The 67,442-nt window shown below is 36.9% G+C and overlaps 10 protein-coding genes, 1 long non-coding RNA gene, 1 other non-coding gene and 1 pseudogene across 16 annotated transcripts; 5 read left to right on the top strand and 8 right to left on the bottom strand.

Moving 5' to 3' along the window:
• Nucleotides 1–4,893: 4,893 nt before the first annotated feature.
• LOC114717338 (60S ribosomal protein L23) lies at nt 4,894–6,901 on the bottom strand. Its single transcript, XM_028902450.1, has 4 exons — nt 6,797–6,901; nt 6,426–6,710; nt 5,351–5,392; nt 4,894–5,172 (listed from the first exon to the last, which is right to left on the bottom strand). Exons 1-4 carry the CDS (start codon nt 6,807–6,809, stop codon nt 5,090–5,092), a joined length of 423 nt encoding a protein of 140 aa, XP_028758283.1. The 5' UTR covers nt 6,810–6,901; the 3' UTR covers nt 4,894–5,089.
• LOC114717351 (small nucleolar RNA snoR137) lies at nt 5,725–5,860 on the bottom strand. Its single transcript, XR_003737705.1, has one exon. It is a non-coding gene; the product is annotated as a small nucleolar RNA snoR137 (small nucleolar RNA).
• A 155-nt stretch (nt 6,902–7,056) lies between the features above and the next one.
• On the top strand, nt 7,057–8,619 carry LOC114717336 (glutathionyl-hydroquinone reductase PcpF-like). Its single transcript, XM_028902447.1, has 3 exons — nt 7,057–7,911; nt 7,996–8,245; nt 8,330–8,619. The coding sequence occupies exons 1-3, from the start codon at nt 7,097–7,099 to the stop codon at nt 8,510–8,512; spliced, it is 1,248 nt and encodes a 415-aa protein (XP_028758280.1). The 5' UTR covers nt 7,057–7,096; the 3' UTR covers nt 8,513–8,619.
• Nucleotides 8,620–8,703: 84 nt separating this feature from the next.
• LOC114717334 (probable inactive histone-lysine N-methyltransferase SUVR2) lies at nt 8,704–15,802 on the bottom strand. 3 transcript variants are annotated; one of them, XM_028902443.1, is made up of 14 exons: nt 15,707–15,802; nt 15,490–15,552; nt 14,774–14,839; nt 14,466–14,503; nt 14,235–14,419; nt 14,105–14,140; nt 13,508–14,012; nt 12,686–12,882; nt 11,651–12,481; nt 11,206–11,468; nt 10,652–10,718; nt 10,482–10,532; nt 9,652–9,748; nt 8,704–9,130 (listed from the first exon to the last, which is right to left on the bottom strand). In XM_028902443.1, the coding sequence occupies exons 3-14, from the start codon at nt 14,785–14,787 to the stop codon at nt 9,102–9,104; spliced, it is 2,313 nt and encodes a 770-aa protein (XP_028758276.1). In that variant the 5' UTR covers nt 14,788–14,839; nt 15,490–15,552; nt 15,707–15,802; the 3' UTR covers nt 8,704–9,101. The 3 variants fall into 3 exon arrangements, with proteins under 3 accessions (XP_028758276.1, XP_028758274.1, XP_028758275.1); XM_028902441.1 differs by lacking the exon at nt 14,774–14,839 and having other exon boundaries at nt 11,651–12,882; nt 14,235–14,503; XM_028902442.1 differs by lacking the exons at nt 14,774–14,839; nt 15,490–15,552 and having other exon boundaries at nt 11,651–12,882; nt 14,235–14,503; nt 15,707–15,746.
• Nucleotides 15,803–21,277: 5,475 nt separating this feature from the next.
• On the top strand, nt 21,278–22,968 carry LOC114717337 (plasmodesmata-located protein 3-like). The gene is made up of 2 exons (XM_028902449.1): nt 21,278–22,123; nt 22,683–22,968. Exons 1-2 carry the CDS (start codon nt 21,364–21,366, stop codon nt 22,808–22,810), a joined length of 888 nt encoding a protein of 295 aa, XP_028758282.1. The 5' UTR covers nt 21,278–21,363; the 3' UTR covers nt 22,811–22,968.
• A 4,045-nt stretch (nt 22,969–27,013) lies between these two features.
• LOC114717339 (mitochondrial import receptor subunit TOM9-2) lies at nt 27,014–27,749 on the bottom strand. Its single transcript, XM_028902451.1, has one exon. The coding sequence runs from the start codon at nt 27,636–27,638 to the stop codon at nt 27,318–27,320; it is 321 nt and encodes a 106-aa protein (XP_028758284.1). The 5' UTR covers nt 27,639–27,749; the 3' UTR covers nt 27,014–27,317.
• A 1,102-nt stretch (nt 27,750–28,851) lies between these two features.
• Nucleotides 28,852–38,833, top strand: LOC114717335 (pre-mRNA-processing factor 39). Of its 3 annotated transcripts, none has more exons than XM_028902446.1 (15): nt 28,852–28,934; nt 29,056–29,241; nt 29,470–29,953; nt 30,551–30,657; nt 31,641–31,870; nt 32,478–32,645; nt 32,845–33,205; nt 33,701–33,844; nt 35,309–35,461; nt 35,554–35,670; nt 36,134–36,214; nt 36,396–36,551; nt 37,582–37,875; nt 38,207–38,320; nt 38,473–38,833. In XM_028902446.1, the coding sequence occupies exons 3-15, from the start codon at nt 29,512–29,514 to the stop codon at nt 38,569–38,571; spliced, it is 2,466 nt and encodes an 821-aa protein (XP_028758279.1). In that variant the 5' UTR covers nt 28,852–28,934; nt 29,056–29,241; nt 29,470–29,511; the 3' UTR covers nt 38,572–38,833. The 3 variants fall into 3 exon arrangements, with proteins under 3 accessions (XP_028758279.1, XP_028758277.1, XP_028758278.1); XM_028902444.1 differs by having other exon boundaries at nt 29,056–29,088; nt 38,473–38,752; XM_028902445.1 differs by lacking the exon at nt 29,056–29,241 and having other exon boundaries at nt 28,861–28,934; nt 38,473–38,752.
• A 2,063-nt stretch (nt 38,834–40,896) lies between these two features.
• On the top strand, nt 40,897–42,766 carry LOC114717329 (conglutin alpha 1-like). Its single transcript, XM_028902436.1, has 5 exons — nt 40,897–41,203; nt 41,326–41,417; nt 41,471–41,542; nt 41,695–42,285; nt 42,389–42,766. Exons 1-5 carry the CDS (start codon nt 40,897–40,899, stop codon nt 42,764–42,766), a joined length of 1,440 nt encoding a protein of 479 aa, XP_028758269.1.
• Nucleotides 42,767–47,041: 4,275 nt separating this feature from the next.
• LOC114717330 (uncharacterized) lies at nt 47,042–47,980 on the bottom strand. Its single transcript, XR_003737700.1, has 3 exons — nt 47,728–47,980; nt 47,302–47,509; nt 47,042–47,107 (listed from the first exon to the last, which is right to left on the bottom strand). It is a non-coding gene; the product is annotated as an uncharacterized LOC114717330 (long non-coding RNA).
• A 1,196-nt stretch (nt 47,981–49,176) lies between these two features.
• Nucleotides 49,177–51,517, bottom strand: LOC114717345 (uncharacterized). Its single transcript, XM_028902468.1, has 4 exons — nt 51,393–51,517; nt 50,187–50,986; nt 49,892–50,064; nt 49,177–49,780 (listed from the first exon to the last, which is right to left on the bottom strand). The coding sequence occupies exons 2-4, from the start codon at nt 50,961–50,963 to the stop codon at nt 49,654–49,656; spliced, it is 1,077 nt and encodes a 358-aa protein (XP_028758301.1). The 5' UTR covers nt 50,964–50,986; nt 51,393–51,517; the 3' UTR covers nt 49,177–49,653.
• Nucleotides 51,518–53,859: 2,342 nt separating this feature from the next.
• On the top strand, nt 53,860–57,239 carry LOC114717346 (auxin-responsive protein IAA11). The gene is made up of 5 exons (XM_028902469.1): nt 53,860–54,414; nt 55,561–55,895; nt 56,416–56,554; nt 56,730–56,791; nt 56,892–57,239. The coding sequence occupies exons 1-5, from the start codon at nt 54,077–54,079 to the stop codon at nt 56,939–56,941; spliced, it is 924 nt and encodes a 307-aa protein (XP_028758302.1). The 5' UTR covers nt 53,860–54,076; the 3' UTR covers nt 56,942–57,239.
• A 1,129-nt stretch (nt 57,240–58,368) lies between these two features.
• LOC114717350 (MDIS1-interacting receptor like kinase 1) lies at nt 58,369–63,690 on the bottom strand. Its single transcript, XM_028902475.1, has 4 exons — nt 63,411–63,690; nt 63,168–63,296; nt 59,129–61,663; nt 58,369–58,916 (listed from the first exon to the last, which is right to left on the bottom strand). Exons 3-4 carry the CDS (start codon nt 61,524–61,526, stop codon nt 58,507–58,509), a joined length of 2,808 nt encoding a protein of 935 aa, XP_028758308.1. The 5' UTR covers nt 61,527–61,663; nt 63,168–63,296; nt 63,411–63,690; the 3' UTR covers nt 58,369–58,506.
• A 2,346-nt stretch (nt 63,691–66,036) lies between these two features.
• LOC114717333 (xyloglucan galactosyltransferase MUR3-like) overlaps nt 66,037–67,442 on the bottom strand; it is a 3,489-nt pseudogene continuing 2,083 nt past the window's right edge.

Raw genomic sequence — 67,442 nt, 5'->3', positions numbered from 1 at the left:
GGCGCAACAGTGAAAATATCAAATGGGCTGCACGTGCGCCTCTGGTTTTCACCGTTGAGGAGGGGCCTTTCTTTTTGTATACCCTTAAATATAAGAACTATCCAATTATCTTCTAGTTTAATAACATTAAAACTTGTTTTTTTTTTTTATAAGTAAAAGGTCATGAACTCCATTTTACGTCTTACTTAATTTTATTTATTATATTTAAATTTTTGTAAATTAACTTAACTAACTTATAAACTACTACCTCCGACTTTTCATATAAGACCTTGTTTGACTTTTATTTTTATCCTAAGTATAAGACCCCAATCCACTTTGTCTCTCATATTTATATATATTTTTTATAATATCATCCTTCTAATAATGATAGTTCTAACCAATATACTTGATTAGCAAAGACATTTTAAGAAAGATAACATCTATTTATTACAAATAACTAACTTAACTTTTTTTCTTAATGTCCTCAAATTAGTCAACTAGCTCTTATAATTAGGATCGGAGATAGTATTATATATTATATATAATTTAATATTATACATGATTTTTTAAGAAAATTGTATCACATATGTTATAATTAAATAATTTATTTAACTTTTTCACCCTAATTAAATTTGATAATTAGTTTTCACCTTAACAGAGAGATTTTTTTTTTAAAATAATGAATGCTAGTTCTTTCTGGTCTTATATTAGAAACTTTATATAAGTTACTAGAGCTATTTAGAATTAGTTTTTTTTTTAACAATACCAAAATAGACCCTCAATAAAAAAAATTTAATTAAAGGAGTTTGGTTAATTAGTTATTAAATCTTATGGTCAGTTAAGGATATTAAAAAAATCAATATTTTAAACAAAAATATATTATATTATGAAATATGTTACTGGACGAAGTAACAAATTGGCCTTTATTTTATTTCAAAGGCCACTATATTTTTATAAAAGCCATCTAATTTTAGAAGCGTCCCAGAAAAAGAAACATGGCTTGAAGAAAAAAATATTTTTATGAAAAATGAAAAATATAATATATAATGATTAGATATTAATGAATTAATTGCTTTTATATTTAGCTAGCTATAGAAAATTCCAAATTTTTAGTGCAAAGCAGCATCTAATTGTTTTCAAATCAATCGAAACAAAATTTTTTTTACATATTTATTTCATATATCGTAAAATTATTTTTAAAATTATAATTTGATTTTCATTTAAATAACCCTTCTAACTAATATGACACTTGCATAGCTCCTAGAAAACACATTTATAATATTTAAAATTGTCATATCATTGTCACAAATAATACACCAACATTATACACTTTAAAATTTTTTTTGTTCTTATCTAAATTATTATAAGCAAACTAATCACGCAAGCTCCAGTAAAACATGGTCATGCCTTGAAGGATGCTATGGAATGCGTTGTCTAGCTTTTCATTCAGTTAGCTTATTAATTAATTTAATGCATATATAAGTATTTCAATTTGTTTAATTTATAGGCCAAAGTAATTTATTAAAGATACACTAATTCCGTTCCATTTTCTTATTTTAATTAATTCCTTTACAACCACTCTCAGATCCAAACCGTTATCAAATTTAAAACACGTTTGTTTTCATGGTTGAAAACCACATTCAACGCCAAATCAAACGCCAAATCAAACACCATAAATGTGTACTACTACCTCTTATCTTTAATATAAGACCTCATTTAATTTTTATTTTAGTTATCAATATAAAGCCCCATTCTATTTTATCTTTTATATTCATGTATTTTTTTTCAAAGTAAACATTTAATTAGTAAGGATATTTTAAGAAAAACAACACCTATTTATTACAAATAACTAATTTAACTTTTTTTTAATATCCTCAAATTAGTCAACCAACTCTTATAATTAAAACCGGAGGTAATATTACTTTACACGCTGCATGAGTCAACATCAACAACAGATCAAATGGCAGATCAAATTTATTATCTTCGAAATTAAAATTCCGGCATTCGTTTTATTTTGGGCTTAGGCATCGTTTTCTGCTAAAAAAAAAACAAGAAGAAGAAAACACAAACACGGTTATTCCAACATTCCTTTCTGAAAAACAGCGAAAGAAAGTGAAGGAAAAACGGATCTCATATCATGAATTCCAAGTCTTTTTGATCCGTTTAGTTGATACAAGCCTTCGTTTCAAGGACTGACAGATGAAGATATAAAGCATTAAATGTAAGAACTCTAGTGAGTTCTTTGCTTTCTTCCCACGAAGAAAGAAAACAGCTTTCCGGGTTTACATAAACTTCCATCAACAGTAAGAAACGATCGATGATGACGATGGAATTTACAGAGCAAGAAATAGCATCAAACTATAGAACAAGCTATACATCATTTGGGAAGGGAGAAAGAAAGAGTCTTTTGAACGAAGCGATATTATCAGTAATAATTTTCTTCGTTTAAAGTACCATCATCGAAGTTAAGACAATAACTGTGATGATCATAACTGTACTGTGGGTGTGGGCTTCTTCTTTGCCATCCCAAAGCTTTATTCCATCGACCCTTCAACTTACACACCATCTGTCTCAGAAAGCTTGATCCTGGACAACAGCTAAGTGAGGCCCTTCTTAGAACACTACCAAGTGTCACCGACGACGAGCTAGCCACCACCTTCTTCTGAAACCTGGAAAACCTTGACACTTCCATTGTTTTGAGATCTGAGAGCTATCTATCTATCTATCTATGTAGAGACTAGAGAACTGGAGGATTTAGTATCGGTACAGAAAGTGCAGAATCATCATAAGGGGCAAGACCAGAGGAAAGAGTGAAAGTGAAGATTTCAAGTGTCTGTCCACTATAAAGAGCAGGCAAGGAAATTTCTTTCCGATGTCACTTTCTGATTTGTGGAAGACAAGAAACATTATCATGAATAGTTTCATGATACTAAGGATAGTGCATTCCACGCCACCATTGATGACCCCACCATGGAGCGTATAGAAATTAGTGATGTAACATCATTAGTTCACTGTTTTTTTTTTTCTATTCTTGCATGGTATAGTCAAGTGGCGTCTAAAACTATTTGTGCCCAGGCCACTTCATTTGATTAACTTATTATTCCCACCACTAAGAATTCAAACTGGGAATGATACTATACGTAATCACATCGCATATACAATCGTCTTTACTACTAGGCCAAACGCTTGAGATTTTCATGAGCCCTTTTTGGAAGTCTAAAGTTTCGTCTTTCATTTTTGTGATTGTCTTGTCTTTATAACTCTAAAATTTAGGGAACTTTCCATGATGCTTCGACGACGACGGAGTACTAGAATGAGGTCGTCTCCGACACAAGAGTGACACGCGGGCAAACCGTACCTGAAAGTAGAGAAAGCGACCAGTTTCAGTGAATTAACTTGCTACAAGCTTTTCTGCCTGGAAAGTTCATGGCAAGCAAGATACGTGTAAGACGAAGACACCAAATGGATTTAAAGTCACAATAAAAGGGCCGATCTTGTCATGCTTAGACCCACCGAAAGGTACATAAGAAGAAGGATTTGGGAACAATTTATTACAAAAATTTATCCATGCCGGAGAAAATCTTAAAAGAAAAAGGGATTATTGTAGGATCACGCTACTTCCGTGGATACGTATTCGCCAAATATACCTCAACGAATGGGAAAGGAGGGGGGGGTGTTAAAGTGGATTGATGAGTCAACTGCGACGTGTATATATGACTCGGATCTTTGAAACACAAGTCACAGCGGAGTGAGATAAAGCTACACAGAGAAATGTTAAACAGAATTGTTGGTTGAGGTGGACGAGGGATATTGGTTAAGATGGGGACGTAGTGGAACGGCAGGTTTGCCAGGTGGTTAAAGGAGGAGACGCCACATTTGCCAGCGTTGCAAGTAAAAGTCGAAGATGTTTACATCATACATTAAAACCAACATGGCCAACTCAGAGGATGAACAAAGAGATAGACTTCTCTCGAGTGGCGCTAAATGGGGTTATGTTGTTGCTGGTTATTATTTGCGGCCATCGGAGTTGCTGCTAGATTATGATTCCAGTTGTTATTTCAGCCACAGATAAGTGCATTCAATTTTCTAGACAAGGCTGTGTGGCTACCGGCCAGAGCTGTCAGCTGAGATGTTACTCGATCTTCCATAAAAGCCGAAAGGTGCTCCATCACTAAATGCTTTCGTTCCCAAATCCCAACAGCCCACATCAGAAAACATGCCAAACTAATAATTAATAAAAAAAAAGATACCTGCAAAATAATTTTCCTTTTTCGAAATAGCACAACATATACCCACATTTGCCCCCTCAAAAGGTACTACCTTGGTCATTAATTTGTTCAAAAATATGGGGGGTAAAAAGACCTCAATATATATTTAAATTGTAAAATGACCATTAAAAAGATGGATTTTAAAATGTAATTAAGATCGTAATAATAGACTTTTTTGTTTTTGACAAAATGCCGTATAATAGAAATTGAGAAGAATATATTTAAGAAAATAAAAAGACAACATCGAATGTTTACATTTCCTAATTCGCTGTTGAATGTGTGGCTTACTTTTTTCCTCTCAAATGCTGGACCACAAAATTGTATTCCAAATTTCACCCACATTGCAATTTGTTGCCCAACTGACATAAAAAACCCCATAAAATTCTTAAGATCAAATCGGAAAAAAAGTTTTTTCTTATGTTCGATAGACGACGGTTGAACATCATACATGAGCCCTAATGCCTTAGTTTTCAATTATATAAAAGTAACCGAGTTCAAAGAAATCATTTGGGTCATCTAAAACAAACAAATAAATGGCAGCCGCTCCCCTCGTAAAACGGTCAATCCGCCATAAAGCCTCGATCGACATGCACCAAAAAAATCAAATAAATCCATGCATTCAAACTCGTCCAAGCAGGCCGCAAGGTTAAACTGTGGAAAGGCGACAAGATCGCAACAATAAAAACAACTCCTCAGCTGCCAATTAATTTCTTACCAACGATTGACGTAACAAAGGAAAACCAACTAAATTACTTTCCGTAGAACTTTGAATGTAAACAAAACCTCGCAAATGACTTCAAAATCCTACAAGAAAATACAATCTGTCATATTACTTCCATAATTCAAACAATTGCATTTGCAGCACTTGCAATTCTTGGCCAGAGATCAGCACACTCCTTGCCAATTGGACCGGTAATGGCCGAACCTACATTAACAATTAGATTAATCAGTCGAAATCAACATAAACACCAGATAAAAGATGCGAGCCATTGACATCATCGGCACACTAAAATCTATCCTCATAAAATTGTTGTGTGTGTGTGTGTGAAAGAAAAGCCGCATTGATCATAATAATCGAGAATTCAACTTCAACGAGAAATTACCTTTCATTTCACCCTTGGGATTAACAATGACACCGGCATTATCTGCATAAAGCAAAACTAGAAGTCACTAGTTGTTCCCTAACATGAGAGCAAAAAATTGTAATCCAGGTCAAACATAAGGAACGATAATGGGTCGAGATACACACACACACACGACAAGCATTAGGACTTCCCATACACATCCATGGTTTACTTCAACTCCCACTTCCCCGCCACACAGAGAAGAAAGGGCCTGTGTAATCGACTTGACAACTACTTCCCATTTTCTTACTTACAACTTGAAACATCTAATTAAACTGTCCCATTTCAGCATAAAAACAGACATTAAAGGATCGAAATTAGCCATAGCAGGAGATCAAGGGAGGAGTAAAACGACATGTACCAGGAGACAGGTAACACAATGCAAGAAATAAACATCATGCTGTTTAAAACTGGCATTTTCTTTGCTATATGCTTCTAATTGTGGATGACCAACTAGTGGAGTGGCCACTTGGTATTACTAGAAGCAACCAAAAAAAAAAAAAAAGCAAAGAGACGAAATTATTCACCCTCAAAAAGGCATGTCCGGTCCAGTAATGTCGAGATAAATTAGATTAGACCTGATCATCGTTCAGCAAAGAAAACTGAAACAGAAATTTCTAAACCGCAACATACAATCGGCAATGTGTATGACCGAAAACCCAAAATCGGTGCTCTGAGAAATAACATTTATACAAACAAACGAAAGATGTCTTAAACAGGTAACATTTTTCTTCTTTTATACATACATTTGACTATTGTCACTTTGTCAGTTCGTTATTGTCTCATTGACATCACCACTTAAAATCCTAGGAACACTTCCCCAAATCTATTCCACCGGGACGATAAGCAAGCAAGATACAGTATGTATTCACAAGCTAATTAAACTGACAACAGTCTGCTAATTAAATTAAATATAACGACATGAAAATCACACAGTCTACACAAACACATGGACAGACAACAAAGCATAACGGAACATCATACATGAATGAAAAACATGTAAACAGCGACAGGATGGAAGATGCTCTTCCCAGTAATTAAGAAAGAGAATGACCTTCGAAGTACATATAGACGCCATCCTTTCTGCGCCATGGTTTGCGCTGGCGAACAATGACAGCAGGCAAGACCTTCTTTCTGAGATCAGGTTTTCCCTTCTTGACGGTGGCCATGACCATGTCCCCCACGCAAGCAGAAGGCAAACGGTTGAGGCGACCCTTGATCCCCTTCACTGAAATGATGTACAGGTTCTTGGCTCCGGTATTGTCAGCGCAGTTCACAGTCGCCGCCACTGGCAGACCCAGTGACATCCGGAACTTGTTCCCGGCCGATCCACCGCGACCTGGTCAAAACAAACGAACCGTCAGCATAAAAAAATCACCAATCTCTGAACCCAGAATCTAAGCTAGACGACACAATCAGCAATACCTCTCTTCGACATTGTTCTTCGCCGAAGCTCTCACCCACTCCCACCAATAGGAAAGAATGAGTTTATATGAGCAATCTGACGGCTCCGTCTTCGCGTTCGCGGCGATGACTAGGGTTTAGGGGTAATATGGATCTGGGCTCACAAAATCAATGATAGTAGGTCCAAATTTTTAAATCTAGCCCAGTATCATCAGGACTTATTCGGGTCGGTTTTAAAATAATTTGACAAAAATACCCCCCTTTTTCTTTTTCCTGCGCTATGATGCCCACCCCACTGTCCTTCGGGAAGTCGCTCGGAGAATGCTGGCCGGCAGTTCCTTTCTCCCTCATCACCTGGTCATCCCTCCGGTGACCACCGTGCGTGACGGTAGCTTCCGTCCTTCCAAACGAAAACCAACCCGATTCTACTCTAACAGGATCCGGCCCGTGATGTCGCTCAACCAAACCCCTCAACCTTCAAATTCAAATTCGTCCATTATCAATTCACTCACGAAGCTCCTGTGGGGCCAATCTCTCCCACCAGGTCTCCTCATCGCCACCGTCCGTACGTCTTGGAACTCCACGTGGCGGGTCATGATGTCCCAGCTGGCTCCTTCTGATCCCTCCGGTGGCTATTCAAGACCCGCTTCGAAGTTCCGAGCCTCCCGTCTCTCCGTCTCAAGCCCAACCCGCCTCCACCTCTATGTGGGACTGCCCTGCCCCTGGGCCCACCGAACCCTCATAGTCCGAGCCTTGAAGGGCTTGGAGGAGGCGGTGCCAGTCTCTGTTGCTTCCCCAGGAGTGGACGGATCATGGGAATTCAAATATTTCCGTGATGGGGAAAAGGATAAGCTTAATCCTACTCTGGATAAGGCGAATGGGTGCAAGACGTTGAAGGAAGTTTATAGGCTGAGAAGCGGTGGGTATGATGGAAGATCCACCGTGCCAATGTTATGGGATGGTGATAAAATGGACGTTTTATGCAATGAGAGCTATGATATTATTGAGCTATTCAATTCGGAGTTAAACGAGGTGGCTAGCAATCCAACTTTGGATCTTTCGCCCCCTGAATTGAGGGGAAAGATTCAGGAATGGTACCAGATAATATATCCAAATGTGAATAATGGGGTGTATAGGTAATGTAATGCTGAGAGGGCAATTAGTAAAATAGTGGTTTAGCTTGGTTGATCAAATTGATATGTTGGTCATTGCATTTGCAGGTGTGGGTTTGCGCAGAGCCAGGAATCATATGACAAAGCAGTGAATGAGTTGTTCAAGACGCTGGACGTGTTGGAAAAGCACTTGGGTGGTTCGCGATACTTGTGTGGAGACGCGCTCACCCTTGTGGATGTATGCCTTTTTACTACTCTAATTCGGTTTGATCTTGTGTATAACGGGATTTTCAAGTGCACCAAGAGGAAGCTCATTGAGTATCCCAACCTGCACGCCTACATGCGTGACATTTATCAGGTACGTAATGAAAACCCGGTTTCTCCGTTTTCTGTCAAACCTTCATCTACTCAGATTTTTAATGAATGTTGGTGACACCCCCAGATACCGAAGGTGGCAGAAACCTGCAATTTCACTGAAACAATGGATGGTTATTACAAAATGCTTTTCCCACTCAATCCAGGGAGCATCAGACCAATTATGCCTTCGGGTTATGATCCAGAAGTTCTTTGCAGTCCTCATGGCAGAGAATCAATGTCATCGGCTACGCCGGCTTTTGTCAGATAAAAACCAAACAAGAATAGCGTAATCTATGGCTTCAAGTTAACTGTATAGCACGCTTTTACCTAATGCTATGCGCTTGCGCTTATTGTCTGTTTGCCCAACTCTGGTTACTCAAGTTTGCTCTCCGCTAGTCCCTACACAACCCTTGCATAAAAAATGACATGCATCAACCAAAAAACATTTGAGTCTTAGAATTGCGTCGATAGAGGCAGCGTTCCTCAACTGTTTCACCCCCTCGGAAATAATAGATTTGCTTAACATGTGCATGATCATTTCTTTTCAACTTAACTACAGAAATGGCCAAAGGGCTTTCTGAGGTCTGCCATGCATTAGGCGCAACATCGAATAACAGTTTACAGAACAATCCTCTACTGAGAAACCAGCCCCCTGCTGCTGGATGGTCCGGTAACAAAACAACGACACACTGTTCTTGAAAGCAACGATAGACTCTTAAAAAACATTGTACACTGCCACTGTTGCCCAACCTCCAACGTCAAAAGAGAAACAAGCCCGATTCATTAGATCGAGTCTGTTCCTATTCGCGGTGGGCAAGAGTGAGACGTCGATATTAGTTTTTGGGGCACAGCTATCATCATGCAACAGAAGCAGATCTATTGGACCCTGCAACATGAAAATGGCAAAAAAGAATTACTAGCATCATACTTGCAGGAAGTCATGAAAGCGAACATCACAATCATTAGGAGCATCCATGGGCTTATCAATTACTAGTGAGTACCACAAGCATCGAGACCAACTAATGGGGCAAACGTATTCATAGTAGAAAAGCATAATTAATTCTTCCATCCACATTCATGGTCTTGTCTCATAAAGCGAGTAGCAATATACGTAGTCCTGTAAAGATTGGCATGTTTTCATCTTGGGATTGCAGCTAAACCAATTCAATCCACATACATCAAGGCCATCCTCTGAATCCTGAATGTAGTTTAGCTTGGTCAATATTTGCAAAGCTTATGTGATATTGTCTAGAACGCTTTCAGGAAATAAAGTCTAGAAGCAAAGCTAAGCTCGTGAAGGAGAAAATAAAGTTAGAAGTTAACGTGAAATTGTAATTGACAATTTCCTTGAAAGGGGCCAGTAATGCTACGTTAAAAAAAAAAAATTTTGGGGGGTGGGGTGCTTACTAGTTGATCGCTTCATCTTCCTGCAGAACTTGCTGCCACATCTGCAAGAGAATGGCTTAACAGGACCCTCATTGTCATCAAAGTCAATGCCATAATCCTGCAGACACACCAAGTCCATCTCATTATTAAGAACGGACTATTAACCAGGATCAATTAGAAAATAGGAAGAGTTGCATAAATTGATCAACCACAAAACTGCTAAGTAGCAACATTGCCTGCAAATGAAGTTGAGGAACCAAACGAAAATTTCCATGAAAAGTAGCCACACGTGTATTCAAGCCTAAAACTTTATTTCAATCATGATTTATTCAATAATCCCTCCGTCCCTATTTATAAGCAACAACTACTATACCTTTCTTGTCCCTTAATATAAGCAACATTTACAAGTTGTCTTAAATTTTTGTAGCAGATTTCTCATTTTGCCCTCATTAATTACTTATTTTAATACCCGATATATTTATTATCTCATTTCCCAAACCATTATCTCTCTCCATCTACATTTTCTCTCTTTTATAATTCTCTTTATCATAATTTTCTTATTCTCTTTTTTATGCTCTCTCTCTTTCATAAATGAGGATATTTTAAAAAAGAACTTCCAATTTCTACTTATTTATTGTCTTTAACTTACTTTTTATCTATGTGATAAAGTCCAAGATTGCTTTTAAAAAGGACGGAGAGCGTATTATCTCAACCGCATCACCTGTTGCCATTCACGCTCTACTTGACACTAGAGAGGAGAAGAGACGTAACAGAACCACATAAAATTGAAGCAATCCACATGGCCAAGGGAAACTCACCAAACACCACACCATAAAACCAAAACTACTTACCCAAGTAAGCTCTTCCAGTGCAGCTACTTTTCTGGATGTGAAGAAAGCAAGCTGCACAATTGACAGAAAAAAAGGAAAGAAAAAAAAAAGCATCACCAGGCAAAATGATCTATAGATTGTCATACCAACAGAGCTGACACAGATGAAGAATCCAGGGTTTAATTTCTTACATGAAAGTAGTGATGATCCGAGGTTTCAACTTCAACTGGGATTTCGATCAGGTTTGCATCCAAACATCTGGGCAGATGAAATTAATTTATCACATAAAAAATGGGCCAAGGTTTGTGGAATCACTCTATCACAAGTTGATCATCACCTTAGGGCACAGAGAATGAAAGAACCTCAGTCTTCCCATGATGTTTAGGTAAATAATAATCTTTCTAATCCATTCATAACCAAACAACTTCTTTCTGAATTTTGTCCATCTTCAATAATCAAAAGATCAGTCTCCTTTCCTAAAAATATATAGTAGAAACTAGAAGCACCTAGTGTTATTTGTCTAAAACAATGTAAACCTTTTCATGACATTTTATGAGCCAGAAGGAAATTACCCTCTATCTTTGAATCATCCTATTCAGCATAGAATAATTAGTGAAAGAGAAGAATGAAACTATAAGAAAAGGCAAGCTAAAAGCACATAAATCACACCATCAGAAGAAAACTCTCACAAAAGGAACAGAAATATACGAATCCTTGCAAGCATTTAAAACTAGAATTTTAGTACCTGTGATTTATAAACCTAGCAATATTCCCATAAGATGCCGCGTCCAAGCAAAGAGCTTCTTTATCAGTTATAACCCCTGAATCCCAATCTGCATCTAATAGAACTGGATATGTGTATGTTCCATTTTGGGCACACTGCATGTTTCTCTCGTGCAACTCTTTGAGAGTTAATATTTCTCCCACAAATTCACACACAAATGCACCTTTTGGCAGCTCCTCTAAGGTACGAAGACCCCATCCTTTTCCTTCTGAAGTGAAAAACACCTAGAGTGCAAAAGATTGAGAGAAAAGATGTATAAGTTCATATGCATTTAAGAAAAACCGATCAATTAATGTCATGTCAAAGCAGAAGAAAATACATGTGTGGCAGCTAGAAGCACTATTCTGCAAAATAAAAAAAACAACAATTAAATCAGCACTTGTTTAAGATTACTTAAGCCCCCCACCTGCAATTTGAAAGTGATTCCTCGTTGGACAACCCTATTGCCGCATTGTTTCACACAGCCACATTTCACCCAACATTCTTTGATAAACTTTCTCTTTAAGTGTCCTTTGCATGGTTCTAAACAATCATCATTCTTTGCTCTTTCAAGAGGGCAGGTTCTACAATAGAACTGATGTTGTTGAGGGTTGCGGCTAATGGTAATACACTCTTCCAAGAACTTTTCCTTCAGTAGCCCTTCAGACGTGTATGCATATCCACCCTCAGTTTTATTTGCACAAACACAAGACGCTGGGGACAGAAGACAATCGCCCAAACAAGTTGAACAGTAATCCTCACACTTTATGTTTGAAAGACACCAGTTAACATAAGCATCTCTGAAACCAATGCTTTGGTGCAGATAGTGAAAAGGTGGAGGGAAATCATTAGTTATTTCATTCACCCATGGAATTCTAAGATTTTCTTCTCCTTTTGAAAGGTCTTCAGCACCATGAAGAGACCTTAGATCATCGGGAGTAAGCTGATGCTGTTGAACAACAACCAAACTACCTAAATGTGGAGATGTAGGATCCTCCAGCCCTTTTCCATCACCACACTCTGGAAAATCACTTCCGGCCTTATTGGTGACTGGTATAGCACCATTCATACCACTCAAAAGCGGGGGAGAAGTGGAAATGCGAGATGCAACCAGTGCAGAAGAAGACTGAATGTTGATTGATCCATTTGACGTGCCAGCATGCATTCCTAAATCTTCTGTATTGCCTCTGATATTCAGAGCATCACGTGCTTGCGATTCCTTCAATACAAGACTTGATGTCATCATTTCAGATCCCTCCTGTGAGTCATCATTTGAATCAGTTCTGAATTCCAACACGCAGTCACACATATCTCTCAACAGTTTCGTGATAGAAAAATTTGGGTCAGTGATATTATATGATTGCAGACATTTATCCTCCATCATTTTTAAAAGTTGATCTCGACTAGGCAAACGAAATTCTGATCTCCCAGGAGCTGAGCTGCAGCTCATAGTAATTTTTACCTCTCCTGATGTTGAGGAGGCTATCTCTATAGTAGAACATTCTTGGTTTGTTGCAACCTCATGGTTCGCTTCATCTGATGAATCCCGAATACCTTTGCCTCTACCATCATCTCCACATTTTGACATTAAAGAACCATTCCTGTCTTGTTTTCTAGTTGGATCATGCTGCATCGGAGGGTCTCTTCCACCAGGCAGTTCTTGTGAAGGAGAACAAATTCAAAACCAAACTTTTTAAAAAGCCATCATCATGAAGGTGATTGTAAGTTGACAACACAGCATCAAAGGAAAAAAATCATGGTGTGGAAGAAATTTATCAGTTCAATATTAAAAGCTAAAGACTACTAAGGTCCCCAACCAATTTCAATCCACAGGAAAATGCATAAGGAAGCCTACAATGGTCTCCAGTGACCACTACCATCACTCAAATGACGACCATCCGATCCAATTAGTGAAATCAAAGTGACTTATGCTGCCAGTTCAAAGAAGAAGAATAAGAAAAATAAAAGGTCCCGTCAACTAAAATGGTTAAATGGTTAAATAAATTTTGCAAATCAACTTATATCTTCTTTTAAGTGCTGAAGAATCAAGCCTCCCTCCCTTAAAGTGTATTCCGATCTGGTCTACACCCTTAACAAGTTCATTTAGCCGTGTTTCAGACTCTCAGTTAAATGGTTGCAGTCCCAATGAATGAACAACATGCATCACCAAATATGACAAAATTCACCAGACTAAGTAAAAACTACCTAAGGGAAGCCATGCTATCATAAGCAAATGGTTCCAGAAATCAAGAAAATTCACGCAAGGGAAAAATCAGTAAAATACCAGGAAGAATTGCTGCAATAGGAGCATCATAATCTACCAGTTCATCTATAGGCTCATCTTTGGGCTTGATTAATGCATAAGTATAGGGCAACTGGTCTTTCTGTAGCGGCACAATTCTCCGTTCAGCTGTAGGTTCTTTACATGGCACTGATGGAGATGCTCTTTCGGATCCAAATCTTCTTCCTCCAGGAGCAGCTTGAGGTGATAAAGGTTGCTTTCCCTTGTTAACAATGCTATCTCGCACCGGGGCAGGGCGAACTTCAGTCTCTGCACTTTTATTGGACTGAGGCGACATTGCCTTGTATTGAGGCTGCTGGTGGGAACATCTTTCAGGCACTTTATCATCTTCTACTTTAGGTATTTTAGATGGGGAGGCAGCTGAACTGGTTCCGCAAATACTCAGAGGTTGTGAAGCCTGATTCTCTTGGCCTCTTAAACGTAACCTCTTCAAAGGTCGCACTGATTCATCTTGCATCTGAGCTTCTTCATCCTCCATCTCTCCTTCCTGATTATTTGACAAGCCAGCACACATTTAAACAGCCATAGATGTTAGATCAAAAAAGTGATGCATAATGGCAAGTGTTACATAACACATACATCATTGTCCTGGTTTTTTTTCCTCTTTCCCTGCAACTATCAAACAATACCAAGCAGCATATTAGAGCATTGGAAGAGAAGAAAGAAACCAAAAAAAAAAAAAATTCAACAGATGATGTGGAATGTTCACCTCTTTTTCCTCCTGCTCAAATATAGCATCTGCAAGAGCTCTATAGTTCTCTTGTTCGATAAGTTCCCAGTTCTTATCATACAGTTTGAGAAGTTGCTTCAATACTGGTTTAACTTTAACTTCCTTAATGCCAAGAACAGTCATTGCACGATAGGCTGCAGTCACCCTAGGGTTGGGTGCCATTTTTATCAGCAAGCAATTATCTCCGCTACAGGCTCTCAATTGAAAAATGTTTCACAAATGTGAACCCTAAAACAATTCGCAGCTTCCTGAAATGGGAAATCGATAATGGTTCTTCAGTATCTTGCTAGTGCAAAGAAAATTTTTCTGGAAAGTTTCAAACTTACAGCAGAATGCAGGAAAGCCATGCATGAATTTATCAATTTTTTGTAATCAGGCAAATCATAGTCAAGACAGATGCAACTAGTTAAGGCTAGACATCGCTATCAAGTGAACTTGGGGTATTGCGTCAGAATGTAACTGATGTGATATCACGTGTTCAAGTACGGAAGTCAGCGCAACAAGGCAGTGAAGCCTGCCTTACAATAGGCATGTATTTCTAGTCTCATCAGTTAACACGTTTCAGTTACTCTGTCTCAGTCCTTCTGCACCAAGTATAATTTCAGTTCTAGGTTTTAATTAAAATGAATTTAATAACAGGCATGTGCTGCTAGAGGTCTGGAAACTTTATAAGGAACCCATGTCAACTGCAAGTCAGCAAGCTATGTGTATCATTTGCTTGCTACGGCAATCGATACTGAGTTTCCCTTTCTGAGTTCAGTTCACAAGAATATTTCAACTCCAAAACATAGATTTATTCATAGAATCTTGGCATGAAGGGAATAACAGAGACTTCGCCAATTAGTAGAAAGTAAACCGCAAGGACAGCTGAAAACAGCCATACTTAGAAGCAAACGAGCACAGCCGTCCAGTATAGCTCAGGGTAGAGAACGTGAAAATATGTACGAACCGGAACATTGATTTTCCCGGCCAAGACATGAATATTGAATGCACCACCCAAACCCACGGGAAAAAGAAAAATCAAAGACTAGTTTTGAAACCCACAAGCGCCCTAACTCACTGAGTAAAAACTAAGAATCTTGAAAACCAGTGCCTTTCATCTATTGAAGAAATATAGGAAAGAGTGGCAAAAACGACAAACTAAAATTACTCAGTCTTCAAAAACTTGTTTGCTGCTCGGGGAGAATGAGAAAGTTAAATGTGGGGAAATGTGCGCAAAAATGGTCAACGAAACCTTTTGCAGGGCTAAGCGAGTGACGCTTCAGAAGCCAACTCTCTCCATAGGCGAGGCAAACTCCTGGGTGAGAAAAATTGACATCAGAATCAAAAGACCCCAGAAATGTAACATGCATTGCAGAAGTCTAGAAGTTTCTCTTTCTCAGAAAACAAATATGATCGCAGCGGGACGAGTGGGAGGGAAAATAGGGCAGAAGAAAATGATGAGTTTTTACCTCCACCTTGCCTCACTGTTTTGCCCCTTTTTTCGTTTTTCGCCTTTGCCCTTTTTGCATCGCCACTCTTTTTTACAGTGAACTAGTGAAGCGAAGTAAGGGCGAGTTCTACTGTAGATGAGCCCGAACCCCGAAGCGAGCGAACCCTCCGCTGGAATCGCCTGAGCGTGAGTTTAATAATACAAGACGCGAGTATTTTTAGGAGCACCAAACAAGCAGCAGGAGAACAAAGAAAGAGAGAAAATCATAAAATTTAAAATACATTTTTAAAAAATAAAAAAGAAATGCTTGACTTATGTGACTTTATTTTTATATTTTTATTTCAGGCTAAAATAGAGTCATGCTCGCTGGGCCCCCGGGGGGAACAGTTTAAAAGAAAATAGTAATGGATACAACCATGAAAATACAGTTCTGTTATTTTGATAAGATAACAAATTTAATAAATGTTTATGAGAAAAAACGAATAATTCTGGTAAAAGGAACTTCATATATAAGTTTTATATAGACGGAGGAAAATAGTTTTAAGGAGATTTATTTATAAAAAAATTTTCCAAGTAGCTAAGATATAAGATGCACTCCCTAAATTTATATCAAATTTCAGTTTTGTTTTTAATTTTATAAAACGTATTTTCAGTTCATTAGGTTTTTTTTTAAGCGAGCTTTAGTTCGTTAGTAATTACAGTGTTAATAGAGTTACTATTTTCAGTCCTAATTATAAGAACTAGTTGACTAATTTGAGGAGATTAAAGAAGTAAGTTAAGTTAGTTATTTGTAATAAATAGGTGTTATCTTTCTTAGAATATCCTTGTTAATCAAATGTGTTGGTTATAAGTTATAACTACTATTATTAGAATGACTATCTGGAGAAAAAACGCATAAATATGAGAGACAAAATGGATTAGGGTCTTATAATTAGGACCAAATTAAAAGTCAAACAAGATCTTATACTCATCCGATCCTTAATATAGGACCCAATTGTTGAGCTGGTTTTGGTCCTAAATATAATACCTATTTATTATATTTATTAATTTTCTCTAAATTATCCACATGGCTATGGATATTCTCTCAACCATAATTAAATAAAAGATAGAGATGAGGTATTAAGAAATATGATTATGGTGTTTTAGAAAAAACGTGTTACATTTCTTATCTAACTTACCTAACTTTCTTATTCTAATCAAATTAGTTAAATGAGTCTTATATTAAGGATCGAAAGAGTATTAAGGAACGGAGGTAGTACTCCTCCGGTACTTAATATAAGACCCATTTAACTAATTTGATTAGATTAAGAAGGTTAGATAAGTTGGTTGATTATAAGAAAAGTGACATATTTTTCCTAAAACACCATAATCATCTTTCTTAATACCCCGTCTCCTTTTTCTATTTGATTATGATTGAGGGAGTATCTATAGGGGTAATTTAGAGAAAATTGATAAATATGAGAAATAAGTCTTATATTTAGGACCAAAACTAACTCAACAATTAGATCCTATATTAAGGACCGAAGGAGTATTTGCTTAACATGGAACCACTTTTAAGTAATAAAGTACCCACAAATTTGACTCTTTTAATTTTTTTTCTTTAAACAACCTGGGACACTTTCCCAGAAATGGGATTTTATGAAAAACATTTGAAAACCAAATCTTGTTTGTTACTTAACCAGGGTGGTGGCCCAAGGTCAGCAGTGACATCTTGATTAAAACTTACGGTATATAATAAACAACATTTTGATTAAAACTCATATATATAGCAAGACTCGAATTCAAACAAAATTTCATTTGAACGAATGCTCACTTTATATAACTATTCTATTTTTGTATATCAACTGTTATATCTGCGGAGTTTAGTACATTCATTGTCCTGATTATGCTTATCAACTATCCATAAACATAATTATATTATCAGTTATAATTAACACCATATGCATGTATCAATATCAAAAATGCTTTTAAATGCTCTAATCGTCATTACAGACAAGTTCCTAAATGATGATTTTACAATCAAATGCTGACATATTAATCTTTAATGTAAGTTTTGTAAATTGAAAATGAAATATATTTAAAATAAAATACAGTAAGCATGTCATCTGATCTAATCTAAATTTTCAACACCAATTGCTCCTCTCTCAAAATATAAAAATATTATATTAAGTAATTATATTTTAAGCATGTTTTGGTTGCTGTATTTAATTATAAAATTATCATTTAAATTTGCCAGATCGATATTTTCCAATAACAAGACTAACAATGCTGATTTTAAGGAACTAAAAATATATTCTACATACTTCCGAGATTAAGGTGAAATTTTGTGTGAATTTAGTGGGTTGGAAGATCAATATTATCCTTTAACCTCTACAAATTTATAACCATACTCTCATCTCCACAAACTTTTTTTCAAAGAAAAAAATAATAAAACATCCTAAAAATTGCTAAAGGACAAATTAGCGTGGGTAAATTTCAAAATCCTAATTCAGACCTTTAGTACCATTTTGAAATCTTCAAATATTATAAAATTACACAAATGCCTTTTATTACTTTTTTCTTTTTTTTAATATTACCACGTCAGTACCTTTGGTTAGTTTTCTAGCCCCAAAGCTCTGACACTAACGACCCTACTTGTGGCTAACTGCTGGAGCTCTGGCGACTTGTCACCGAAACTCTGGTGATCAGTCGTCGGAGCTCTGGTGACTATTATTTCTTTTATAATGACTACTCTTTTTCAATTACTGACTACATTTGTTTTTATAATTTTGGTGACTACACTTATTTAGCTATTGACTGCTCTAGCATCATAATTGACTACTTTCATTTCAAAAATTTTGGTGACTACTCTTATTTAACTATTGACTATTATAGTTTTGCTATTCACTACTTTTGTTTTAAAAATTCAAAAAATATATAAAATGTTGTTGGAAATTTAATGGCTACTTTTTGTTTAGTTATTTACTACTTTTGTGTAATTAGTAACGATATAAAAGCAGTTACCGGAATTTTGAAAGCAAAAGCAATCAATAGTTAAATAGAGTAGTCAATAGTTTTATAAAAATAATTATTGTGAATGAGAACAATGTTATTATTTCACAATATTTTAAAATTCCAAAATAGCATAAAGGGGTCTAATTTGAGATTTTGAAATTTATTCACCCTGATTTGTCTTTTAGCATTTTTTAGAGGATTTTAGTGTGTTTTCTCCTTTTTTTTTTTAATACAATGTCCATCAATTTTAATCGTAATAGATTTTTTTAAAAAGTAAAATGACCCACAATCACATAGGTGAGTGGTGACTTTCTACCCACCGTCAAATCTAGTCCATACATTTTAAAAAGAGATGGCGGGACGAGTGCGGCCCCGTTGATCGGACGGTCTGCAGAAATAGGAGATTTCCATTTATATAAAATGTATAATACATGGACCAAAAAAAAAAAACCATAACAAGCTGCTAGTGACCGGTCAGAAACTACAACTTTTCATGTGTGTGAGTGAGATGTGCACAAAGGTTCGTTCAATCAAATATAAAATTCACTTATTCAAGCATTATAAATAACATATAACATGATATAAGCAATTGTTCAACATTTCATGTAAAACGTAGAATTCATTGCTGGGCAATCACATTAAAAAGGGAGCACTCAATTTAGCAATCAAGCCTTGATCACAAGAGGGTTAAAAAAAAAATCCGAGTGGCATTTTGATCACAAGACCTCAATGCGAATTAGTCGGTTGGTCAAACGTTTAGATAAGATCTGGGGGGGGGGGACTGAATATCGGGTAGTTGACAGGATTATCAAAAAAGAAAGAAAGGGTAACGTTAATCTTTACTTAAGGACGGGATTCGTTTTGAGGCGACTTCCCAAAAAGGGCAAATAACAAAGAGATGGTAGGTGTAATCTGATGGTAAAACAATTCCGCAGCTTTATGGATTACTTAGGGGAATTGAAAGTAAATCATACTCCTCTGGTTCTTAATATAAGATCCGACTGCTCAGTTAGTTTTGGTTCTAAATATAAGACTCATTCTTCATATTTATCAATTTTCTCTAAATTACCCCTATAGATACTTCTCTAACCATAATCAAGTAGAAGAAGAAGATGTGGTATTAAGAAAGATGATTATAGTATTTTAGGAAAAACATGTTATATTTCTTATAACTAACTAATTTACCTAACATTTTTAATTTAATCAAATTAGTTAAGTATGTTTTATATTAAGAACTAGAGAAGTATATCACAAATAAAGAACTAGACTGCTGATACTTTGGTCAAAGTGGCTCTTTCAAATTTTTCTAAATTAGATGTCTATTCTGGCCATGTGAAAATTTTAATGCCTAATAAGAGATTGGAATGCAATCTTTGATAGTTGTATTTTTGTCCGGGCTATGAGCTTTCTCCCGTGTCTGAAAAAAAAAAATCACAACCATCAATACAAATCAGCAAGACACAACACTAAACAGGCACCATCTAAAGAAATATATATTCAAAAAACCTAAACAAGAACATGGACTTGACAAAAACAGTCAGGACTAATGGCTCATGGATTGAGAGATACATGGAGACTGTAACAGAAACAATGTTTAGATTCATTATGTAGAGTCTAGCCTTTTGATATTAGTATTGCATACACAAAACTATATCCCTGATCCAACAAGGACCAAAGCAACACAAGGGGAGGACATACTCAAATGAAGCTCGCCAATCTTTTGCAACTCAAAAAAAGCGCAAATTCATTATGTTTTGGATTCAGTCGAGCTCCAACCTTTTATCCCAAGAGTTAAGTTGCAAAAATGCATCTTCATAGCAAATTCTCAGAACAATACTGTATATAGCAGTCAGGGTTTCTGGGCTTCCTCCCAAGACATATCGTTAACTCGTTATTGCATGCTCCAAGCATCAAACGAGTCCAATGATGCTCGTGTCTGCCGTGAATGTTCTTTCTTTTGTTTTTAATGTCTCAACTACGAATAATGAGTGGCAAATTTTGGCAATCAAAATGATCAAGTTAATCGTGCAGGATAGTTAATAGATTCACTGAATAAATCAAACTCTCCTGTCGACTAATAATCCCTCCGGGAACTACTGAAGAACTATGCACAATGTAAAATGAAATATTCCCTTGATTCTTTTCCATATTCCCGAAATTTATGTCTCTGACAAAGCTGGTGAATTGCTTAATTCCGATGGGCCCCTGCATTCTGATCCAGCTATGGTTGCTGTCCCAGAGTAACGCGGTTTTCCTGTGACCTCAAATTATTAATTATTCACTGCTTTCAAAAGTTAGGTGTTCTGGTCAAAACACTCACGCACATATAAATTCATGTCCCAGTTTGCCACGCAATCATATCAAATCGCGTTCACTTTTGGTTTTGATGCGGGATCGTCTTTAACCTTTAATGATTCATTATGCTAAAATCAACAAGTTCATTCATTCTTCAGAATTCAGATAATGCAGTCATTTATACCGGTGCTGTGCACGAAAATAACCCAAAATAAAGTCCAAATCTCACACAACAAAAGCTTTCTTTCCGTTTTCATAGCAAATCGCCAAAAATTCAAAACCCTTTTTAAGCTTCTGTCCAGAACCTCCCATCCCTCTTGCCCTCTCCAAAACCTTACATGGCCTAAAACTCTGAAGGTAATTTTCACTCTTGACAGAAATCCGAGAATGGGTATGATGAGAAAACCTTCGTCTCTCCACTCTATGTTTCTCTTCACTGTTTTCGCGCTCCTTCTTCATCGTATTTCAGCTGCGGATTACACTGACTTGGTTTACAAGGGCTGTGCGGACCAGAAATTTCAAGACCCATCAGGGATTTACTCGCAGAACCTCAAGTCTCTAGTGGGTACTCTCGTCGCACAATCTGCACAAAAGGTTTTCGCCACTACGACCGCCGGCGACGGCCAGAATGCGATCATGGGTCTGTACCAATGCAGGGGAGACCTCTCAAACTCCGACTGCTACAAATGTGTGAGCAAGATTCCCGATATGCTCGGCAAGCTTTGTGGCCAGGTTGTGGCGGCGCGTATCCAGCTCAATGGGTGCTATTTGCGGTACGAGATCGTCGGGTTCAAGCAAGTCTCTGGGACTCAGCTGCTGTACAAGGTATGTGGGTCGATTCAGGCGAGCGGAAGTGGGTTCGCTGAGAGAAGAGAGACAGCCTTTGGGATGGTGGAAAATGGAGTGAAAAGTGGAGGAAGCTTGTTTTACACTGGAAGCTACCAGTCTCTGTATGTGTTGGGGCAGTGCGAAGGCGATTTATCTAGTAGTGATTGCGGGGATTGTGTGAAGAGTGCTGAGGACCAGGCTAAATCTCTGTGTGGTGACTCAATTTCTGCCAAAATTTATCTTCAAAGGTGCTATATCAGCTACAACTTTTATCCTAATGGAGTGCCTGGGAATGGCGAGTCATCATCTTCGTCTTCAGGTAAAGCTGTAGAGAGAGGTCTTAGTTCCCATCATTCTGATAATGCTTCAATACCTGTTTAATTGTAATTCAGTGCTACATTTTTCACCTACTTTGTGCTTATATGATCAGAACATTTGTACATATTAGTAATTAGAAAATAGAAATCCCCCGACGAAAAAGTGACCATAATATTATATTTGTTAGGACACTGCCAAAATCACCGAGAATATACTCTTTCATTTCGATTCAGCGGACAATTCGTTAACTCGTGCATCTTGATGTAAACTTGTAGAGTATTATTTCCATACTTTTAACTGATCATCTTCATGTAAATTTCCAATAACACTGCAACATATTACACTGAATCTGATAACTGATGATGATACCGGCTATTTTGTCCCGTTGATTCAAATATGGGGCCAGACTTCATTTGAAAACCTGTGAAATATGTTAGGATGGTAGACTGGTAGGTATCCGATCTTCTTTGTGTGAAGATATAAACCTCTAGCTGTGATAGCATTTGAAGACATGATTCTAATGCCTCTCTTTATATTGTGGTTGCTCTGCTTGAAATCAGGAATGGGGCAACACAACACACAGAAGACAGTGGCTCTTGCGGTAGGAGGGGTTGCAGCTTTAGGATTCTTAATCGCTTGTTTGTTATTTGTCAAATCAATGTTCAAGAAACGGAGTGGTAAGTATTGAATTGAAACTGGGTTTGATTTTGTAGATACTGATACTATTATACCTCAGAGGTTCGTTCATATTTCTAGTCTTAACATGTTAGAAGAATATACTTTGGATTGATCCTTTTGTATAGTTTATAAGACTGAAGGGGATGAAAAGGAATTTCTTGTCATCCATGATTGGTGTGTATTCCTTTTGAATTGGGTTGGGTTCATCTTGGGGAATCAATGAAGGAGGTGCTTTGTTGGGACACAAGATCATTGGGTGATGTGTGATAGATTTATCTGTCCCCACTAGCACAAACATAGCTCTTAGTCATGGCTTCTCTTTCTTATAGCTGGTAAACACGGGAATAAAACTGTTCTAGGTTTTTAGTCTTAAATTTGGATATGGATTTTTGAAGTTCAATTCCTTTTAGGTGAGAGAATGATTGACTTAAAAAAAAAAACCTTCGAATTACTTTTAAGAATGGTCTCCCCCCTCCCCCAAAAAAAAATTTTGTGGATAAAAGGTGGAATTACTTTGTATAAACTATCGATACTTTTGACTTGTATATCATATAGCTGCATCTGAAAAAAAACAGAAAAATATTATATTACATTTATTTGGTCCTCTTTTTTTTTTTTTTTTAAACTGTACATTATGTTCTTCTCCCACACTTAGCATATGTGATTGGAGTCAAAATCAAAACATGGGAGATGAAAAGGGGAACTAGAAATTTCTATTGGGTTAAAGTCCATCTAACATTCTGAAGTATTTTCTCAGACGCATCAAACACCCTGAAATTTTTTCTCAGACACATCTAGCACCCTAAAGTATTTTGTGATGCATCTAACACTTCAAAGTATTTTTTAGGAGCACCCAGCATCTTGAAATATTTTTTTTGCCTTGATGTTAAATGCACCAAAAAATATTTTTGGATGCTTTATGCACCTAAAAAAAACATTTTGAGATGCTGGATACACTAAAAAATATTTTAGAGTGTTGAACGCACCTAAAATAAATATTTCAGGGTGCAAGATGCACCATAAAATATTTTAAGGTACTAGATACACCTGTGAAACTATTTTAGAGTGGTAGATGTACCTTAACCCATTTATATTTGGTATGTATATATGGTTTATTATACTGTCCAATTTCACTTACTTTTTTTTTGAATTTGTGGCGACTTGATTGGAACGCTAAAGAATGCGTTTGAACATGAGATTCAGCTATATGGTATGATTGAGCATCTTGAAGAAGTTTAATCCCAGGCTCAGTACTAATATTCGCGTGTCAATCTTGTCACTACATTTTAAAATAATGACTTTGACAGATGCTGGCCACGTCCTTACTCTTTGTATAATATAATTCAAAAATAATAATTTCTCACTTGAATGACTCAACTGAAGTGTTTGCCAATTGCAAGTGGCAATCATTTGGATTTCTCAATCATTCGGATTTTCTCAGCAACACAGTTCCTAGTGTACAGCGGGAAGCCAGTAATACGGGTTGGGTCTGTCTGTTAAAAAAGCAAGCTCATGCTAGCCCATCAAAGTGCGGGTCATTCCAACCTACACTGTCTATGGCCCGCTCTGCTGTGACTGTGGGCTAGCCTTTTTTTTTTTTTTTAAATATATATATTTTTTAATTTTTTAAAAAAATTTCATGAAATTTTTAATATATTATATAATATAATTACAGGATTTTAACTCTCAAATTCCATATGGACATTGCTTCATTTATATTATTACATATGTAATTAAGCATTTTATATATGTTTGTAGTTATATAGAGAGTATCGTCTATATTTATTTTTCATCTATTTGTTGTTACTATACATACTTTTATATGATTAAATAAACATGTGATGCTTATATATACATATATATAAAAGATCTACTTAATTAATTTAGATTAGAAAATTGGTTAAATTAATTATTTATTAAAAAACATGTGTCAGTTTTTCTAAAATATCTTCTTAAATTATAAATTAATTCTCGTACTATTTTATTACAACCCATTATTCAAGTTTAAGACTTCAAATTTAATTTTAACATTTCAAATTAAACCCAACCTATATAAATAATAATAGTTTTTTCCAAAAAAAATATATTTAGTGGGGCTACCAGCCTACTAAGGTGCGGGTTATTTCAGTTGATATCGCTTTCGTCCTGCACCGCCACTGGCTGGCCTGTATTTGCACTGTCAGGCTGGCTTTACTAGCTCTAATAGTGGGCATTCGAATTTTTTTCTATAAAGAAACAAAATGATATTGAATGATATTTTCAGTAAGAAATTATAAAAAACTAATATTGAAATGCAAAGCTAGGATCTCCTTGCCAACTGACATTGAGATTTGAAGAGACTTAACATGTGTGAATCCAGAAAAATTATATACAAACTTACTAGCAATACTAGGGTCGTACACTTTTTACAAAAGATTTTTCATATTTAATTCTTGTTCCATTATATTGGATTCATTAGCCTTGGATAATATTCATAGATACTTCCCACGGCTAACTAGATAAGTAGATATTCTCTAGACGGAAAACGCAAATTGTACATGTCTGGATGAGCTTTACATTTCAAGTAAAAATTCTTGCGTTTATTAGAAAGAGGAACAATGAACTAGGATTCTTAAAAAAATTAACACTGGATAAGTAGGAGTCCTGTGGCGGTTTTCCTTCCTTCCTTTGTCCGCGTAACAGTTACCCTTCTACGAAATTATCAGTTTAATTTTTGCAGCTTAGATGAAAAGATTTATGAGATGTTTGGACAAAATCTAATCATGATTTGAAAAATAACTTTTAGGAAAAAAATTATTTTTGAGAATAGATTTTATAAAAAAATAATTTTGATAAAGTGAGAGTACTTGGATAGTTGTTATCAGAAATATTTTTCATATATACAAATTACTAAAAAAACTTAAGTTAATATGTTAATTACATAAAAGATAAATTTTATAATATATTTTTATTTGAAATAATAAATTTGTTAATAATATATTTTTTGCCAACATAATAAATAATATGTAAAAAAAATATAATTAATAAATAATTAATATGTGTATATGTATTTATAAAATATAATATCAAATATGTTTTTGGAAAAATGATTTTTTAGTGCCAACAGAAAAATATTATTTTACCTTAAAAATTTTGAATATGAAATCCCATAATATTTTTTCACAACTAGTTTTTTTTTTAACAGCATACTAACCCTATTCTTTAATATAAAAACTATTTTGATATCTAATTAGTCCTAAATATAAAATCCTAATTCATTTTACTTGTCATATTTATCCATTTTTCTAAAGTAGTATTTTTATTAGTTACATATGTTTAATATTTTATAAATAGTACTTTAGTAAATACACATGATAAAATTACACGACTGTACTTAAAATAAAATAAGAAACCATCAACCCATTTTCCTCTCCAGCCATCCATCACTCACCATCAAATCTACTCTATAGCCACCGACTAGCAACAGCCATCAATCTACCTGTGTGGTTCACCTCAGCATTGTTGTTGCCACTATCAAACTCCTCCACACTCATTTGAACTCGTTCTAATCATCAGCATCATCTCCAAAATTCCAGCTACCTGGCAGATCTGTCTCCCCATTGATTTCCCTACTCAGCAACGGCCTCTACCTTCTTTACTTTTATAATTCTACTTTTTGTATGTCTGAATCCAAGTTTGTCCTGTTAATTTGAGTCCCTATTTATTTTTGCAAATTTGATACCTCCTCCATCTAATGATTTCACAATTTTTTTTTTGAACAACTCTTCTTTTGTTTTGAAGGATTATTTTTCTGGAAATTTATTATGGTGAGTAATGTGAAGGGAGGAGGAAGAAGGCATTGAATCCAATAAGAAAAAGATGAGGATATTTCAGTCTTTTTCATTTTTATGATTATTAAATTTAATATAAAAATTATTATTCCTTTTAACACTATCAAGTTGAACCAAACAAATTCATTGTAATCTTTCTTTGCATCACATTCCATTCTCAGTTATTACATTACATTCTGTTACCCATGATTCAATGAATCAAACGGCCCCTTGGACATCGTATCAGGCAGTCACTCAATAATAATTGATAGAAATATTCAGTTTCTCCTATTCCCTCCTCCATCTTTTATTAATCGAACACGAAAATTTTCTTCCACTTTTATCAGATTACTAAACCCGAACTGCATACATGAATAATCAGAACACTAAGACCAGTAAGACGATAAATTAAACGTACCACATTGACTTGATAATGTATATTAAGGAGTAATATAGAGGGATATAAGTTGGCAAAAAACAAAAAAACATACAGGGATATGAAGATTTGCACTAGAATACTTCTAAAGCTACAATTGTAAGGTTATTGCAATACGAAATCATGGACTTATATTGTTTCAATACCATTAAAAAGAAGAGAATCAGCAATGATTCTCCCAATGCTTCCACAAGATCTAACCCAAGTGACTCAGATTCAAACAATCACATTGAAAACCGAACCAGAAAATTTACCTAACCTAAACGGTTCATTCACTTCTGGGGCGGTGGACCCATGGTGGTAGGGGTACCGAGAAGGCTGGCCTGCTGAAGCTCGAGCTCGTTCAACTGCTGCTCACGGTCCATCTCGATAATCAAAGGCACAACGAGGATGAGGAAAGTGGTGCCAGCGATCCAAGCGGCCTTACCGGTGCTTTTGAGGAGCTTCTTCGTGACGAGAGCGGCGTCGCCGGCAACCTCCTTGCCCCTGGAGACGAGAGGAGACTGTGAAAGCTTGGAGATAATACCGGTGGGTTGGTTCCTTGTGGGCCTATCAGGGAGCGAGGCTCCACCCCTACGACCTTGGGACGCCATGAGGATTGAGGAAAGGGATTTACTGGGAAGAGAGGGTTTCGGCGGTCACTAGAGATCACACCACTGCCCTTCCCGGCTAGTTAGGTTTTTAATAGCGGCGAATGTTTCCCTGAATCGGGCGGCCCGCGTTTAACCCTCGAGCTGTCTTTTACATTCATTTCGATTTTATTAGCTTTTTAATCATCATCATCAATAAATCTTAAAACAAGCTAACAGGTAACAACGTAAAAAAATCGTCATTATATTTATTTGGATAACAGCAACAAAAATTTCTTGTTACAAAAAAAAATCCTATCTTTTTTTTGCTGCCATATTTTTTAAAAAAGAAAATCATATGAATGGGAGAATTGCTGCTAACTTTCAAATAATAAGAGGAATATGATAAAAATGTGATCTAAAGAATTATTATTTTTAATTACGTTTTTCTCAAAATATGACTATTATATTAAATTATTATTAAAATATTGATTTTCCCTTGAAATACTTATTTTTTTACATTTAAAACTTATTGCAATATAGTTTTACCAGCCAGATTTTTTTTTCTTCACTTTTTTCCTTTTACCACTCAGAATATAAAAAACAAAAAATAAAATTTAACCTAATATCCTGAAATGTATAGAGAAAAATAAAAAAAATGCAGGGTTTAACAAAGCCTGTAATTTTTAAATAATGCAAGGGAGAATTTTATTTGACTCATAAGTTTACATTTTCCGGAATTTAGGACTAGTGATATGTAAATTTTATGGGACTAATTAGTACTAGTTACAGTCCCAAATTCCGGAAAATGTAAATTTATGACGCAAATAATTTTTTTTTAATAAATTTTATAAAAACTGGGCTCCTTATTTTATAGAGACACTAGATATTAGCCCACCTCAGCGGCCCAAGCTCCACTTCTACTTCTTGTCGCTCCTGTCTGTCGGGCCCTTGTGCCACGAAACCTGGAACCAGGACGCCACTTGCAGCCATCACAAGCCAAGGCCATGCCCTCTGCTTAACCGTGCACCCGCATCATCAACCCTGTACCTTTTCAATCCACAAAGGTTTACCTAACCAACGGTTCAGATCAAACTCGATTCTCCCACTCACGGTTCAGATCTAACAGCAGCAGCAAGCGCAATCGAGCCGCCCGCACCCAGTGTTTCACGGTATAAAGGGAGCCTCCTATGTCAACATACTCTACCTCCTCATCCGCACATTCTATTTTACGATTTAACACCAAAATCACTTTCTTCCAGCAGGGTTCAATCTTCGCCATAGGAGAACTCTCTGGAAGTACGAGGCCTCGCATTCCAGGTATGTACATAGCGCCTGCATTCGCCTTGTTGTTTTAATTAGGGCTTACAGATTGAAACCCTAGGTTTTTCTGATGTTTAGATAGAGGGGCAGTGTTTGATTTATCTTTTTTAATTTACAGGTTCGTGTTGTTGTGCCTTGTTTCAATTCTAGAGTAAGTCACCGGGTGCTGTTGATGTTGCATTTTGTTGGTGGTTTTTGCCCGCGGAGAAGTAGCAAAGTGTTTCTGATTAGCATTTCAACACGACTGTCGTGCGCCTTTATCGGTCTTAATTTTAAATTTCGCTGTTGGAAGCGCTTCAAGCATGTATCCACCGCGATATATTCTCTATTTAATTTAGTTTGATGTTGCGGTTGACTGTTTTTTTCGCATACACTAGTTGTCTAGTCTATATTCCATCTGTTTAAGTAGATATGACTATGTATCAAGGATTATCACACTTTCATGATCTATATTACTGTATTCCGAACGCAAACAGATTTTATTCCACCGTGAACCGGCCCTAAGGAAAGCCGTTGGTTGTTGTGTTTGCAGAGTTTTTTTTTTCTTTGGAGGTAAGGACCCATTTATCTGAACATGGGTGATAGCGAAGCAGTTACTGAAAAATCTGCAGCTGTAAGCTTCAATTCCACGAGCTATGCTTCAAGTGGCCAAGCTAATGCCATACCAGATCCTATTCCCGAGGCAGTTTCTACTGTTGTCGAGTCTGGTTCAGAAGCTCAGCAGGCTAATGCAACATTTGAATCGAATTGTTCTAATTTCGGAGATGGGAATGCTTACAGTGGGGATCCTAGTTCTGTTCTACAACAAGTCCAGTTCAACACGACTGGTGGAACTATGCAAACTGATGGTAATCAGACTGCCGGTGGAAACACAGCCCCAGAATATTCTCAAGTGCCTGACTATAATTCATCGGTAAATGGGGCAGTGGCAAATGCCACAGGACTCGAGAATGGGAGTGTGTTGGAGAATATTGATGGATCAGCAGCTGATGAGAAACAGCTTGCTGATGGTTATGGTATGCTTTTGCTTACTAGGCACTAAGTGTTAGGCGGAAGATTGTCTTGGTTGTTATTTGACTTCATTTGAAGAACGTGAATTTGATGTCTGCTTAGCATTTTAACCTTTAATAGTTCAAGAACTAAATGGTTATTTTTCTCTCAAATATTTTAAATAATCATACTTTACTGACTTCAGTTTCCAGCTAACTCTTACTGATCAATAGTGTTTTTCCTGCTATCTTTGAAATTCTACACTAGGTTCATATTGATATTTTTTTCCCTTAATGGTTTTACTTTTTTGTGGAAAATTGATATGCTTCCCGGTTCACATAATATTTAACTACTTTCATCTTCTTAATAATTCACTGCTGTACTCATTGTAGTGTATGATAAGCAATAAACCATATAATCCAAGTAACATCCTTGGGCTTTGGATTACTGGATCAATATTTTGAGGCTTTTCATTATTTTGTTGTGATTTTGTTCGTTATCTTATATTTACATTTTTGGGTCTTATTTACACAATGATTGTGCTGTGTGCATGTGTGTAAAGATATGATGTCATCAGACAAATTTATGTACTTATTTACTTGCTTTCTTTTTGCAATTCTTAGCTGCAATGTCTGCTGAGGAAGATAGGCTGTGGAATATTGTGAGAGCTAATTCTTTAGATTTTAATGCTTGGACTTCCCTGATCGAGGAAACAGAGAAAGTGGCTGAGGTTTGTTGCAATAAAATTTTTAGACAGCAACTGCATGTGCGATCTTCCTTTGTACTCGCGAATTCAACACATCAGTTTTGCTAGATTCGCTCACTTGATTGTTTCCAGAAACTGCCTGTTTTATTAGTGTTTTCAACTTTTTAATCTAATGATGCAATTGGTTGTCTGAACTGAGGTATTATATTGTGCTTATGTCATTGCATTCCATATAGCCTGGCTTCTCTGTGGTGGTTTTTTTTTTTTTTTTTGGTTGGGGGGGTAGGGAGGGGGTGAGGAATTGGTGATGCACGTTTCCTCTTGGCACTTGTAGGTTAGGTCTACCTTCCCATGTTTTGATTTTATTTTCCTGGTGTCTTTAGTTATTGTCACAAATACGCTTAAAATTTTTTACTTCATACTTCTCAGGCTTAACAGCTATAGATCTGTAACTGGAAGCTGCACACCAGAACTATGATGTTGGTGCATTTGAAACTTTTTATGATTGAAGTTGGATAGCTTTTTCTTTTTCTTCATGGGGTGCGGCGTCATTTGAGATCAATGAAGTTTTTTGTATTTCTATGATTTATACTCCTGTTACCTAAATATACAGGAGGAAGTGATTTTGAAGAAATACTCATGAAAGAACATTATTCTGATGCTTTGTGACTTGTTTATTATGTTTTGTGATGCCTGTTTTGAATTGGATATTCATAGTCTTCATTAGTTCATTTTCTTTCTACTTAAAATGTGACCGTTACACCCTTAGGAATATTGACTTATTGCCTTATTGGAAATCATTTTTTGGCTATTTGGTATTCCCTGTTAGATATGATTTGAACACAAGTGATTGCATGGCCAAATGGCTTTCTGTTTTCCCGATTTTCTCCTCCATTGTTTGTTCCTGTAATTAAAATTTATGTTGACTGCTTGATGTCATTGTCGTGTTTGTTTGTTTGTTTCTGTGCAATAGTGAAACCTGTTTATTAATGCTTCCTCCATTGCAGAACAACATTCTGAAGATCCGAAAAGTTTATGATGCTTTTCTAGCCGAATTTCCTTTGTGCTATGGATATTGGAAGAAGTATGCTGATCATGAAGCTCGTCTTGGGTCTATTGATAAAGTTGTTGAAGTCTATGAGCGAGCGGTTCAAGGAGTTACATATTCAGTGGATATGTGGTTGCATTATTGCATATTTGCTATAAGCACATATGGGGATCCAGAGACAGTTCGTAGGTAATGGCTGCCTAACTTTTTGTTGTCCTTTCTTTGTGTTGGGAGCTCAATTTGATTTCATATTCGCCAGGCTCTGGTGTTTTTCAGTCTATCTTCTAACCTGGTTTCAGAACTTTGCAACAGTGATACCCCTTTTTGGCAGAAAATCTATGATGGGAATGTATATTAAAATGTTTTTATTCCTGTGTTTTAAATCCTTGATTTGAGGCTACAAAGGGGTAGCTGTGTTAAATTTAGGGCAATCTACTTCTTTACTCCCTCATCTACTTTACCAATCGATTCCAAGACCGTAGATATTTAGTTTTCTTTGAATGGTTGCTGTCCTTAAGTTTGACACTCTGAGGTGCATCAATATGCAAATTGCTGCTGGGAAGATCTGATCTGGTTAATGGCTAAGATGGCCTCTATGACTGCTCCATGTCTCGGACATATTATGATATTATGCAGGAAGGTAAATGCAGTGTTTGGATGTCCCTATATGATGTTAAGACTGATTTGTTTGTTCTCCCTGAACATTCATGCTGTTGTCTCCCACATCTAGATGTGCATCAGTAGTTGATGCTTGTTAATTGCATGTTAATCGAACTCTAATGTTCCTATGTTTCAGGCTTTTTGAACGAGGATTGGCTTATGTTGGAACAGATTATCTTTCTTTTCCATTGTGGGATAAATACATTGAATACGAGTACATGCAGCAAGATTGGGCCCGTCTTGCCATGATCTACACCAGAATATTAGAGAATCCTAACCAACAATTAGATCGGTATTTTAGCAGGTAATTATATTTTCTATGTTTTATTTAATCATTGTAGTTTGGATTTTGGTGTTCTTCCCAAGACCATGCTCCTGCATAATGAGCGCCTAATTTCAAATAATTAAATGATAAATGTTTCAGGGCTTATTGTCTTGCATGCGATCTGATCTCTCAGTATATTTTACTAAATGTTATTTCCTTTTTGTAAATGGTGTTGCAGCTTTAAGGAGTTAGCTGGAAATCGTCCTTTATCAGAATTGCGAACTCCTGATGAAGCCGCAGGAGGAGGCACAGTTTCAGAGGATGGTGGCCAAGCCAATGAGGGAGAAGTTCGTCCTGATGGTGCGGAAAATCCTCCTAAACCTGTAAGTGCCGGCTTAACAGAAGCGGAAGAGTTGGAGAAGTATGTCGCCATTAGAGAAGAGTTATATAAGAAAGCTAAAGAGTTCGATTCTAAGATCATTGGTTTTGAAACAGCTATTAGGAGGCCCTACTTTCATGTACGGCCCCTCAATGTTGCAGAGCTTGAGAATTGGCATAATTATCTGGATTTTATAGAAAGAGAAGGTGACTTTAGCAAGGTAACTGAACTGGTTTTCCATGGGTGCGCTTTCTGTTTTTAGTTTTTCCTATTATAGATTGACTTACAGTAAGTAATATCTGCTGTATCATATGCTTTTATTGGCTAATTCGTTGGATGAAGCAACTTTTTAATGGGGAAATTGAACTGAGACTAAAGCATGGGCCTTCGATTTGGTTTCTTGAGGCTAAGTACTTCAAACTCTGATTTGTCAGTGGACATTCTAGGTTCGTCATGTGTATGTAAAAGTTTAATCTTTTTAAACTGCGAATGTTATGCATGCAGGTGTCTTGTAATCTTCCTAGTCATCTGTCTCAGGCAAGGAGGGTCCCTCCTTTCATATTTGAGGGGCCTCTCTGTTCCCCTAAGGAGTATTTCTTGATGCTTTATATTTCCTTTTGTGTTTTGTATTAATGCTTTTGGCTTATGTGGAGATGAATTATGAGTAGAAACAATCTATATAATATCCTTTTCTTCTTTGTTCTGCACGGATCAGGTTGTAAAGTTGTATGAAAGATGTGTCATTGCATGTGCCAATTATCCGGAGTACTGGATACGGTATGTATTATGTATGGAGGCCAGTGGGAGCATGGATCTTGCAAATAATGTAATTGCTCGGGCAACGCAGGTCTTTGTGAAGGTGATTTCTAACACTTATCAAATTGTTTTTATACAGCTTAAAATTGTTGTGAAGTTGGTGATCGTTTGCTTATGATCTTTTAATTTCCCAAATACTGAGGGTGGGTTTGGTTGGATGAATTTGTTTAGAAAGAATGGAATGGGAAGATAGAAGCCGCATTGATGTTTTAATATGCAATAGAAAGGAACATAGGTTGATGGGTAAATTTATATTTAGTTGAATGAAAGGGACGAGGCAATGGAAAAGAAATTGAAGTAAATGACTATAATGCCCCAATTATAAACAGATAAAAGGGCAATTATTAAATATCATGATTGTTTATTGTAATTATCATGCTAAAATAATTATTGGCGGCAATACTTGTTAATAAATTAATAAAATATGCAGTTTTAGTTATTACTATTAGATTATTAATAGAAGGTTCTCAAATAATTTCCAATTTTATTTTCAATTAGAAATAAATCTGGAAATTGCTAATTATATAAAAGGGACTAGCAAACAATACACTTTCAATGTTTAAATAAATTGTTTTTTGTTAAAATACAAGGTTGACAACTGCCAATCCCCCCCCCCCCCCCGGGTCTCTGATCTGGGCAAAGCTGAAAGCAAGAGTTGTGAAGAGGATGGGGGGTGTGTGTGAAATATAAGGTTATTGGGCTGGGATCTGCCAGGGTGCTTCTTCATATCTTGCCCTTTGTGTTATCATTTGGAGGTGTAGTCTTGAATTTGACCTTCCATTTTTGTTCCCAAGAAGCTGCTTTCCTTTTGCTCCGCAAAGATGAAACATGATTTCATGGGTAAATGCACTGTACACAGGCATTGAACAAAACATGACTAACCGGGGAAAGGAAATGGGCTTTTCTTCCACTTGGCCCTTTTTTAGTAAACCAAACATGTGAGGAGGAAGAGCTTAGATCACGTTATATCAACAAGGGTTGAACCAAAGATCGGCAATGATTGGAAATGATTGTCTTTCTTAAGGGTGAACTTGTATGATTACATACTAAATAAGCTCGTTTGTTATTTGAACAAAAGTTGTTTATCTTTGATACTTGGAAGGGCTTATATTGTCTATTCATCTTTAATTGTAAGAAGTTTGGCATGCCAAGTATTGAAATCGAAGAAACAAGTGGTGCCTGAAGTGAGATTGGACAAGGGGTTGGTGTTTGGAATCATGTTATTATTTTTTGTGGTGGTGAGGTGGAGTGATGAAAAATGCGAATCTTATTTGTGCTACTTTTCCTGGCATTGTCAGGAACTAGTCTTCCTAGCATCCATTTGTGGGATTTTTGGTCTTGCTCTTGGTTGAGAAAAGAATGTGATGATTGACTGATGTTAATTTTGTCCGTGTGCAAGTAGCATGCTGTGTCATCATACTAATCACAATTATAATTCATGTTCAGGGAGAATTATCCCTTAATTTTTGCAATTTAATCTCATTATTGTGTTTTTGTCACTATACAGAGGCAACCTGAGATACATCTTTTCTCTGCACGTTTCAAGGAGCAGAATGGGGATTTAGCTGGTGCCCGAGCTGCCTATCAACTGGTGCACACCGAAATTTCTCCTGGTCTTCTTGAAGCTATAATCAGGCATGCAAATATGGAAAATAGACTGGTATGGTGGTTTATGGAAATTTTGTTGGCTTGGCTTGGGAGGCAATCTAAATTGGAATTGCTCACCTCATTTGCATCTCATGAATTTCCCAGGGTAACTTGGACGATGCGTACTCCCTATATGAGCAGGCTATTGCCATTGAAAAAGGAAAAGAACATTCACAGACATTACCCATGTTGTTTGCTCAGTATTCTCGGTTTGTATATCTGGTATGTTCTGCAACATTTATTAGCGCCCTGAGACTCCTTTCTAATTGGAAGCTTGTCTTACCCTTAGGTCGGGCGTTTAATTTCCGTTCTTGCCCATGTTATGACATCTTGCCAATTCAATTTTTATTTTCCCCATCTGACATAATGACTCTGGTAATCAAGGTTAGCTATTTTATTATGTTTTTGTCCTTCTGTTTTTCACTCCAAGATGAAAATTTAACACATCGAGAGGCTATATTTGAGGAGAATCAAGATATTTTTTTAATGAAAAAACTCAAGGACTTGAAATGCAAATTATATATTTTTTAGTGAGATTTTTTAAAACATTTGTTCTGGTTGTTACAAGTTAGCAGACCAGATTTTATGTCCGTTCATGGTTTGTTTTCATGTTCTTTGACTGCATAGCTTGATTTTATAAGAACTCTGTCGTGTTCTTGAGGTTTCCGTCTTCTGTGGTCCTTAGGTTTCTGGGAATGCTGAAAAGGCTAAGGAAATTCTGGTTGAGGGGCTTGAGCATGTTCAGTCATCAAGGCCAATACTCGAGGTATGTTCTGTCTTTTAACTTTGCACATAATTGCTTCTTCACTTTCATGTTGATGAAGGCTGGAGATTTTCCCCTCAAAATTGCAAAGGTCCTCTTATCTATTGCTATTATCTTATTTTATCACAAATACTGCAGTAGTGTTCTAGATATTCTGACCTTTGTTTTTCGTTGGCACATGCAGGCTTTGTTACACTTTGAGGCTATCCGACCTTTGCCTAAGAAAGTAGACATTGACTTTCTAGATTCATTGGTTACAAAATTCATTGTTCCCAGCGCAGAGAACCCAAATGCTGCTAGTGCAACTGATAGGGAGGAACTTTCTAGCATTTTTCTGGAGGTAAGTGGTTATGATGACGATGATTCCAAGTTTTTCCTGAGGTCTATATAAACATTTAACTGCGATAAATTCATGGATACGGAAGAGTTAAAAACACTGTTTTGAGTTGGGAAATGATGAATGGGAGGAACTGAAAATGTTCACTCTGTAAGTGGAATAGTGGGAAATGTGGGAGGGGCTTGAGATATCCAGCTTTGAGACTCTCTTTTGATACAGATGTTCTAACTGAAAGTTAACTTTAGCACAGCTTTAGCAAAACTTGCATCATAGCTTATGTGATTTGGATCAATAAAGCTTCCATTATATTTGGTGTTACTCTTAATTCAAGACGGGGCTCTTAAATTCCAGCTAACTTCATCTGCTGCTTACAACTTAGCAGAAAACCTGGTGCAGTGGGAACTGAAATTTTTAGGTCTAGAGAAATCTCGTGAACATGTCTGGAAGGTAAAAGAAAAAAATTTTAAAGTCAAAATCTATCCTTTGCTATTTTGAAAAATAATTTCCTCAGAGCTGCAGAAGTTTGCTGGCTTGCAACAGCTTTTGCATGCTCTATCTCACCTGATTTCTGTGGAACTTCCGTTAAGTTACTTGCTAATCTTCAGCAGAATTTCAGAGATTTTTCTTTGTGCTGAAACAATTGGATTTACCAAACGAATGTATTTTAATTATTTCGGACTCAGTCATAATGCTGACACTCTATGACAACACTATCACTTCTTCTCTGGGAAGCTTTTGGCTTGTTGCCAGAGTAGTGTGTTCCAATGGTTATTGATTCAGAATATAGGTCAGTCAAACAGCGTTAGAGTTATAATATGAAGTAATTTGGTGATGTCTTCTTCCCTATTGATGCCCTAATTTGATATTTCTCTTATGGCCGTCCTGCATTGTTGATTTGGCAGGTTTTGTTATCTTTAAAATTCTGTGTATTTTCTGTTTGTTGAAAGGCGTGGCTGCTGTGCATTTTTCCTATTACTACCGCATTTTAATCACAAACTCCTCCTTTGGTGTCTTTCTCCCCAAAATTTTTCAGTTCTTGAATCTCTTTGGAGATGTTCAATCCATCAAGAGAGCTGAGGATAGGCATGCCAAACTCTTCTTGCCTCATAGGAGTATGTCAGAGTTGAGAAAACGTCACGCAGAGGATTTTCTTAGTTCAGATAAAGCAAAAATGGCGAGATCTTACTCTGTTCCGTCTCCTGCCCAATCTTCAATGGGCGCATATCCAAATGCACAGGGCCAGTGGGCTTATGGAGTGCAACCTCAAACTTGGCCACCGGCCACACAAGCACAGGGACAACAATGGGCTGCTGGTTACACCCAGCAGGTAGGTTGTTATTTTTTCCTGTTGATACTACGCTAGCTGAAATGATCTCTCTTGCTTTTCTGTGTGGGTGTGTTGAGTGGACTTTTGCGCACACGGTAAAGAAAGATCCTGTCTTTTGGGAAGAAGGTTAGCATATCAGACAATGTTGATGGGGAACCTACCATGCGTCCTGGGTGCTTATGTCCACCCTTTAATGTATAAAATTGTTTTGATGATGCTGTTTGCTTTGGTTGCCTGTCTGAAGTGTCTGGTTACCATCAGGGATATTCTCGTGAGTTTCTTGATGATTTAAACACTTGTACTTTATATGACACATACAAATTTGAAGCAGGGTGCATATGGGGCTTACGCGGGATACGGGGGTACTTACACTAATTCACAGGTGCCTGCCTCAGTTCCACAGAGTACTGCATACGCGGCCTACCCTCCTGCTTATCCAGTACAGGTACCGACACAACCCTTGACATGTTACGGTGATGATATTGGGAGCAATGTCGGGTTAAAATCTGGGTGCATTATTCATTATTAAATTTTTGATGTGATATCTACAAAGTTAAATGTTATATTTTGGGGCTGATGTATTTGTCCGAATTTCAGACTGCAGTTCCTCAGCCGAGTTATGTGCAACCAGCTGCGGCTCCAGCGCTGCAAGCGGCGGCAGCTCCTCAGACGTATTATGGGAGTGGCTATTACTGAGCTAATCAAGATTAAGATTAGAGATGGCCTTCCATTTTTGGTTCCTGTATTTTTAGGACAGTTTGGGTATAGGAATAGTCTTAAGGCATATGGCTTTGAGTTAGAAAATTGGCGCCTAACCGATGCGGTTGTATTAGCTACCGTTTGTAGTGTAAGATATTTTCTTGTTTCCTCCCTTTTCTGGTAGAGGCTTTCCTTTTTAGCTTCTGTCGACATTGAGTTGTGCTTTAATGCAAATATTCACGTCACACGATACGGTTCACTTTTGTTTTCCTTGTTGAGTGAGTGGGTGGGTGGCGTCAGTTGGGCCTATTATTTACCTTCTCTCTCTCGATAAGTAACTGAATTTCAATGATATGGAAGTTCAAGTTGGTTAAAGTCAGTTAAAAATAATGTGGTTAAAATTAGTTAAAAATAATATTTAAGAAAACTTTATTTTATTTTTTTTAAAATCTGTTTACGGGAGAAGAGTACGAGGAAGAGAATTTACCTTATAAATAATTTATCGTGATAATAAATATAACAATATTAATGAGTTATTAAATGGGGGCAAAAAGAAAAATTAGCAAAAAAACTGGAGGCAACTTTTAAATATCTTCTGTAGACAATAATAAGTTATATTAAAAAAATTGTCTCAGACTGGGTACTTGATAAGTTGTTTTAAAAAGTACTGTTTTATAAATTTTAAATGTTTCAGAATATAAACTTTCGAAAATTATACAATTCTTAAATTCGGCTTTCAACTCAAAAACGAAAAGGCTGATATATTGGCTTACTAGACAAGGGAAAAGGTAATCTGCACCTACACAGAGATATATTACAAAAACATAATAATTTTAAAATGATCACTTCATAAATATCTCATAAAATCTCTCTTCAACATTAAATCCATAATTTGTTGCTTCATATTCTCCCAAACCCATCGAACCAAAAAAACATTCTTCAAAAAGTTCTTCTATACTCAAATGAAGTTGCATACATTAGGCCTCTACCTTCACTCCTTCACCATTAGGTACACAAACCTTCTAATTAAGAATGCACGGGCTTGCTTATCAGGAGTTAAAGACCATGCTACCCCATTTCTCTCTCTCTCTCTCTCTGTCTCTCTCTCATATGCAATTACTGTGACAAATCTTCCGATAAGATCTTCTCTTGTGCGTAGGACATCATTCAAAGGTCATGGCCTTTGTGCACAGAGGCATTTGTTTTGTTTATGTTGGCTTTTTTCTGAATTGATTTGCTGGGAAAATCACAGTCACAGATCCTATAAGCTCGAACCCATGCCCATGAGTTTCAGTCCAAGCATAAAACCCATGAGACATGAGAGAGCCAATACATTGGTTCTTTTCTTCTTGTACTAATTTTTCTTTTTCTTTTTTCCTTTTGGGTTGAGGCCGGATCACTGAGATAATAATAAACAAGTTTGAACTATATGTGAAGAAACAGCAGGTTTGTCACTAACTCACCATAACATTTAGCCACAATGTAAAGAGAACTGATAGCAGATGCTGTTCTCATTCTTTATCCTCATGAATCAATCGATTCTGATCAGTTAATAGATTTTGAGCTCTCTTCTTGACCAGGATATTCATTGAAAGTTAGTAGTCACATGAAATACCTAATCCTTCTGACTCAGACTCAGGTGGCCTCCTAATATTAATCTGAGTAAAAATGAGGATAGATTGACGTGGCTGAAAGCCTGAAACTTCAAAGTAAGAAGCAGGTAGCGACACACGCATATAATAAATGGAAGAAGACAATAAAGATGGAGAGAGAGGGTAATGATCCCTCACAGAGATATATTGTTTGGGACATAACATAACCCAGGAAGAAATACTTGTATACTTCTACAATCTCACCTCATCCATATTCTAATAAAAATGTTTCAAGTGCCCTTTTTTTTTAGTAGACCTCACGTCTTGCAATTTTTTTTTATTTTCTCTTTTCATGACTCATTATAGTAGAAATTTTTGGGATCCATAAGGAGAAAAAAAAACATTTGAAACATTTTTATTGAAGAAAGCCTGGATGGATAGGGCACTCCAGCAGTAAGCAAGTATTTCTCTGACCCAGGTGGTCGCAAGCTGCCTCAGATGCAGGCAAGGGCATGTTAGTTCTACCAACTTTCGTTGCATTATGAGAAAGATCGAAAGCCACATTGATGAGGTGTAACTCATTAAGGTTGCATAGCCATGCATGCCGAAGAATGTCTCAACCTGACCAGCCTTCCTTGTGACGTGTCCTTCACTCATCGCTCTCCTCTGTACTATAAATCTCACCCTCGAGTTTCTCCGCTTCACCCACAAACAAACACAAACACAAATCATGGCTTATTATTTCAAGCTTTTTAGTTCGCTCCCTCTTTGCTTTTCGGTCTTCTTCTTTGTTCTGGCAAGCTGCAGCTTGGCTCTCCAGGACCAGCCTCAGCAAAACCTGTGCCAGTTCGAGAGGCTCGACACACTGAAACCCGACAATGTCGTTAGGTCGGAAGCTGGTCGGATCGAGACATGGGACCCCAACCAGAAGCAGTTACAGTGTGTTGGTGTCGCTCTATTTCGTTGCGTCTTGGAACAACACGGCCTTAGGTTGCCTTCTTATTCCAATTCTCCTCAGCTCATTTACATCACAAGAGGTACTTAATTAATACTATACTCATCTCATTCTTCTCTTTTCTTTTGACATTAATTAATAAAGACACACACACGTACTTACACTCACGCGAGTGTTCTGTTTTGTTTTGATAAATGCGAACAGGCAGAGGAGTAGTTGGAATGGTAATACCTGGGTGTCGTAACACGTACGAGGAGTCCCGGATCGTCATCAGAAAATCCGTCGTTTCAAACCAGGTGATGTAATAGCGGTGCCGGCGGGTGTTTCTTTCTGGATGTACAACAACGAGAAAGAAGAAGTTCATGCCATTCATCTTCTCCACACCACCAACCACCAAAATCAGCTTGATCCCACCCCCAGAGTACGTAATCAAAAGCAAAATGATTATAAATTGATCTTCTCTAAGCAGTCTGGCGAATGCCTTAATTTATATACATACCTGTATTATTATTATGTCATATGAAACCGAGAGTAACTTGAAACTTTGGGACGTCTGATAATACTCCATGACAGATATTTTATCTCGCGGGGAACCAAAAGCAAGAGTTTTCCCAATATCAGTCAGGAAGGCGGCAGCAGGAGCCGGAGGAGGAGGAGGAGGAAGGGGAAGAACAAAGATGGCATCCGAAAAGTGGTCGTGGTTGGAGGGAGCCATCACGAGGTCGTCGAGAAGGAGAACAAGAGGGACAGGAACAAGAACAGCAAGGACGTGGCAACGTGATCGGAGGGTTCGGAAGCGACATGGTGAAGCACGCCTTCAACGCCGACGACGATGAGACGGTAGAGAATCTCCGAGGACAGGACGACCAGAGGGAGGGAAACATTATCAGAGTGGAAGGTGGTCTCAAGCTCAGCATCTTCAAACCAACTGTCAGCGAACAACAAGGAGAAGAGGAAGAAGACCTTGAGGATGAGCAGGGGGGTGGAAGCGAGAATGGGTTGGAAGAGACACTGTGCAGCCTCAGACTGAAACAGAACATCGGAAAAACCACATCCCCAGACATGTACCACCCACAAGCCGGCAGCCTCAGAACCGTCAATAGCTTAGACCTCTCAGTTCTCAAGATGATGGGGCTTAGCGCTGAGTTCGGTTCCCTTCACAATGTAACCAATCACTTAATTAAACTGCTTCTATATATACACAGTATAACCTAGAGAATCTCATCCAAACTCTAAGACGAATGAATTGTTGGCGTTGGTTTTGCAGGGTGCGATATATGTGCCACACTACACCTTGAACGCGCACAGCATAGTGTGCGCAGTAGAGGGAAGAGCGAATATTCAGGTGGTGGATAGCAATGGGAACACGGTGAGCAACCAGGAGCTAAGTGCGGGGCAGGTGATGGCGGTGCCGCAGAACTTTGCGGTGGCGATTAGGTCGCAGAGCGAGCACTTCCTGTGGGTGGCATTTAAGACCAACCACTTGGCCATGGTAGCGACGTTGCCGGGGCAGATACAGGCGTGGCCGGAAGAAGTGGTGGAGCGAGTGTACCGGCTGAGCGGGGGGCAAGCTAGAAACCTCAAGAACAACAGTCCCCTTCTGTTCTTGGTTCCGCCGCGACAGTCTACGAGAGCCGTGGCTTAGAAACGTAGCTGCACGGCCTCTTGCACGTATCTGCTAGGAAATCAATTGAAGAAATGCCAAGATATGCAAGCGTTTTGGAATGGGAATGCAAGCATCTTATTATGAGATATGATGCTTTTTAGTTTCAAGCTGCTGGAGACTACTGTTTTCACCTGTAATAATACGTTGGCAAATTGAAAACCTGAAATGAATTCTGTCGGAGGGAATAATGTATCTTATTTTGCCGCCACATCTTTAAATAAAATGAGTTATGATGCTTTTTCTTTCGAAGCTAACTCTTTCACTTTATATTATTTGACTGGCTTTAATTCCTTATGCTCCAAAGTAAGCCTTAAGATGGTCCTGTAAAAAGGAACAAGTTTGGGTCCTCGTTACTTTTGATATTACTACTGCTGCAGCCATAGTTTATTAGATTTAGATGATTTTTTTTAAAATAATCATTTTAATTGATACAAAATTTAAAATAAAGATAATTTCATAACTATTATTTTTATAAAAAATAATTTTTACTTAATAATAAATAATTTAAAATTTAACATCTGGTATGTCCAAATTAGATTTAAATTGTCCAGATTTAATGGGTTTTAAATGATGATCACCCACTAAGTGTCACTAGAGAGATGATATTCCATCTATCGCACATCTGTGGACCATGATACTCCCATTTGTCGTCATCAAAAGTTAATGCGCATTTGAATATCAACATGAACCATTTAGTTTAACCCCGTTTAGTTATTGATTATATTAATTATTTCACTTAATTAGGAACTGAAAGCCCTCAATCAAACTGGTGTTACAGATAAAATTTTCATTAAATATTGCTTTCGATTTTTTCGCAACCACAAATAATCATTGATTATCAATTATTATAAAATGAACTAACAAAGAAAGTATAGTTCAAATAAGCACATAATGGTTTCCGACTCCCCATGGTGTATGTTGGGAAAGATACTTCCTCTTATCCTTTTTAAAGGTTACCATTTTTTAAATAATTTTTTTTTCATAAATTATGCTTTCAATGTGTTTAAACATTTGATTTTTTTATTTATTTTTCCTACCACACTCAACTTTCTGCATTAGTTTTTTTTCAATAAAGTTTTTATTCTCGAAAAGTTAACCTGTGATAGAAATAGGTTTAGCACGTACTTAATTTGGAGCCTCCGGTGTTTTTTTTCCCCTCTCAAAATATCTCTACTACTCTTTAAAATATTCTAACTTTTCAAATATTTTTTCTGATTTCTTTTGAAGATTAGGTTCTATATAAAATAAATGATATTTTGATATCTTATTGTGATAAAAATGATGGACTTTAAATTTTAAAAAAAAATTGTGCAGTTTTAATTTTTTAAATTAAAACTGCACTGTATGTTATTATAAGAAATATCATGAAGTGCAGTAATTATTAGAAAATTATAATAAAATTTGATAGATTTTTGGAGTTTATTATATAAAATTATATCTAATGGGGCTCCTAATGCCATTTGGTAGAATCTAATGATCAAAAGAGAAAGAAAAACATTTGGAAAGTTGAGCAATTTCCAAATGGCACAAGACAAAGACACATTAGAAGTTCCAAATATATTGAGCATTACAAGTTATTACTATAAAATACACGTATTCTATCATATTGGAGAGCATTTAAAATAGTGGATAGTCTTAAATCTTAACTTTCCAAGTAATCTTTTGGTTTCCCATCATGAAATAGAAAAAAAGAGAGCAAAGTCAGGGCTACTTTGTGACTCTAGTTAGAGAGTAATATTTTGCTTTCTATTGGTAAAAGTCTTTCCTCTTTTAAGCTCCAGAAAAAAATCATGTGCATGCTTGTTAAAAATCTATTGCTCACATGATATAATGACGAGTAATATGGATATGAAGAAGCCAGTAGAACTAAAAGGGTTTGCCATAAATGATTATTTTTGACGAAGGCTTTCCTCTTTTATTGGCAATGCCCAAGAAAGATGTGAAAAAGCTTCTAGAAACACCAGGAGTTTGGGAAAATTGACAGTTTGACTGGTTGGGGTGAAAATAATAGGCTATTATTTCTAGTTGCTTCGTCTTGTCATTACAAAACTAAAAACAGTGCACCGTTTTATTATTATAAGATATCAAAACATATATAACTCATATTATGTAAAATCTAATATTCAAAAGAAATAAAAAAAAAACATTTGAGAAGTTGAGACATTTTCAAATAATATTAGACAATAAGCACCAAACACAATGAGCATCACAAGTTATTTCACATTGAGCACCCCATACTTGTTTACTCTCATAAAACGACTAATACATACTTCTCATTCTTATTCTACTTCAGACGTGTAAAAGTCTCTCGCTCCCGTGCATCGCGTGTGAGAAGAATATCTTGCTTCTTCAATAAATCTTGTCAACAAAAGTAGGACTATTTATAAGAAAGAAATAGCCAAGTATAGTTTTTTTTTTTTCAAAAATAAGTGTAATTTTTTTTTTGGATAATATAATAAGTATAACTGTAACGGAAAAAGTGGTTACGTGCAATATCCTATTCGCTATATACAAGGAAGGAACACTCTTCTAATCATATATTTGTATCAGGAATACTTTTTGCATTTATCTAGTCAATTATATTGGTGGAACTTAATAATAGCGCCTATAAAAAAAGAGAAGAATTTCAATAAATCTTTACTAAACAATTAATATTAATTAATCCCCAAAACTTTTTGAAGAAGTTGAAGATATTTAATTGAAAATCTTGATTCATGCATAGACCATAGAGTACATCCACATATACTCAAATGGAATGTGAGAGTAAAATCTTTACTAATACGGGGTATTTATATGAATTAAATCATAATTTTAAAAGTAATTTTATAATATACAAAGTAAATATGTGGGGAGAATTTTATTTTAATTTATGTAAAAATTTATTTTTGAGGCAAACTAAGCACCCTCTAGAGCAAACATCATGTTTTCCAAGTCTCCTATTAAGTAGACGCCTGTCACATTTAAAAAAAAATTGCTACTTTGTTTCGCTCAACCGTATAACTACTTTTACTTCTGTGACTAAAATTTATTAGTAATAAAATTCTTCTGAAAATTATTCGTTCTATTCAAGTAATCGAGCAACCTCGGCACGGAACCTCTCCACTAAGGCATTCTCTCCACCAAGACAAAATTACGTCGTTTCGCACCTCTCCGGCAATCATCTTCTTGTATTCCCCTCCACTTGGTCGAGCGACATCATTTTGCAGTGACGTAACCTTAAAAAAAAAAAAAAAAGACACTCACTCAAACAGGGGAAAAAAAATCAGAGATCTCTTCCAGTCTTCCTTCACATACATTGACTGAGAAACAGCAATGGAGGAATAGAAAGAACGGCGCCACTGCGGCAATTATAGCAAGCCTCGTGAGTTATTTATTCATTTATACAATATCAGACTTCAAATTAATGAGTAGTCTTAACAAAAAAGAGGCAATCATCGGAGGCTATATAAGGACTGCATTATGTGTGAAGACTGAAAGAGATATCCGATTTCTTTTTCTTGTTTGAGTGAGTTGTTTTTATCATTTATTTAACATCAGGGCACTGCAAAACAGCATCGCTGGACTACGTGGAGGAGAACCACAAGAAGCTGATTTGTGAGGAGGTGGGGAACGACGTGGTTTTGGGTTGGTGGAGGAAAATGGAAAGGGTGCCTAAATGGAGAGGTTCTGCGCCGCAGCAACCTGTAAATATCAACTGAAACAAATATATGCTTCGTTTTAATGCGATCCAACATTTGTATTTTGGAATGCAAACTTATATTAGTTTTCTTTCAAAACGGAGGGAGAGAAAGAAGGGGATTGGGAGAGAGGTCCAACCGTTTGGGAATTAACGGAGGATCGGTAGAGTTAAATTGAATCTTAGAAGAAGAGGCAGATGATGACGATGATGATAAAGCCCATTAAAATTCAACAAATGATATAATTAATGAATATATTACAAAACCAAAACTACATCTTGGTATTCAACAAAACTGTATGAGGTTGATCCAATCTACAAAAATCCTGCAGCCAGGTGGCAGCAAGAAAGACAGAAGCTCCAAAACTTGCAACAACAAGGCGGAATATTTATACGCCCTCTATCTTTGCTGTTTAGTGTAGAAAGTTCTTCATTGGATCATCGTGATGAACTTTCTTCATCCTGTACGCTTCCATGTCCTCTGCAGTGACCTATAGCAGCAGATATATAGTTGTTTAGAGAATCAGAGCCAGAGGCCAGCACACTCAAATTCTCACACAGCGATTTCAAAATGCATACCTCATCATCCCAATATTTAACATTATATTTACGCTTCCCCTCATCTTTCTCGTTCTTTGATCCTCCTGCGTAATATTACCAATTGAACTCACCAAATCAGCACATTAACATTATAAACTCGATCAAAAAGGAAGCCGCATATGATATAGCAGAATGAGATCAAACACTGGGGAAAAGAACAAAGAAAGAAAGGGGTAAGGTAGAGAGGTACAGTAAAGATATATAATGGTTGGTTTTCGGCCACTCATCACTATCATACCTTCAGCAGACTCATTATGAGCAATGTTAGCGTTCATGAGATCACTTGCAGTCTCAATACCAGCAGCTCCTGTGCAATAGCTGTTTCGTATGGTCTGTTTGCAGCAATTATAGCCCCATTGGTGATCCTTCCACCAGGAACCCCAAACAGCAGTGTGGTTGTTAATGTAGATGTTTTCCTCATACTTGCTCTTGGGAAGTGCTGCCTCCTGTTAGAAGTCAAAGACAAATAACTAAATCTATCATCCTATATAGGACAATCACAGACAATAAAGTGCTAACCATATCATGTTTTCCTTGGACGTTCAGATTACAATCAAGGAAATGGTCAAGTTACACCATTAACAAGGATTACGTCAACTAAAATTATGCATGTTGAAAATGCAGCACAGCAGCAGACTCTAATAATTTTGAATTGAAATCTCACCTGTCCCTTTATAATTCTACCAGCACGGTCATACTCAACCTGCCTCTCGCTTTGACCCAAAAGAAGTTCCCTTGGAAGTTTGTCCTCATCAGCTGCACTGCCGTACTTCTCCAAAATAGTGTCCTTTGTTTGAACTTCAATTTTTCCTTCATTATCTTGAAATCCTTGCAAAGCAGCTCAGCTTGGGATGGGGCTGCTTGCATATGGACATCCTGCCCCTTCTCAAATGCTTCCCAGGCACCAACGTGTAATTCCTCAATAATAATCAAATAGAAGAGAGATAAAATAAAATATAAAAAAATGCTAGGGTGTTTTTAGGGGAAAAAACATATCATATTAACTAATATCCTTAATAATCTATTCAAATTAGTTAATTAGGTTTTATGTTAAGAACTGAAAAAATAGTTTATAGTATAAACATATTTATTCTGGCTTTAAAAAACACGTTTCAAAAAACCTCAACTTATTGGATTTGAGAGTTTTGTATTAAAGACAAAAGTATCTAAACTTAGCTGAATGAAGTTTTTGTGGGTTTAAGATACTCCTTCCAAATCTAATTAGGGAGCTAATGTTGATCATATATGTAAGACTTATTTCATAAGTTTATCAATTTTTTTTTTTCCAAACTAACCCTATTGGTATGCCTTCAATGAGGGAGGGTGGGACAAAATTGTGAAAGATTTTTAGAGTGTTTTGGAAAAAAAACATGTCACATTAACTAGTTTAACTAACATTCTTAATCTAATCAAATTAGTTAATTAAATCTCATATATAAGACCTATTTCACAAGTTTATCAATTTTTTTTTTCAAATTAACCCTACTGATATTCCTTCAAAGAGGGAGGGTGGGAGAGAATTGCGAAAGATAGTTAAAGTGTTTTAGAAAAGAAAAACATATCACATTAATTAATTTAACTAACATTCTTAATCTAATCAAATTAGTTAATTAAGTTTTATATTAAAGATGGGAGAAGTAATATTAACCATTAGATGTTAAACGAACTTTCATTATTGTGCAACCTAATAAGTAAAACGTTTTTCTTCACTTCAGTTATATATTGAGTGGTTTCGATGCAATATTTATTAACACATCGAGAAAATACTCCAATTCTTGATGACATAGCAGCTTTGTGCCACTCAAAATTAATGAACAGATCAAATGGTTTCAAGCTCACAAAATTTTAAGATTTTTGATCCCGTATTAACTACTTGTGAGTTACTGTAAGGATTATATAATTTATTTGCTTATTTATTTTTAATATTATACTAATTTTTAATGATAAAATTACACATTTATTCGTTGAACCTTACACATAAATTTTAATTACTCCTTGAGGCTTGAAGTATTGTTATTTTTAAATCACTTCTTTAACTACGATGCGATTCGAAAGATTTTTTTTAATTTTTTGCCAAGAGAAGTTATTAATCTTTTAAGTGAGCATTTGTTGGTAAATCAATCTTCTAAGAATCTTTTGCATATTTAAAAAAAAAAATTGTAAATCAGTCTCTAGGGTATGCCACATGCAGGTGGCTAATGGTTGTGTAGTCACCAGACGTAATTGCTTGATCGCTAGATTAAATAGGCCACGCAATTGCGTGCTCCAGTTTTTCACAGACACTGTCCCCTGCCATTACAAAACTTCACCGTCTTCCTTAAACTTCATTCTTCTTAGTTCTCCTGTTGAAATGTCCCCCTCTGACACTGTGATACATATAAATGCCACCGCACCATTCCTTATCATGCAGATGATATTCATGGCTTCATTGCTTCTCCTGGACAGGGCACTCCTTTCTTTATTTCCTCACCGGATCGAGAATCTGGAATCGCTATTCGTTTTGGGACTTCACTGAACAATCAGTACAAAGGTTCTAAATACATCTCAGTCATTATACTTGTAGACCATGGGCATAAGTTCTTCCAATGAATCAAGCACCCGCAGAAACCACCATGGCTCCCTCATGGAAGTGTGGTGGCGAGCACTGGGGGTCAATGCAGCCATTGTCATCTTCTTCAGCGTCCCAAAGGAAACTAGCATATGCAGCATGCACATGACTGCAAGTACATCATCAAACATAAGTTAATGTCAGAATAATGAATATATCCGAGAATAGTCATGTCTTGTTTTTTATTACATGTTTTATTGGGAGCAGTAAAGACATATACCTGTCTTGGGGTGAGGCTTGAACTGCTCGTTCGAAGTAACTTGAGGCTCTGTCTTGGTCCTGATGTAGCTCCCACACTAACTTTCCATACTGTGAAAGAACTTCACCATCTTTTGGGTCAGCTAGTATGGCTCGTGAGTAATATTCCTCAGCCCCGTGATGGTCTCTCTTGTGCTGTTCACAATACACATAACAATCCATTATTTTATGAGGTCTTCACCATTAACAGAGAGTTCAAATCATCATAATGAAGTTTCAAACAATATTGGATAATAAAATGTGGGAGTTTAGCTTACCTGATACAAGTACTGAGCATAGTTCCCCAGGAACAAGGGGTTTCCAGGATTTTCCTCCACCATTCTCTTGTAATATTCTTCCACCTCATGCCTTTCTCCATCATAGCCGCCGGAGCCCATGGAGTTATCTTCGCCGCCTCCGCCGCCTCCTTTGCAGCCACCCATGCCGTCCCCACAACCTTCAGTTCCAAACCATACTGTGGGATGTGTTTCCTTCACACTTATCTTTTCCTGCTCATCAAAACCCGCCCTGCAAGTTCCTTTCTCAACTCTCACCTCTTCAGTCACAATCAAATTCTTGACACCCTCCATTGTACTTGAAATTTCTTTCTCTTCTTCCCATTCATCTTCTTCTTCCTCCTCCTCAAACTCACTTTCCTCTTCGTCTTCTTCATCTTCTTCTCTTAAGCCCTTGTAGTTCCTGAACGAAAAAGATGGAATTGTGTCCAATGTAAACAAACTTTTGTTGCAGGAAGAAGCATAAGCGAGGTCCTCCAGGTTGCCTTCAGATTGAGCTCTTCTGAAGCCCCTGTGGAGATCAAGGTCAGCAATCGAGGGTGAAATTGGAGAGGAAGTGGATGAGAAGGAGGAGAGATTGAGAGGCCCAGTTTGGCGAAAAGAGAGTTTGTGGTTATGGTGTGGAACACTGGTTGTTGGTAATGGTGATAAATGCTTCACCACGTGGGAGGTTTCAAAGTGCATGGAATTACAGGGACTTTCTGGGAAGGATGAGAGGAGAGACCCAAGAACTGGCGTTGAAGAGCTTCTTAGCATCATTATTCTTCTTTCTCGCTGATATACTGTAGTTAAGAGGAGAGTATGAGTTATAAATTAGGGGGCAGAAAACTTTTAATCAGTATTAATGAACAGATACGTGAAATCTGAATTGACCCGAAACAATATTGCTAAATTATGTCTCTTCAATTGGATTAACTGAAATGATTGACAATTCGACATGAACTTGACCGTCTTCAAATCATAATAAGTAGATCCAAGCCACGTACGACATCAAGGTGGAATATGGGGATTATGCTACAAGCTAGATTTGGCAAACATTAAGAAGCTTCATCCCTATCTATTTCAGGCTTTTGCTTGCGCATGGAAAGCAAATGGTCTAAATCGATGAACATATTAAGTGTGGCAGAGGACAGCAAAACAGACTTCATTTAACTTGATGAAAAAAGGAAGACGAAGAAGAAAGCATACCCTTTTCAGATAGTCCTTGAATACCCTAAAGAGAAAACACTGTAGGAATCTGTTTTGAAGCAATGGGGAAGAAACCAGAACAAGTTCGGAAAATGGTTCGAAAAAAGGCAAGAACAGGAACTCTTATTTATACAAGGGGAAGAGGTGAACTTTCACAAGGAATAAGAATCTAAATTTTCGAATTTCTCGGTAAAATATTCAAAATGGATGTTCTTTTTGAGTGGTGGAGAAAGCATATGAGCAGGCTAATCTGAGAGGAAAATATCAAGTTGTTCACTTGGTGCTAATAAGGCGGTAGAAAGCAGAAAAGTGCTGGAAAAGTCACAGTCAATGGACAAATTGGCGTGCACGTAGAGCATATTCACCAAACGATACTGATAGGCTCATAACAAAACCCTGCAATGGAAAAATACAGGAAGGCCACATGCTTCTGCCTCTTTGACCCATACCCACATATTACACGTATGTTCATCACCTGGACGGCTTCAAAAAGGTCACGTTTTTATGACAGTTTCCCTTTCCTTTGCCTTAGGTCCGCACACGCGGACGGTGGGCCCTCCAATCTTCCCGCCATCCAATGATTATCCCCAGCTCAATCATTTATGCGAATTGGGCCAAAGCCCAAAAGGTCCCAAGTGATTAAGGAAAACTGAAACTGGATACTTGTCAAGAGAGGGGAATTCGAGAAACTAATAGGCCCATTTCAGCTTGGGGCTGATCCAATATACGAAGTCCAGAACACTGACCAAAAGCTTTGCCTTTTTTTTTTTCCTGAAAAACATCTTAATTTATAAATTTTATATAAATTATAAGAAGTATTCAAGTAAAATATATGAAATTTACATAAATAATCCCATTTAAGAGAAAAATGTGAAAATAAAAAATAGATGAAAAAAAAAGAAGTTGACACGAGACATGTTTTAAAAGATTACTTTTTTTTTTTTAAGTAGAGGGGCAGACTTAATGCGTGAAATTATTAGTGGGATCAAACTTATAACTCCTCACTTATAAAGTAGTTTTCACATCATTAAATTATAGAGTTATTGATTTTTAAGAATGATATTGATATAGCTAAATTGTTTCCCAAAAGAGAGCGGGAAGTCGCCGATTTTATATAAAAAGAAATTAAATCATTGTGCCAATCATTTGACTAGATTATCGCAGCCACAAATCGTTGTTAAGTTGGTTTCTAGACCACTGATCATCTTCCACCTTATTATCGCAGAGTAGTGGATGACAAGAGGCTTTTAATGAAATAAGAGGTTTAATTAGGTGTTTTTGCTCTGCGTTGACAGCTTTTCTTCTTGTATTGATATTTTGTGATTATAATATTCAGCTTTTATTCCAAACAAAGAAAGAGGAATCATTTTTTACCAAAAAAATCATTGGCAGCATACTCCAGCTGATAAACGGTGGGAGCATGTTTCGAATACAACACCTTTTTTTTTTCAAAAAAAAAAAAAAAAAAGGAGTGAATCTTGTGATGGGCAGAAAGGGGAAGGAGTCGTCGGGTCATGAAAATAAATGGAATGGCCCGAGCGTATCAGATTATTTGGCAGTATTATTATATGGGGCCCCCAGGGGCGCAGCATAGATGATTGTCCCCCGGGCCCCGACAAGCGAAATTCGCCGGCGACGGAACGCCGAAGAGAATGGGGGGGCGTGAGACGGCCACGTGGCGAGGCCTACCACCGCCGGGATGGGAATCGCGCACGCCGAGGCAGCATATGAATGGTTCGGAAGTCACAGTCTGGTACGGTGAGCTGTCAACATTGAATTGGAAGCCAGGTGTAGGGCCCACGTCATGATATAGGTTTTTGTGAGGGACAAGCGGGGCCCACAAGGGTCATTACTACTCTGCCCACTTTCCCGAGCCGTGTGGTGTCTGGTCCCACACTTTGTCGGCTTGTCGTTTGGAGCGTATGTTGGCGGGTAAAGTGGTCCCCACCTTGGCCCTGGCGCCACTAATAGTATTGGATTGGTCAACTAACCAAGCAACTTGAGTTCGAACAAACTAGAAGAAGCGTGCAAATGCTCCTCAAAGTTGAGAGGCATTGTGTTTATTTTTGACAAATCAGAAGTTAAAAAAAAGTAAAAGAAGAGGATTTTATGTTGGCAAAAAAGAGAAGAGAATTTTATAAGCATTGAAAAATGGGAATGAAACTCAACTTCAAGCCAACATCAAGAAACCTATTTTAAGGTTCCAGAAAAAAATTTTATTTTAACATGAGTTTTAAAATTAAAACATGGTCTTTGTATGTATTCTAACACAAAATAAGCATGAAAGAAGAAGGATGTGAAGCATAAAAGAAGAATGAAAATTTTGCCTGACATCATCTCTTCACTCTCCACTTCCCCAGCATCGATCCAAAGGGCACACAACCCTGAGAGGCGGGTCCCGCGGCAATGGTCGCCCTCTCTCAACGCACCTCCACACATAACCATTTATTTCATTTCCATCCTTTTCCTTGTGCCTTTTCTATAATCCGCCAAACACAGCCCCATGCCTCTCTGCTCTCCAATCCTTTTGTTATTTAATATTTCCTTTGATTTCTTTTTCTCACAAGTCTTGCCTTCAAATTCATCCACTCTTGATAATTTTCATTTTGTTCTGTAACTTTTTGCTGGTAAAGGTCGGTCTCTTCTTTGCCTTGTGTTGGCACTTGGGAACTATATTACGGGCGATGCAGAGTGGTTCAACCGTGTCAAAGGAAGATAATTTGGTCATGTCTTCGGAGGATTCTTCTTGCCCAGATGAGGCTGACCTTGAATTGGGTCTTGGCTTAAGCCTTTCTCGTCCTCCTGGGATGAAGTCCCAGCCACCTTCCACGAATCAATTTGCCAGAATATTAACGGCTAAAGATTTTCCTTCTATGGTTTCTTCTCGTTCTGCAACTTCATTAGCCTCATCAACCTCCTCCTCATCTTCTTCCTCTTCCTCTCCTTCCTCTGTGACCAGGCCTAACGCCACTGCTGGCACCAAGAGAACTGCCGATTCTGTTGTTGCTGCTAATGGCCCCAGGTGAATTATGTTAGCATGTTCTTCCTTACTCGCTTTAATTGGAATGTTAAAATCTTATAATGGCTTGCTTCATCTGTTCAGTTTTTGGCCACTTTCTAATTTATTTTTTCTCCCATCTTTATGTGATCTCATTAATTGATCAATGACTAGGATTAGTGCATGCATCTAATTGGGGTTTCTACTGATATTATCTGGAGTATTTCTATCTTCTTGTTTGTAACTCGTTCGTAAGGTTCTATAATCTCTTAAATTGATATTAACGCACCATTGTCAGACATGGTTTTATAGATATTGAATCATGTGCTTTTATAGAAAAGTGACCGCTGGACTAATTTTGAGCTTGTTTTGAGATTACCATTTCATCACGAAGGAACGGGATTTTAACAAGGTAATGGTATTAAGTATTAGTGCAACTTAAGATTGTTTTAGGACCAACGGTGGTAAGTATCTATAACGGTTCGTATCCTTTGGTTTCATGCAGATGAGAGAAATTTATATCATGCATTGTTAATGTAATCGCTTCTCTGACTCTCAGAGGAAATATTTGCTTATTTTTTCTTAGATTAAATTGAGGCCATTTTATGTGTGGATTGTGAGGTTTGGGATGCGCCTGATCTAGTGCTTTCATATTCTATAATAGTTAATGTGGGATCCAATGACGTTTTCTCCATCTAAAATTCTGATATAATGGGTGCTTCAGTTTCCTTAGGATTCAAGACAACTGATAATTATAGGAACGGTAGAAAGTCTGTGGCTACATCAAAACTTGGTGGGTCATGTGAAAAAATCATTGTAACGTAGGTTGGTTGACAAAAGCGAAACAGTATCATAACCTCTGGAGCAGAAATAACCCACAAAGTGTATAAATTTGGCATAGTAGTTTGTTTGCATCAGTAGACCAACTTAAATATTCATTTTCAGCCTTCTGGAGCTATCACTATTAACCCAAAACGTTGGTTTAGTGTTCCTCAACTACAACTCTGCTGTGTGCAGATCTCTGTTTCCTTGTTGGAGTTATCATTGTCTCTGGCCTTAAAAAGTCATGATGAGTATAATTTGTTTGCTTGCTCGTGTGTTCGTGTATAATTTGATTGTATAATTGATTCGATCTCTTCATTCTATTGCAAAACGGAATTCGTTAAACAGTCAGGTTGTTGGATGGCCTCCTGTGGGAGCATATCGAATGAATAGCTTTAACAATCATGCAAAGTCAACTGTCACTAACGTGTTCAACTCAGTGACAGAGAAAAGTAAGAGCAATAATACAGAGGCAAGGAGGAGTACTGATAATGGCATCGATAATAGCAATGCTAATGCCAAAGGTAATGGGCACCTGAAGAGTTCCTCGTTTGTGAAGGTAAATGTGGACGGGTTACCAATTGGAAGGAAGGTTGATTTGAGTGCTCATAATTCCTATGAAAGCTTAGCACTTGCTTTGGAGGAGATGTTCGATGAACATGCTGCAACTGTTTCTAGTAAAAGTGAGTTTTTTTTCCCCCTTTTTCTTGATTTTGGGTGATCTCAGAGATTTTGTAACTCTTGTAATGATGTCATCATTATGATTCTACTTGGATGATGAATATTATTGCAACTGTACCGTTCTATCTTGTGTATGCCTTGTATGTGACAAATAAATGGGATTATTGACCATAGTCTAACAATATTAATATATCTGGTTTATTTGATGCGTGCCTGTCGTATTTGACACGAGCTTGCTTTTCCCTCCTTCTATTAAGAATAGTTCTGTTCATATGTGGTTCTTCATTTCTAAGACTCTCTCAAAATTTTCTTATATTCACATATGAACTATCCAAACATGTTCGACCTACCAAATGATTTAATGTTACAAGTTTTCAATGACATCATCCTGTTATGTCTCAGTCCTTTCCTGTTCTCTTTACGTTATATGGTTTTGAGTAATAAGTTGTATGATGGGGTTCAATTTTGTGATTCCCAGCACTCTCTTCTGTTTATTAATGATATACACATCATTATCAGTAGGATCAAATGGAGAAGAACATGGCGTTATAGTCGGAGGAGCGGAAAGACGGTCAAAATGGCTGGATGGATCTTCCAAGTTTGTACTTACTTATGAAGACAAGGATGGAGACTGGATGCTTGTTGGGGATGTACCTTGGGGGTATGTGTTTGGCTCATAGTCATTATTGTAATGAAAGTATGAAGAAACCATTTTTGTTATTCTTGTTTTAGAGAGCTTTCTTTATATAATAAAGTGCTGCCAAAGAAGCTGGATATCATGTTTTGCGTGGTTTGATGATTGATATCCATTATTTTCCCTTTCTATTTGTATTCAGGATGTTTCTAAGCTCAGTGAGGAGGCTGAGGATCATGAGAACGTCTGAGGCTAATGGACTGGGTAAGCAGGGATATATATTTTCTTTTATTCCAATGTCCAAATGTTTCTTAGTTTCATCATTGTAATGATGTTATTCTGTGACGTGATTACTAATATGCAGCACCAAAGTCTGAAGAAAAGAACAGCAGGCAGAGAAGTTTGCGCGCATAGATCTTGCGGGTGGCTCCGATAGATAGAGAAGAAAAGGAATAATAAGAAAAGAAATACAGGATTTTGAGATTTAAAATGATCGCACCGCGTTTTGTTTTGTTTCGTTTCGTTTCTGGCTTAATTGTTGGTTGTTTGATTGTCTAGTCTATTTGTGACTTGACCCTCCATGAAATTCAGCTGGAGGACTTGGGCGCCATAGATGGTTATGTAAGTCCACGTGATTTCTTAACTGGAAAGAACGGATTGTTTGGCATTTGATTATAGTCATTGTCGTGCTTGAACAGTGATTTTTAATGTCTATTTGAATGTCATAGTTTTAAGTAAGACTAAAAGCAATTAAAATCAGGGATTTGATTTGATTAAATTTTGTAACTTTTTTCCAGTTTAATGCTATCTCCGGTCTTTAATATAAGATCTATTTTACTAATTTGAATAGACTAAGAAAAGTAGTTAAATTAGTTATTTATAAAAAATATGTGTTGGTTTTTGTAAAATATTTTTTTAGTTCATTTGGATTGAAATTACCATTTCTAGGAAACTTTCTTGCCATATGTAATCAATAGGTTTAGTTTAGATAAGTAAAAGGGGACAAAATGGATTAACATTTTATATTTAATAGCAAATCAAACTTTTTACTAGTAAGGATTAGGGTGGTAAATTTTGAAAGTGAGTAGATAAGTGAAAATTGATTTAATTTGAGTTTGGTTTTCAAATCCAACTAAATTGTAACCATTATCCTTGATGCTGATAGTATGTATTTGTGGACCTGAGGCCTAGGTCGCGTAATTTAATAGGTTGCAAGAAAATAGAATGTAAGTTTGGATTTTTTTTGGGTTTAAGTTCTATCATCCATGGGACAACCTGCCTCAAGTTCGAGAACTCATAAAATGTCGATGATCGATCGGCTTTCACTGAAAATAATGAATTTAGTGTTCAAATCAACGAGTATGTGTGATTCCCACACCCCCCCCCCCCACCACCAAAAAAAAAAGCCCTAAAAATCCTAAAAGATTAGAGTAAGTATTTGTGTGGCGAGCAGATTGTGATTGATTTTTGGATCGATTTACATGAGCCGAGAAAAGATGTCCTAACTTTATTGAAGGGATGAGATGGGATAACAGGATTTTTCAGATCAAGTCCCTCGTTAATGCATCTTAAACATTGATCTCTCCTTCATCATACGAAGTAATAGTAAATGAAATAAATTTTTACATTTAGCTAGTTGACTTCATTGAAACACCCCTCCTTATTTATATGAAATAATAATAAGTTGAGGAAGGATATAATTGAAAAAGAAATTATAAACACTACTGATTGCGCTACATTTCGGACTGGATAGGGCTTCTAGAAAATGTTCAAATTCAATATTGTGGATCAAAGAGAGTGTAAATCTTAGCTTCTTTTTTTCTCGCGAAAATTGATCCATATTGATGATAATCAAAAGCCTCTTAGGAAAAAAAAATATGAACCAGTGGTTATAAAATTACATGAGACTAAACAAAATACAGATCTAAATACAATGGAAGAATCAGATTGCTGGCCTGGACAACCTCCATTTTCGGTTCCTACACAAGGCCACTAACAGGTGATGATGTGCTAAAAACTGACATCATCTTATTAGGTTCATGTTTTTGATTGTTGCGATCGCTTTTACTCCGAGGCTTTGCCTCTTCAAGCATCATTATCACATCTGTCATGGGGGGTCTGTCTTTGGGTAGCTTGGCTGTGCAAAGAAGTGATACTCTAAGAACTAAAAGCATCTCCTCTACAACGTGCCTACAGTTTCCTACACTTGGGTCTAATGCTTCTTCTAGAGGCTTGTTATCTCTAATCTTCCTCCTAATCCACTCAACAATGTCCACAGATTCTCCAAACTCAGAATCCAGTGGCCTCTTCCCTGTGAGAAGCTCCAACAGAACTACTCCATAGCTGTAAGTGTCAATCTTTTCGTCCACCTTCAAGGTATATCCATATTCTGCCAAAGAAACAAGCATTAGAAATGTCGGATATATAAGATAGACAGTCTAATCTATGCTGTAATCTGCTGATTGAAATTTTCATCTTATGTTCTGAGTTCTCACCATCCTATGTGTATAGATATATTTATATATACAAATATATTTTTTCTCAGATAACGTTAAAAGTAAAGTTGCCATTAATCTGATAAAATAAGAACTAACTCCTCACCCGGGGCAATGTAGCCATAGGACCCGGCAATCATGGAGACTGTTTCATTCTTTCTGATCATCATTTTGGCCAATCCAAAATCTGCTATCCTTGCCTCAAGATTTGCATCAAGCAGTATGTTGTTAGACTTGATGTCTCGGTGGATGATCTGTGGATGACAGTCATGATGAAGATAAGCAAGCCCTTGTGCAACTCCTAGAGCTATCTTATAACGAGAAGCCCAGTCTACAAGCAACCTTCCAGCGTGTTTGCCATGCAAGGCATCTCCAAGGTTGCCATTAGACATAAATTCATAAACTATCATAACATCAACGTCATTATAAAGATATCCTAGTAATCTAACGATATTTCTATGTCTTAGCCTACCCAACAGATTTACCTCTCCAACAAGGTCATCACTACTTCCTACCTCAGTATCAGATCCAGATTTCCACAATTTTTTCACTGCCACAACTGTATTTGAGTGCGATATTTCAGCCTTATAAACAACACCAGTTGCTCCCATTCCAATCACATTTGTTTCCTTGATGCATGCTAGAATTTCAGTACTTGTAAAATTAAGCCTCTGAAATGCCATCAATCTCCACGGCCACCTTTTGTCACCCTTATAAATCTTTTCTCCAACGCAGAAGCCATTGGAGTACCATTTCACGCATATAGATCTAGCAACGAAAATGGCAATCCCAATGGCCAACACTGATGATATTCCAACGACCCATCCTGTGATTATGTGTTTTGCTCGTGAGCTTCCATGCTTCAATGCATATGCAGAGTTTTGGCCACATGGAGGAAGGACGCCACCACATAGGCCTGCATTACCCACAAGATCACTTGGGTTAATAGTTCTAAGCATGCCATTTGTGGGGACAGGACCCTCAAGCTTGTTATACGAGAAATTGAGAGCCTCCAGAGCAGGAGAAATACCAAAGCTACCAGGTATTTCACCGGTCAGAGAGTTGTTGGAAAAATCAAGAATGGCCAATGAAGGCATGTTGGCAAGTGCCTTCGGGATTTTACCAGACAACTGGTTGTTTTTTAGGTTCAAGTTAACCAATTTCTGACAAGAAGCAATGCTGGCAGGAATGCTTCCAGAGAGACGATTTGATGACAGATCAAGAACACCGAGTGAAGGACAGTCCTGAAATTGGTCTGGGATTTCACCTTCCAAATTGTTGTGGGAGACCATGAATGATTGGAGATTCGGAGTGGAAAGAATAGCAGAAGGGAGAGAAGAATGGAGGTTGTTTCTGGAGAAATCAATGAAAGAAAGAGATGTGGAAGAAGCAATGTCATTCGGAATTTCACCAGTGAGACTGTTGTTAGCCAATTCTAACCTTTCAAGATTCCCAAGCTTCCCAAAACCAACTGGAATCGTCCCATTAAGTAAATTGTTATGAATTCGGACACGAACCAGTGAAGGGCACAATGATAAGTTGACTGGGATTGGACCTGTGAAGGCATTATTGAAAAGAATAAGCTTGGTGAGATTGCCCTGGCCGCAAATTGTTTCTGGAATCCCACCAGCTATAGAGTTGGATGATACATCAAGCCATTGCAATGGCGAACTATTGCCCAGGCGATTTGGCAATGTTCCTGACAAAGAATTGTTCCATAGCTCAAGAACCTTCAATTGAGGCAAATCCCCAAGTTCAGAAGGCACAGGACCAGATAGAAGATTGCTCATGAAATTGAGGAGCTCTAAATTCTTCAGTTGACCAATTTCAGGTGGAATTTTTCCTGATAGCATGTTATCAGAGAAATCCAGCAACACCAACGAAGTCTGATTGCCCAAAGAAGGAGGGATTCCGCCTTTAAAATTGTTTCTGTATAAGAAAACCGTGCGAAGTAATTTCAGGTTTCCCAATTCAGCTGGAATTTCACCTCCAAGATTGCCTTCTGCCATATCAAGATATTTGAGATTGGTGAGATTTCCAAACTCTCTAGGAATCCCACCCTCAAATGCATTGTACCCGAGAATCATATACTCCAGTGAGGAAAGCTGTCCCAGATCTCCTGGAATTTCTCCAGTGAGATTGTTTCCAGAAAGACCAAGGAACCTCAACTTCTGCAATCTGCTGAACGATCTTGGAATAGACCCTTGGAAGAAGCTGCCTCTGAGATCCAGCGTCTCTAAGAAAGAAGCATTTCCAAGGTCCTCAGGAACAAAACCTGAGAAATCATTGCTGGATGCATTTAAAATCACTAGTCGTGGTGCCTTTCCAAGACCTAATGGAAAATCACCAACGAAGAAATTCTGGCTGACATCAAGACTTCTCAATGTGGTGAGGTTGGCAACAGATTTTGGCAATGTTGTGGAGAATACATTGCAACATAAGTTTAGAGTAGTGAGACTTTGTAGCTTTTGTATCTCATCGGATACTTTGCCACTGAGATTCATGTGGGATAGATCAAGCTTCTCAACAGCTCCAGCAGCATTACATGAGATGCCAACCCAGTTACAGTGCGCTGCATTTTTTCTTGGTGCCTCGTCCCGCAATTTCCAATCTTGCAGCTTATTCAACGGATCAGTAAGACCTGCTTTTATAGAAAGTAGAGCAGAAACTTCATCATTCAAAACAGCAGCAAGACCATAAGAGAAACAGAAAATGCAACAGAAGAAGAGCAGAATTTTCAGTTGCATCTTATTCTTCTTCACTCTGCTTAACCTCTCAGTTGTCCATCATTTGCACTCTCCTCTGAAACTGAAGTAGTTTGGATGGACAGAACACGGAGAAAGTAATAGTTATGAGGACGTGGTTGAAAGAAGAACAACTAGTGCATTGATCCAGTATAATATATGACCAATAAATACATCATCAACGAGAGGTGGTCATTGTTAAGGGTTGGTCAGGTATTTAACAGCTGGTAATGTGCAAGTAATGACGAGTGAAGCTTTGGTCTTATTCGAAGTTTCTCCGACATAAAACATGGGAGAGAATGTGCCGCTTAATGCTGGTTTAGTTTTAGCTTTGCCAACTCGAGAGATGAATAATTTGGCAACTGCGTTGGCTTTGTTAGAGAAAGCTTCTTCCCTGATTGTTTGTTTTGTTACTTTTTTTTTTTTTCTTGCAGTAATTACGTATTTTTTTTAAAGAAGATTGAGAATGAAGGCATCGGAAAACTGTACCTTCTGGTGTCAAGAGTAAATCTGCTGAATAATTCGTGAGGGTGTGTTCTATCCTAAAACTAATATTTAACCTGCTCACAAGGCAATCCATGATTGAGATTCGACCAGATGTAGAAAAAGTAACAAAGATAAAAACTATGAAATCAGAAAAGAAAAAGTTCAGTTAGTTAAATCAAATTCATGTATAAAGCTACTTTTAAGTTTTAACCGCGCTCTGAGGGTAGAAGAGAATTTACGAGTTTCAGAAGATGGAAGGGTAGCTTCTAAGTATGACAAAGATTCAGAAATGATGCCTTAGTAGACCATTTAAAATATAGTTAAGGTTGGGATCCACCCAAGAACATTGATGTACTTGTGATTATCTTAACATCAAAATCCAAACCAGAGCCATGTGATAGCGGGAATAACTTTTAACAAATTGTAAACGAAGAAATTTGTACCTTCAATTATTGTATTCTACTACAAAATGGCAGAGGGAGACGGGCGGAACCATCATCCATTTGATGGTTCTACCTCCAAAATATTAACTATTCATTATGATTAGAAGCAGGAATCTTTCCATGTTATAGGGCATAAGAAACATGAAAATGAGACAAACTCTACCCTCCATTAAAATTAAAATTTAAAATAATAATGCATAAGGCATTGTAATACCTAGAGCTTCATCTAAAACATGACGCATAAACTTATTGGACTAGAAATATGCCCACTAAGAAAACCCAAGCAATACTGCAAACAGTTTGCCTGCAAGTTGTTGATGAACCATGTTTCTCAAAGAGACCCTTTGAGTTTTCAAAAACAAACACGCCCTTCAAGATGAAGAAGAAAGCAATAGATGGAAGCGGAGGCATGCCCAGAAGAATAACAATAAAATATGACAAAAAAGAAGGTAATGGGAGAAAAGTGCTGCACCTGCGCATTATCAATCATGGTCTGAGACTCTGAAGTCTGAACCCACTAATTGCCACATCTGAGATAAAAATTCTTTCTTTTATCTTTTTGCTCTTTCTGCCTTTCAATATTCACATGCACACACGTGGTCTGTTTGAATAAATAAAGTGAATAAAGAGAAATTCCCCGTCCAATGCTTAGAGTTAGAATAAATTCGATGCCTAACCACGTAATAAAACAGATGGAAGTCATACAGAGTAGTACCTTCTTTCAAATATTGAATTATTTGATGATTGCTTTTGATAATTGATGCCCATATGGATCCAATCTTAAGGGCGCGAAGTGAAGCGAAGTTCTCTGAGAAGCTTGCTTACGTGCGTCCACATGCTTTTATGCCAACGGAAACCAGAACCAGCCTTTCATGATTTTAAAATCGAAAAAGAAATCGAAAACCTAATGTTACACGCAGCGATTAGATGCTAAATGAGACCAAATCGCCCTCTCCTGCACATGCGCCACATGCACATCGCTAAGGCTCACAAAAACGTTTACCTTCGTTCCCCCCTAATAGATGAAATAAATCCAAAAATGGATTTTGTTCAAGAATGAAATGTTACTGAGACTGTCCAGGTCTCTTCCTGATCCGATGTACAAATTTTTGCTTTTACTCGCGCTGACTTTTGACCTTTTGACTATTGTGGCTGAAAGGGGGAAGAAAATGAAGCTCTTATTTTTCAGCGTTTCACTTATAAGTTTATCCTTGTGTTTAATTAGCATTAACCTCTTGTTCTCATGGTTTCAAATTGTAAAAGAAATTATTCTCATAAAATATTTTTCTATTTTCTTCAGAGGACCCTAAATTTGTTTCTTGCGAAGGCAACCTTTTAACTGCTATTTTTTTATTTTATTTTATTTTCCAAACTGCTAGTTTTTCTTTTGGTGACAATTCCAAACTGCTAGTTTACAGCCCACGTACAGACTCAGAGCTTGTTATTCTCGTTATGTTACTTTCTTCAATTTTTGTTACAAAAAGTCAAATGTTATAAACAATTTCAATCAATTAGAATATTACATAATATGTTAAACCGGCTCAAAACTTTATAAGACTGGCTTGGTTATAGCACCAATGCAGATCAACCTTGTGGGCTTGGTACATCATGAGGAATTGGATCCAGAGGCTTTAGTGCTTTCGGCCTTTTTCTCATACATGATATATCGGCTAATTTTGGTAGTTAGATAGCGTTTTTGTGAACCCTGGATAACATTTTTTGGGTACAACAATGGGTCTAGCCCAAAATCTTTGAATTTTTCTCATTTTGTTAGACAGACAAATTTATGATAGATTTCTTGGAATAAATTATTGGGAAAATTCTAATTAAATCCATTTGGAATAGCAAAATTCTAATTTAAACCTACACTTTTAACAAATTCTTAATTAGGCTAAGAGACCTAATTTGAGATTTCTAAATGTTGCTAAAAGATCAAAAGACCCTTCGTAATTAAAAAGCGTAATTTATTTTTAATTCTTTTAATTGAATTTAACTAACATGTTTTTTATTTAAACATTATCATATGAAAATTTGGCCAAAAACATTATCATATAAAAAACAAAAAAATACGATTATGGCCAATAAAAAATAATTGAAAAGTCAAGATAAAAAAATCCATAGAATTACAAAAATACGGGAACTAATAAAAATTTCACGACTTCAAATGTTAAAGATTAATACGATCAAAGTTTTTTTTTTTTGTGAGAACAAATCAAATCAAAGATTTATGGAATTCTTGAATATCTATCAAAATTAATTTTACTATTATCAAATTCATCATCAATTTTTCGGTCTCCAAGATTTATTCATTATCAAATTTTTATTATATAAAAAATAACTAAAAGGTCATAAATTCTAGAGTTGACAATACATTTACAATTATGAAACAACTTTGATATAAAATCTAAGAAAGATTATGTTCTCATTAGTCTTCACTTGCACCAATGATCACATTACATATGCCCCAAAAAAAAAATCAGCTATTTGCTAGACCAATTTCAACTAGGATTTGGATTTTTGCAAGTCTTTTTTGTGTGACCATGTTGATGGCATCTTGAATAGTAGTATGTTTTTGTGTTTTAGAATTGTGATTCACATCTCGTAGTTCTTGGTGTTCCAAGAGATTTACTGGTCTAAGGTGGTTGGAGAAAATTTGTTCCATTATATTTTTCATTCTTAAGTTATTTGGGTTTATCATGTCAATAGTTATAACAAGTATTATACTCCTTCTATAAATCTTCTCGTGTTATAATCTTGTGACAGTCTTCTTCATAAATTTAATATTGATAGATATGAAAGAATTCTATGAATCTTTAATTCATTATCATATATTTTTTATCTTGATTTTTAATTTTTTTAATTAAAAAATTTTAAGTAACTCTACTAGAATAATTAAAACTAAAATCAGGCTTACACCTACATTCAATTTTCCTTTTTGATTACAAAGAGGCATTCTGGTCTTTTAGCAACATTTGAAAATCCCTAATCAGGCCTCTTGGCCTAATTAAGAATTTGTTAAAAGTATAAGTCTTAATTAAAATTTCATTATTTCAGATGGATTTAATTGGGATTTTTCCTAAATTATTTTTATCATCGGGTCAAACCGATCCAATTGCTGGCCCAAAAAAGGGATCCAATTGTAGCGCGTCATCACTGTCCTCTTTGATTCTCTGATCTATATGATGAGCGTGGCTCAATTTCTGCGAAGGGCAGACGAATCAAAAGCAGACGTTGTATAATACTCCAATCTCATCACCGCCAATTTGCTACCATCTGGTCTCTGGAAGAGCATTCTAGCCAGTTCAAGTTGCATAGCAAGTTGCAGTGGCAAGGAGGGCATAGAAAACAAAAACGTCATTGATTTTCCTGGCTCCAACACTTTGTTAAACGAGGATCATCTTATTTGGACGGTACTTGGAAGATAACGATGAACAGCCATTACATTTTTCAATGGCACCGACGTCATAATCCTGCTGGACAGATCGTAGAAGACAAATCAGGGAAGGGAAAAAAAATTACGCAGGCCCGCAGGTATTGCCCCTCTCATGATATTTAAAGGGCAAGCATCATCAAATGCTGCCAATCAGCCAAGAACGCCCTCTAAGCAATTGCCATAAAGGACAAAAGTATAATTTCCCAGACTGTCACACAGTTATCTGCATAAAAAGTTTTCAAATTTCATCTCAAGATCATTAATCATTTCATCAATCATCAATGCAAATATCAATCATCAGAGTGAAGCTCGTCTATATCTACTAAATGAAAATGGAAACTTAACTCTGGTACAATTTGCTGAGCCCCATCCTGTCCCACTGGTCCCCTCTTTTTATCAAAAGCCAGAAACAAGACTTTTACTGACAAGCAACAACGATGGTAAGAAACAGCTTATGGTTTCCACCAGTTCCATCCATTAACTAGCCACAAGCTGATCAATTCACTGATTTCATATAAGGTAAAAAGGGATCTCCCAAGAAGTTGGACTAGAAAATTGTTAGATAAATGCAAATTAGCAATTGCTTTCAGACACGGTGAAGCAAATTTACTATTTGAACGTTCGCAAAAACAAGCCTCAATCTAAAGTCCAGTGCAGCACTGATGCGTCTGCAGAACAATATATTGTTCAGATAATCACTTCTACTGATTTTTTCCTAGGCTTTATGGCTGTTAAACTTGTTCAGATATACAATCAACCACTAATCCAATCATTATTATATTTCCTATGAAATCAAATGGACAAGAATTCTATATTAGAATATTATTAAACCTTGCAAAATACATTTCAAGTGAGCACTAAGGAGAATACATGAGGTAGAAAGCAGAAAAACCTACATAACAAAAATGTGGAAAGCAGATAACATCTCCGCACTGGGGCTATCTGTGACGAAGCCCGCCAACTAATCTTGCATACGAGTTCTGCAATAAAGTCATAACATGGAAAGAATTTGTCCCTTCAATTCTTTCCTAATCAGAGGAAGGCACTTACCTGAGCCTACATTAAAGTTCACTTTAGAATTTTGGGGATGCATTACCTTCCATTTTCATGAATGACCTCTCTGCTCATTCTTCCAAGAATTTTTAGCAGCTTCAATAGAGGATTCACTGGAATCTCCATTTCCGTCCTTCGGTTTTGAGAAGAAAGGATCCCATTCATGAGGTCCTACCTCATGCTGCCCCTCGTCCAACAATGCATATTTCCAGCTGTTCTCCTCAATGAAGTTGTCGTTTGTATGCCCTGCAACGATATCCT

This window comes from Neltuma alba, unplaced genomic scaffold, assembly GCF_004799145.2.
Source record: "Neltuma alba isolate B1F8T4 unplaced genomic scaffold, ASM479914v2 tig00011733_pilon, whole genome shotgun sequence".
In the NCBI taxonomy this organism is placed as follows: domain Eukaryota; kingdom Viridiplantae; phylum Streptophyta; class Magnoliopsida; order Fabales; family Fabaceae; genus Neltuma; species Neltuma alba.
Note: the sequence above shows the minus strand (reverse complement) of the source record. Positions and strands in the feature narration are given on the sequence as shown.

What these genes read in the sequence shown, in the direction of transcription:
- LOC114717345 (XM_028902468.1), bottom strand. Translation starts at nt 50,963, where the DNA reads ATGATGCTAAGAAGCTCTTCAACGCCAGTTCTTGGGTCTCTCCTCTCA. An exon ending in ATGCTCAGTACTTGTATCAG is followed by an intron (nt 50,065 to 50,186) that starts GTAAGCTAAACT and finishes TATTGTGAACAG; the next exon opens with CACAAGAGAGACCATCACGG. An exon ending in CAAGCCTCACCCCAAGACAG is followed by an intron (nt 49,781 to 49,891) that starts GTATATGTCTTT and finishes ATGTACTTGCAG; the next exon opens with TCATGTGCATGCTGCATATG.
- LOC114717335 (XM_028902446.1), top strand. Translation starts at nt 29,512, where the DNA reads ATGGGTGATAGCGAAGCAGTTACTGAAAAATCTGCAGCTGTAAGCTTC. An exon ending in GATCCAGAGACAGTTCGTAG is followed by an intron (nt 31,871 to 32,477) that starts GTAATGGCTGCC and finishes CCTATGTTTCAG; the next exon opens with GCTTTTTGAACGAGGATTGG. An exon ending in CAACGCAGGTCTTTGTGAAG is followed by an intron (nt 33,845 to 35,308) that starts GTGATTTCTAAC and finishes GTCACTATACAG; the next exon opens with AGGCAACCTGAGATACATCT.
- LOC114717334 (XM_028902441.1), bottom strand. Translation starts at nt 14,417, where the DNA reads ATGGCACCCAACCCTAGGGTGACTGCAGCCTATCGTGCAATGACTGTT. An exon ending in TATTGCAGCAATTCTTCCTG is followed by an intron (nt 12,883 to 13,507) that starts GTATTTTACTGA and finishes CTCCTTCACAAG; the next exon opens with AACTGCCTGGTGGAAGAGAC. An exon ending in GAATCACTTTCAAATTGCAG is followed by an intron (nt 11,469 to 11,650) that starts GTGGGGGGCTTA and finishes TTTGCACTCTAG; the next exon opens with GTGTTTTTCACTTCAGAAGG.
- LOC114717339 (XM_028902451.1), bottom strand. Translation starts at nt 27,638, where the DNA reads ATGGCGTCCCAAGGTCGTAGGGGTGGAGCCTCGCTCCCTGATAGGCCC.
- LOC114717336 (XM_028902447.1), top strand. Translation starts at nt 7,097, where the DNA reads ATGCTGGCCGGCAGTTCCTTTCTCCCTCATCACCTGGTCATCCCTCCG. An exon ending in GTGAATAATGGGGTGTATAG is followed by an intron (nt 7,912 to 7,995) that starts GTAATGTAATGC and finishes TTGCATTTGCAG; the next exon opens with GTGTGGGTTTGCGCAGAGCC. An exon ending in ACATGCGTGACATTTATCAG is followed by an intron (nt 8,246 to 8,329) that starts GTACGTAATGAA and finishes TGACACCCCCAG; the next exon opens with ATACCGAAGGTGGCAGAAAC.
- LOC114717338 (XM_028902450.1), bottom strand. An exon ending in CGTCTATATGTACTTCGAAG is followed by an intron (nt 5,393 to 6,425) that starts GTCATTCTCTTT and finishes TGCTTTATGCAG; the next exon opens with ATAATGCCGGTGTCATTGTT. An exon ending in TCCCAAGGGTGAAATGAAAG is followed by an intron (nt 5,173 to 5,350) that starts GTAATTTCTCGT and finishes TTGTTAATGTAG; the next exon opens with GTTCGGCCATTACCGGTCCA.
- LOC114717350 (XM_028902475.1), bottom strand. Translation starts at nt 61,526, where the DNA reads ATGAATCTCAGTGGCAAAGTATCCGATGAGATACAAAAGCTACAAAGT. An exon ending in CTATGGCTACATTGCCCCGG is followed by an intron (nt 58,917 to 59,128) that starts GTGAGGAGTTAG and finishes TTTCTTTGGCAG; the next exon opens with AATATGGATATACCTTGAAG.
- LOC114717337 (XM_028902449.1), top strand. Translation starts at nt 21,364, where the DNA reads ATGGGTATGATGAGAAAACCTTCGTCTCTCCACTCTATGTTTCTCTTC. An exon ending in GTCATCATCTTCGTCTTCAG is followed by an intron (nt 22,124 to 22,682) that starts GTAAAGCTGTAG and finishes GCTTGAAATCAG; the next exon opens with GAATGGGGCAACACAACACA.
- LOC114717346 (XM_028902469.1), top strand. Translation starts at nt 54,077, where the DNA reads ATGCAGAGTGGTTCAACCGTGTCAAAGGAAGATAATTTGGTCATGTCT. An exon ending in GTTGCTGCTAATGGCCCCAG is followed by an intron (nt 54,415 to 55,560) that starts GTGAATTATGTT and finishes TTCGTTAAACAG; the next exon opens with TCAGGTTGTTGGATGGCCTC. An exon ending in GTTGGGGATGTACCTTGGGG is followed by an intron (nt 56,555 to 56,729) that starts GTATGTGTTTGG and finishes ATTTGTATTCAG; the next exon opens with GATGTTTCTAAGCTCAGTGA.
- LOC114717329 (XM_028902436.1), top strand. Translation starts at nt 40,897, where the DNA reads ATGGCTTATTATTTCAAGCTTTTTAGTTCGCTCCCTCTTTGCTTTTCG. An exon ending in AATCCGTCGTTTCAAACCAG is followed by an intron (nt 41,418 to 41,470) that starts GTGATGTAATAG and finishes TACAACAACGAG; the next exon opens with AAAGAAGAAGTTCATGCCAT. An exon ending in AGTTCGGTTCCCTTCACAAT is followed by an intron (nt 42,286 to 42,388) that starts GTAACCAATCAC and finishes TTGGTTTTGCAG; the next exon opens with GGTGCGATATATGTGCCACA.